Below are 72,089 nucleotides of genomic sequence, written 5' to 3'. Positions count from 1 at the left end.
AGCAGCGCTCCGCCCCCATCGCCACCAGCACCACCGACGTCGTCGACCTCCTCCACTGCTTCCGCCATGGCTCCAAAAGTCGACAAGGGGAAGGCCGTGAAGTCGACCTAGGCGCAGCGGCTCGCGGCGCTGCGGAAGGAGCGGGTCATCTTCCCCTCCAAGCTTGGCGCGAAGGAGGTGAGGGAGAACTACTACCTTTTCTGGTCAGCAGAGACGCGCACGCATCCGCGCATGCAGGTACTCCCCGCCGCCGCTTGGAAGAAGGCCCCAAATGGATACCCTTTTTTTGCTCTGTTCTTCTACTGCGGGCTCTGCCCCCCTTTCTCTGAGTTCTTCTGCGACATCATGAATACCTACGGATTCCACCTCCTTGACTTCACCCCCAATGTCGTTCTGACCATGGCAGTTTTCGCACATCTCTGCGAGAACTTTGTCGGAGTCCTTCCCAACGTAGCCCTCTTCCGCCACTTCTTCATACCCCGAGTAGAGAGAGGAGAGCCTCTATCCGGCGGAATCGCCTGGATCTCAAGGGCCGGCAAGAAGGAAACGTATCTGGAGGGAGAATTCCGCGGCAAGTGGGAGGAGTGGAGGGCAAATTGGTGCTGGATTGATGAGGAGAACCCGCAGCCATTCAACACCCGGCGCAAAACCCCAGTGGCACGCGGCAGCGATTGGTGTGACGTGGCCCCAGAGGACGACAGGCTGACGATTGCCGTCACCAGGATCCTGCGCCTCAGGCTTGCCGGGCTCACTGTGGGCGCTGTTGGCACGGATTTCCTTCGCCGCCGCATCGCCCCCCTGCAGGAATGGGGGAGGCCCACTTGGGAGTTCAAGAACGCGGCAGACATCATGAGGCTGCGGCCGGGCCTCAACTACAACTTCACTGTCCTGGAGCTCAACACGATGCTGCAGGAGCTCTTCAAGTATGACCCCCAACATCCCGAGGTTTTCAGGTTGCCGGGAGGCGTCGTTCTGTTGTGCAACAATTCCTCACTCGACCGCATCCGCACAATGATGCCGGAGTGCGACTCGCTTGGAATTGTGCCAACTTGGCAGGAGCCTGCAGACGAGGTCGTGCAGCAGTTCTTCGACGACTTGGTAGAAGTGCCAATCCGCTCCGACGAGAAGGATGGCCTCACCCGTGACACCACCGACGCAGAGATGGCGCTCATCGCCACTAGGCTGGAGGAGGCAGCGGCAGCGGCAGCCGCGGGCGAGTTTGGGTTCACGGTGGAGGAGGCAGACGCAGCAGAGGCGGCAAGCCGTGCCGAGCGAGGGGAGCCCGCCGGCAAGAAGGAGCTTGCCGGGCGTGGCGCCGAGCCGAGCGAGCCCGCCAAGGACACGAGCGGCTCGTTGGAAATCAACTCCTCTTCCACCTGTCTTCAGACAGCCCACCGCAAGCAGAGCCTCCATCCCCACCAAGAAGGCGTCTCCGCAAGGTCAGTGACGTGGCGGAGTGGCAAGCGGGTCAACAGTCGCCACGCCGCGTGACACGCTCCACCGCGGCAAACACCGTTGCCGCGGGAGCGCCTCATGCTGCAACGGCAACTGGAGCGGAGTCTAGCCGGACAACCGCTTCAGTTCCTGCCGCTGCTCACGCCGCGCCGACAGCCGGAGCGGCGTCGTCTCAGACCGCCGCCACTGCTCCTGCCAAGCGGCCAAGGGAAGCTTCTCCTCTGCCTCCTCCCGCCAGGTGCGCGCCGGGCTTCGACTTCTCCGTGTTAAGCTCCGACGAGGAAGAAGAAGAAGAGTAAGCTTCTCTTGCTGTACTTGTAGTTCTTCAGTTCTTGTTGTTTGTCTTGTTTCTCACTTGCTTTTCTCTGAACTTGTTCCTCTGTAGAACTCTGGCCCAGAGAGCGGCAAAGAGGGCCAAGGTCCCGGTGATCGTCATCGAGGACGAGCCCACTGCGACAGCAGGTGGCGCGCCCGAGACAACCTTGCCGGACCCGGCGACTTTTCTCCAGAGCAGCCCCCAGCGTAAGTGTATGATTTACTTTCCGCTGCGAGGCACGCATGGGTACTTGTCTTTGCTGATATCTGCTTGTTGACTTGTGTAGGAGCCAAGCAACCCCACCAGGAGCCAAGGGAGAATTCTCCGACAAGGGAGAACTCTCCGGCAAGGGAGGGCTTCCCGGTAAGGGAGAAGTCTCCGGCAAGGGAGGGTTCTCCGGCAAGGGACACCACCAGCGCCCCCCCGACGGCGGAGACCACGACTGCAGAACCTGGTGCAGGTACTCCTCTTGCTTCAAAACTTTCCTTGGGTTCTTCTTGGGTTTTTGCTGGATTTTGTTTGACTCTTCTCCCCTTGCCGGCTGTCAGACCCATCTGCTACGGAGCGGATGGAGACCGAGGTCGCCGCCGAGGACGTAGCCGGCGCGGGTGATCCCGCCGGCGCTGAGGCCGCCAAGGCTGGCGCCGCGGCGACTGGCGAGGGATCTGGCGATCGTACCGACGGCCCAGAGGCCGCCGGAGCGCCAGGCGCTACACCGACCGCCGACCCGTCCGCCGAAGCCACAGCGCCAAGCACCGAGGAGCCCCAGCCGGGCGTTTACTTGAAGGCCGACGAAGGCGTCTTCGTCAATCTTCCCTGGGCATCAAGCTCCAGGGCGCCGGTCGAGTGGGAGATCTTCGACGGGGAGGTGCTCGCCTCCGCTGGGCCGACGCTGGTCGACGCACCAAGCAGCAGAAGCAACGAGCCTGAGGAGGAGCGGCTGCTGCGGAAGCTGGTGTCGCTCTACCGCGCGCGGCAGGCCAAGCTGGAGTCCCGCGAGGCACTTGTCGCGAAGGCGGGAGAAGACATTGAAAAGCGCGCGGAAGAGCTCGGGGGTTTCCACCGGGAGCCCTCCGGTCCCTGGCGGAGGAGCGGGAGCAGCTCGCTAAAGCGCAGAAGGCCTTCCTCCTCGAGAAGGCTGAGGTCGAAGAGCAGCAGCGACTTGCCACTGTGAAGCTAGCCGCGGAGGAGCGCGAGCTGGCGCAGCGGAAGGTCAATCTCGACGCCCACGAGGAGGAGCTTGCCGCGCGCGAGGAGAAACTTGGCGGAGCCCTCGAGCGAGCAGAGGACGCTGCCGCCGCCGCCGAGGCCGCCAAGAAGGAGTTGGAGACGAGGGAGGCGCGGCTAGAAGCCGATCTTGCCGAGAAGGGCAAAGAGCTCAGCGCCATCAAGGTCTTCAACGTGGATCTTGAGTTGAAGCTAACCACTTTGACCAAGACTCTGGACAGCGCCAAGAAGCGGGAGGCGGCCTTGAAGGAGGAAATCAAGGCCGACAAGGCGCTGCTGGAGAGTGCTGCCGCCGCCCAGAATGCCTTCAGGGAGACTGTGACGCACTGGACGGAGAGTCTTGTGAATACCGCCACAGACATCGACAAGGAGCTGGCGTAGCTGGGGATGGAAGATCTCGGGTATCCCTCCAACGATAACCTCCAACCCAGCGCCAAGCTCGTCCTGTTCTTCAAGGGCGTGGCGACGGCCCTTCAGCGGCTCCGGGAAAGAATCCCCAAGCAGCTGGCCGACGAGTCGCGCAAGATCTGCGCGGGAGCTCTTCAGAAAGTGTTGATGAAGGTGGCCTTCCGCAATCCGGGCCTCCGCCTCACCAACATCCTCAGGACATTGCCGCCGGAAGCAGATCTGGAGGAGCTCAAGGCCCTTGTCGCACCCATTGTGGACAAGGTGAGCGGGATCAAGAGGGTTGAAGGCGATCGCGTAGATTAGGCCGCCCATTTCTTCTTTCCTTGTCGCTGTTTATTATGTTATGAAAACAAACTGTTAGAGCTGCGACAAGCTATCTTTGTAATATAGCTTTGTTCTGGGTAATGATTGCAATGTTATTCCCTTTACTTGATCCCTCCCTTTGTATGTCTTTTTACCCTACGCTTTTAGGGAACTTGCCGGTGCAGGCAACAGAGCCGCGAGCGCTGAGTGCGGGACATCAGCAGCCTGCTGGCGGTGCCACTACCGGCAAGAAACCTTGTCGCAACTAGTTGCAGCTCACTTAAGTTGCTGAGCGGACTCGAAACAAAGTAAGGGCGCTAGCGGCTCACTTAAGTTGCTGAGCGGACTCGAAACAAAGTAAGGGCGCTAGCAGCTCACTTAAGTTGTTGAGCGGACTCGAAACAAAGTAAGAGCGCAACTAGCTACGAGTTGGTTCCTCCGCGCATAGGTTTTCCATACAAAGTGCGGTCGTTCAAGGGAGATAACTTAAAATTTAAAAAATTTGATTGCTCAAACTTTGGCAACTTAGCTTTTCTGTTGTTTGCTTCCCGGCAAGGCGAAACTTTCTTGAACGATGCCTGGTCCATTCCATCGTCTTCTCCTTTCCCCCCCGGCAAACTTGTGGGCGAGGGGAACCTTGCTTTCAAAAGAAAGTAGAGACAATACAGATATGGGCCTTTACGGCTCGTTATTGCTTACCGTGGGGTAGGTGCTGCACAAAGTGTCAGATCATATATGCAAAAAATAGAATGCATGAAATCGACAAAATGTGCGGAGCACATGAGCTTTACTTATGCACGGAGTCTGCGCCCGGCTTTGTACAAAGGATTACATGCAACAGCGGCAAGACTTGTACAAAAGGTGGTTGCCGGAACAGGTTCCAACAACCGTGCCTTACGGGTAAAACTTACGAAGATGCTCAATGTTCCAGGAGTTGCTCACCGGAATGCCATCTTCGGTCTCAGGGCGGACAGCGCCAGGCCTAGTGACTCGTTTCACCCGGTAAGGGCCTTCCCATTTCGGCGTCAACTTGTTGGAATTCTTGGCGGACTGAACTCGCCGAAGAACAAGGTCGCCTTCCTCGAGACTTCTGGCGTTAACTTTGCGGCTATGGTAGCGGCGCAAAGCTTGCTGGTAGCGAGCAGCTCGCACAGCAGCCTGAAGACGGTCTTCCTCAAGGAGCAGCGCGTCATCTTGTCGCAGCTGCTCTTGCTCGAGCTCATCGTAAGCGAGCACTCGAGGTGACCCGTATACGAGTTCCGTGGGGATAACTGCCTTTGCTCCATAGACTAGAGCGAAAGGTGTCTGTCCAGTGGCTCGATTTGGCGTCGTCCTGATCGACCAAAGAGCCACCGGCAGCTCCTCGATCCAGTTTCTTCCGCACTTGTGCAGCTTGTCGAAAGTTCTGGTCTTGAGCCCGCGCAGCACTTCAGCATTTGCCCTCTCCGCTTGACCGTTGCTTCTCGGGTGAGCAACAGAAGCGAAGTAGACCTTGGCGCCAAGATCTTGGATGTACTGCATGAAGGTGCGGCTCGTAAATTGTGTACCGTTGTCGGTGATTATCCTGTTAGGGATCCCGAAGCGGCAAACAATCGACCTGAAGAACTTGACTGCTGACTGTGCTGTCACCTTCCTCACTGGTTCCACTTCCGGCCACTTTGTGAACTTGTCGATTGCAACGTACAAGTACTCAAAGCCCCCGACTGCTCAGGGAAAGGGGCCGAGGATGTCGAGCCCCCAGACCGAAAATGGCCAGGATAAAGGGATCGTGTGGAGAGCTTGAGCTGGCTGGTGTATCTGCTTGGAATGGAACTGGCACGCTTCACACTTGGTTACTTGTGCAGTTGCATCCTGGAGGGCTGTTGGCCAGAAGAAACCTTGCCGGAATGCTTTACCGACAAGTGCTCTTGCGCCAATGTGGGGACCACATATGCCTCCACGTATCTCTGCCAACAGCTTTTGTCCATCTTCCCGGTGAATACACTTCAATTTCACGCCGTTGAGTCTTCTTCTATACAGTGTCTTGTCGACAAACTGGTACATACTTGACTGCCGGGCTACTCTTTCCGCTTCTTCTTGCTCTTCGGGAAGTTCTCCTGTCTGAAGGAAACGGACAATCTGCTGTGCCCATGCTGGAGCTTGTGGCTCGACAACAAGGACTAAAGGCAAAACTGTGGCTGCGGGAACGTCCGCTTCTACGGCAAGAACCTGCGGGTCTGCCGGAGCCTGACGTTCCCCGGCAAGCTTGCCGGAGCAAAACTTGTCCGGAGCCTGACGTTCCCCAGCAAGCTTGCTGGAGCAAAACTTGTCGGGAGCTTCTGCTTCAACGGAACAAACCCTAGGGCTTGCCGGAGCAGACTGCTCCTCAGCCCTTTTGGCATTGATCTTGGGGACTGCTGCGGGAACATCCGCTTCTACGGCGAGAACCTGCGGTTCCGCCGGAGCGTGACGTTCCCCGGCAAGCTTGCCGGAGCAAAACTTGTCGGGAGCTTCTGCTTCAACGAAACAAACCCTAGGGCTTGCCGGAGCAGACTGCTCCTCAGCGCTCTTGGCGTTGATCTTGGGGACCTTCTTGGCGGTGGCTTCGGGAAGCTCTGCTGGCAAATAGTCACCAGAAACCAACTTCCTCTTTTTGCTCTGTCCAGTTGATGGCGTTACGGACGGCTGAGTCAGTTTGAGCACAAAGATCCCTGGTTCCATAGGTAACCTAAGTGCGGCACACTTTGACAAGCCGTCGGCAATGGCGTTCTGAGCTCTTGGAACATGCTCCATTTGTAGGCCGTCAAAGTGCTCTTCTAGCTTTCTCACTTCGTCAACGTAAGCTTCCATCAGAGGACTCTGATAGTTCTTGTTTACTTGGCGGACGACAAGTTGTGAGTCACCCTTGATAATGAGCTTCTTGATCCCAAGGTCTGCTGCGATCCTGAGACCGGCAAGCAAACCTTCATACTCTGCAGTATTGTTTGTTGCTTGCTCCTTGGGAAAGTGCATCTGGACTACGTACTTGAGGTGCTCTCCGGTTGGTGCGACAAGCAGCACGCCAGCGCCGGCGCCTTGCAGCGAAAAGGCACCATCAAAGTATATCAGCCACTCTTTGTTTGCTTCATCGACGGGGATGCTCGTCTCTGGAATTTCTTCATCTGGTGTCGGCGTCCATTCTGCTATGAATTCTGCCAATGCTCTGCTTTGGATAGTTGAAGTGCTCTCAAATTTGAGGCCAAAGCTTGACAGTTCCAGTGCCCACTCAACAATCCTGCCTGTCGCTTCTGGATTCTGTAATATCCTCTTCAGCGGAAAGCGAGTGACAACTGTGATCTCGTGTGCTTGGAAGTAATGGTGCAGCTTTCTCGAGGCCACGAGGAGGCCGAAAAGCAACTTCTGCACGCCAGAGTACCTTGATCTAGCCCCCTGCAGAAGGGAGCTGACAAAGTAAACTGGGCGCTGCACCATTTTCTTCTGCATCTCCTCTTGCATCTGCGCAGATTCATCCTTGTCGGGACCAGAGCTTGTCGGGGAAGCCCCCTTCTTGTCGCTGGATGTGCTTGCCGTGGTTGCTGGCTCGTCATCTGCCTCCCTCTCCGCTACTAACGCAGCACTAACCACTTGATTGGTTGCCGCTATATACGGCAGCAACTTCTCTTGTGGCCTAGGTCCGACAAGTATTGGAGGGGAGGACAGGTATCTCTTCAAGTCTTGTAGCGCAGCCTCCGCTTCCGGAGTCCATTTCATTGGACCTGCCTTTTTCAATAATTTGAAAAATGGCAGGGCGCGCTCAGCAGACCTAGATATAAACCTGCTGAGAGCAGCCACGCAACCGGCAAGTCTTTGTACATCCTTGACGCGCTTTGGTGCTTCAATCTGCTCAATGGCCTTGATCTTGTCGGGATTGGCTTCAATTCCCTGCTGAGACACAAAGAACCCGAGAAGCTTGCCGGAGGGGACTCCAAACACACACTTCTCGGGGTTGAGCTTGAGGCTGATCTTGCGCAGATTTGCAAAGGTCTCGTCTAAATCTTGAATCAAAGTTGCTCTGTCCTTGCTCTTGACCACTATATCATCCATGTAGGCTTCTACATTTCTGTGTATTTGCGGCTCAAGGGCGACATGGAATACTCTTGCAAATGTTGAACCAGCATTTTTTAATCCAAAAGGCATCCGTACGAAACAGTACGTGCCACATGGAGTAATAAATGCGGTCTTCTCCTCATCCTCTTCTGCCATGAAGATCTAATGATATCCTGAGTATGCGTCAAGAAATGAAAGCAAATCACATCCGGCTGTGGAGTCAACAATCTGGTCAATGCGCAACAAAGGAAATGGGTCTTTGGGACAAGCTTTGTTAACATCGGTAAAGTCGATACAAAGTCTCCATTTCCCGTTTGCCTTGCGCACGACTACAGGATTGGCCAACCACGTAGGATGGAGCACTCCTTTGACAAGGCCTGTTGCTTCCAACTTCTTGATCTCTTCTGCGATGAATTCTTGGCGCTCCACTGCTTGCTTCCTGACTTTCTGCTTGACGGGCCGCGCGTGAGGACAAACGGCAAGGTGGTGCTCAATTACTTTCCTGGGAACACCGGGGATGTCAGACGGTTGCCATGCAGACACATCGACATTCGCCCGTAGGAAAGCAACGAGCGCGCTTTCCTATTTAGGGTCGAGAGTGGCGCTGATGGTGAAGGTACCACCAGTGCCGTCCTCCTTGGCGGACACCTTTTTTGTCTCTGGCGGAGCTGCCATCGTCTTCTTACACTTGCCGGTGGAGCTCGATGGTGCGTCCTCGATGGCAGCGTAGCACTCCGAAGAGGTGCGCTTGCCGGAGTGGGCATCAGGACTCTTGCCGGACTTGGTCTTCTTCCCCCCGGGAGCTTCAGCGGCAAGTGACTTGTGATCTGCTGCGGCTGTTGCTTCCCGGTAGATCTTGTCGGCACAGATAAGAGCATCCTTCTTGTCGCCGGGGACAGAAATGACGCTTATCGGGCCTGGCATCTTCAGCATGTTATATGCGTAGTGAGAGGCTGCCATGAACTTGGCGAGTGCCGGACGGCCAAGTATCCCATTGTAAGGTAATGGAATATCGGCAACGTCAAAAGTGACCCTCTCAGTCCTGAAGTTCAGCTTGCTGCCAAATGTTACTGGCAGCGTGACTTTCCCCTTCGGCTTGCTCCTTCCCGGGTTGATTCCTTGGAATGTGCCGGTCTCTTCGAGCTCGCTGTCAGGGATCTGGAGCTTCTTGAGTACAGCGGAGGAGATCAGGTTCAAGCCGGCCCCGCCGTCGACTAGCATCTTAGTGACCTTGAGGTTGCGGATAGCTGGTGAAACCAACATCGGCAAGCACCCGACCGCAGTTGTGCGATCAGGGTGGTCCTCAATGTCAAAGATGATAGGCGTGCTGGACCATTTCAGAAGCTTGCGCGATTCGATAGGTGGTTCTGCTGCATTGACTTCCCGCACCCACTGTTTGAGTTGGCGGTGCGAAGTATGCAGAGAAGCACCACCGTCAACGCACAAGACCTCTGTGGCTTTCTGGAACTCCTGCTCACTGGTCTCGACATCATCCATTTCTTCGTCGTCATCGTCTTCATCGTTGTTGCGGCCGCGGGGAGGTCTATCTCCTTGCCGCTGCTTGGCCTTGCCGCAGCGTCCTCCTCGGCCGGCGCGTTTCTTGCCGGATTCTCCAGCACCTCCTTGGGCCCTCTCCTTGTCGCATCGCTCGTACTCAGCTTTTTGCTGCTGGACAAGCTGCTCGACCTTCTTGCAGCTCTGGAGGTCATGGCCCTTGGTGCGGTGAATCTTGCAATATTGCTTGTCGGAGCCGTCCTGCTTGTCGGCGACCGCCACAGCCTGGTAGTTGGCGCATGCGGCAATCTCCTTGCCGGAGCTACCAACCTTGGCTTTGTTGGCGCCACCTTCATTGCCGGACTGCTCGACGACTAGCACCTCTTTGCCTTTCTTCTTCCTGTTCCGCCGCCGGTTCTTCTTTGCCGGGGCAGCATCCTCGCTGTCAGATCCTCCTGCTCCTGCATTCTCCCCGGGGAGTCTCCTCCCTTCCTCAGCACATGCACACTTGTCGGCCAGGGCATATAGCTCGCTGACGTCTCTGATCCTGCACCTCGCCATCTCCTCCCGCATCCTGCGGTTACGCACGTTCTGATGAAACGCGCTGATGACCGCGGCGGGGTGGACGTCTGGGATGTTGTACTGTACACGGCTGAACATCTGGATGTACTTGCGCAGGGGCTCTCCTTCCTTCTGGACGAGCAGATGAAGATCACTCTCTTGGCCATGAGGTTTGTGGCCGCCTGTAAAGGCGCCGACAAACTGATGGCATAGGTCTGCCCAGGAGGATATGGAGTTGTCCGGCAAGTGCATGAGCCAGGACCGGACGTTGGGCTTGAGCACCAACGGGAAGTAGTTGGCAAGGATCTTATCGTCCCACCCCCCAGCAGCCTGCACCGCGATGGTGTAGATGCTGAGGAACTCTGACGGATGCGACTTGCCGTCGTACTTCTCTGGCACATCTGGTTTGAAATTCTTCGTGCTGGGCCACTAGACTTGCCGTAGCTCACGAGTGAACGCAGGGCAACCTACCGCGTACGGCAAGTCGCCTGGTTCCCCTGGCGCATGCATGTCGACAGAGGGCCCAGCGCGCTGGTCTGATTGACGTCGCGCTTCTCTTCGGCGCTCGATGCGAGTATGAGCGTCCTCTTGCTACCGTTCTTGAAGAACTTGGCGCTGATCACGACGAACTCGCGGATCTGACGACGCGGTGGAGTCGCTGTCGAGGTGGATCCGGCGAGTCGGCGATCTTGGCCTTCGGGGCGGAGAGTGCACAGAGGTTGCACCCCCACCGGTTTTGTCGCCATCGGCTCGTGCCTGGCTGACTTGCCGCGGCTGCGACGCGCTCGGCTACCGTGGAGTGTCGCCGTTGGCGAAGCCGATGAGACTCTGGATGGTGGCCCTCCAATCGTCGATCTTGTCCGCCGTTGGAGGGTAATCTAGGAGCAGCTGAGCTCGCGCCAAAGCTTCTGCTGCAGTGGCGGGTGGCGGTGGTGAACGGTGCGAGGAGCGGGATACGCTCGGACGTCTAACCACGTTAGAAGGAGCAGTATCCCGTCCAGGCGACCGTGCCTCGCTCGTGCCAGCATGCTGACGTGCATGGTGGTCCTGAGCGCTCCGAGATCCACCAGCTCGATCTTGGTCCAGCAAACGCATGGTACTGTGAGTACCATGACGCTGCCGGTCCCGTGCCTCATGAGATGGGTGCGGTGCATGTACGGACGCCGAGGTCTTGGAGTGCGCCCGGTCGTTGTGGGAGCCGGCTACGTCGCCGATAGGCAGCGCAGCCTTGTCCTTGGACCTGGCAGCACCGTGAGCTCCCTCGTCGACGCGCGTTCTTCCGCCGGCGCCCGTCCCATCGGCCGTTTGCTCCGGCGATGGTGGGTTCGGCGCGGACGGAGCAGCCGCCTCCGAAACCTTCTTCTTCGGTGGCATGTTGATGAAGATGATGAAGATCTAGCTCGCGAGAACGCCGGATCTGGTTCACACAACTTCGACGCCCCCTACCTGGTGCGCCAAAGATGCCGGGGTACTGATCCACGGGCACCTATGGGACCGGCGGACCGAGTCCCTTTCGGTTCGGCGGGGGCGGAGATCGCGCAAAGAGCAAATCGAGGCGATACACGCGAGCGATTTACCCAGGTTCGGGCCGCACGGATGCGTAAAACCCTACTCCTGCTTTGTGGTTTGTATTGATTTCTTGCTCGGGAGCGCGGAGTGCTACAGTACACTTCAGCAGCTAGCAAGACCGAGCGCGAGTGTGTTTCGAACCCCCCTTATACGTTGCACATGGGCCTCCTTTTATCTGCTCAAGGGGTCACCGACAGGTGGCAACGGAGGCAAAGGGTAAAAATGGAAAGGTGCTGTGGTAGGTACAGCTACCTGCTACAGTGTATCATACCTAACCCTGACGGCAGGGGACAAGGGCCTTAAATGCCCGTCTGTGTCGCCTAAACAGTGCAAAAAAGGACCGCCAGGGACGCCACCGTTCGCCACGATGGCGATCTTGTCAGCGCCGCTTGCCACCGCGCACCGCAAGCTGCACAGCCCTCCGCCACGTACACCTGGAGGGGTCCCAGAGCGACACGTTGGTGGATGTGCTGGAGCGCGGGCACAGTGGTGTCTTGCCGCGGCAAGCGCCTTGCCGCGGTTGTTGTCTTGTCACGTCCGGGAGCTTGTCACTCACCGGGCCTTGCCGGGATGCGTGGTGCGCCGCGGCAAGTTCCTTAAGATGCCTTGGTTGGCCTTCCCGGCAAGCTCCTCTTGCCGGGGTCTTGAGGTGCCTTGGTTGGCCTTCCCGGCAAGCTCCTCTTGCCGGGGTCTTGTCTCTTTAACTTGGATACTTTGTTCTTGAATGGCTCCAAAGGAACCACGGAGGACCCTGGCGGTCACCCGGCAAGCCTTGCCGCGGGATGCTGCGACTGCCCGTGCACAAGTTCGGGATACTAGGGTACCCCTACTCTAGTACACCGACACGTATAATCATGCCGACGGATACTTGAGGTGACATTGGAGCATCTAGGTGACATTAGGGTTTTGGTTGATTTGTGTCTTAAGGTGTTATTCTAGTACGAACTCTAGGGCTGTTTGTGACACTTATAGGAATAGCCCAACGGATTGATTGGAAAGAATAACTTTGAGGTGGTTTCGTACCCTACCATAATCTCTTCGTTTGTTCTCCGCTATTAGTGACTTTGGAGTGACTCTTTGTTGCATGTTGAGGGATAGTTATGTGATCGAATTATGTTAGTATTCTTGAGAGGACTTGCACTAGTGAAAGTATGAACCCTAGGCCTTGTTTCCTAGCATTGCAATACCGTTTACGCTCACTGTCGGTGTCAAAACCGGCGGATCTCGGGTAGGGGGTCCGGAACTGTGCGTCTAGGCCGGATGGTAACAGGAGGCAGGGAACACTTTGTTTTACCCAGGTTCGGGCCCTCTTGACGGAGGTAAAACCCTACTCTTGCTTGATTAATATTGATGATATGGGTAGTACAAGAGTAGATCTACCACGAGATCAAGGAGGCTAAACCCTAGAAGCTAGCCTATGGTATGATTGTTGGGTATGGAGTTGATTCTGGCCTACGGACTACAACCCTCCGGTTTATATAGACACCGGATAGGGTTAGGGTTACATAGAGTCGGTTACAATGGTAGGAGATCTTGAATATCCGCATCGCCAAGCTTGCCTTCCACGCCAAGGAAAGTCCCATCCGGACACGGGATGAAATCTTCAATCTTGTATCTTCATAGTCCTGGAGTCCGGCTGAAGGTATAGTCCGGCTACCCGAACACCCCCTAATCCAGGACTCCCTCAGTAGCCCCCGAACCAGGCTTCAATGACGATGAGTCTGGCGCGCAGATTGTTCGGCATTGCAAGGCGGGTTCTTCTCCAAATCTTGTGCACCTATAGGAATAATGTCCGATTTTTGTAATGTAGTGCATCTCGGCTTCCATGCCCAATAATGGCCGTCTTCCACGTGTCAAACGAATGAGAAAAGCCAGGACGTTTTTTACACCCACACCCCTAGCCGTATAAACGAGCCGCCTATTTAACGGGATGGGGATTTAGGTCCAAACCACATCTTCTCCTTTCCGCGAGTTATCATCAGAGCGCTTCCAGCAAAGGTCCATTCCAACATGGCCAGCCGTCCCAGCTCCTCCTCTCGCCCTTCCAGCCCTAAACCTGGAGACTGGGAGAGGTGCTCCATCCCGCACAGCGAGCTAGTGTCGCTTCAGGCCAAGGGATTTCTCCCTCAGGCCTATATGGTCCCGGTCCGAGCCGGACTCGCCACCTATAATGGTGGAAAGCAAGCAGAGAGCACCCCCAATCCCTCTAAAGGAGAGCGGGTGTGCCTCGTCCCCTATCTAATAAGGGGACTGGGATTCCCAATTCATCCATTTCTCCGCGGGCTTCTGGAGTTCTACGGCCTCCAGCTGCACAATCTCACGCCCGCCTCCGTATTGCATATTGCGGGTTTCGTTGCCCTTTGCGAGCTATTTTTAGGCGTTGAGGCTCATTTCGCGCTGTGGAAGAGGTTATTCTGCCTGGTGCCCCGTTCTCAAAAGGGGTCCATATACAAGGTGGGTGGAGCCGAAGTATGGCGCATCGCCGGGACCGGATACCTATCCGGAACCCCAAAGGAAGCATCCGAGGACTGGACTTCAGAATGGTTTTATATAGATGACGTCCTGCTACCGGACCCTATCCGGGTCGGTCTCCCCGAGTTCAACAGTGTTCCATTGAAGAAACGCTTGAGCTGGCGTGCGCGGAGCTCTCAGAGAGAAAGCGACAAAGACGTCCTTTACCTGATGGGCCGGATAAGATTGTTGGATCATTCCGGACTAACCATGATTGGAGTCATGGCCGCATGCATTATGCGGGGGGTGCAGCCGCTTCAATATAGAGGCCACCCAATGTGGGAATTCAACGGGGAGGATGACACCACCCGTTACGGTCGTAAAGGGCCGGACTCAGCCGCTGCTCTAGAAAAGATCTTATCCTCTCTGTACAAGGGAGAAAAGGAGGAATTCCTCCGCATCAACCCGCAGGCTGGATTTAGTATGTACGATCCTCCAAGTTGGGTAAGTGAAAAATTGCGCTTGCCCGTTTGTTTGATACTCCCGTGGTTAGATAGGTAGTCTAATGACTTCACTGCAGGATCTGTGACAGGAGGTAAAGAATATAAGCAGCCACCCTCCACAGCCCGAGGACCCAGAACGGTCCCTCGATCCGGACTTCGAAGAGGATCCGGACATATCGGTGGAGCTTATCGACGGGGTGTTTTATCAGCTAAGCAAGGATAATACCTTGGTAGCCATCACGGCTGATTACCCAGGGTTAATCCCGGCCTCCCAGGTGACGGAAACCGGAGTCTCATACCCTTGAGAGGGATTCCACTCTCACGTATTTCGGTGTTTCTGACGTCAACCATGCTTTGCAGGGGAGATTTCCGAGGCAGGAGGCCGAACCTATGGCGACCAGCCAACGAGGGGCCGCAGAGCCCCGTAGGGCAAAAAGGAATGAAGTCCGGACTAAAATGTCGGCGCAAAGGTATAGTGGACCCTCTGTTTCCCTGGAGTTATTCTATCAGGGCATATTAACGCTCGTGCTATCTTCAGGATGAAGAGACCTCGCCGGACTACATCCGGAGAGGTTGCCAATCGCGCCTCCACCAGCCAGGCTCCAACGTCTGGCCAGGAAGTGGAGGCGAGTACAAGGCGAGCACCGGACGTTCCTCCGACAGAGGATGCGGACAGGCTGTCCACCACAAATTCATAAGTGGAGAGTGCCATGAACCACAGGCGTCGCCGGACAATTCTACGCGACGCTTGTTTCTCCCAAGAGGCTTTAGATGCCTTTAATACGGGAGATGCGTACCTCCGTGCCGCTCAAAATGGTTTAGCTAGAGCCACGGAGCAGTATGTGAAAGACATACGGGTAAGAAAATTTTGGTTAATTATATATATATGCCAGTAGCCCTCGAGACTTGAAACAGTTAGCGCAACTGATTTAAGGATCATTTAATATGCAGGTTCTTACAGAGAAGAATACTGTACTGTTCCAGGAGCTGGAAAAGTGCAAGGCCCAACTAGAGGCCGCACTAGCCGCAGCAGGGGAGCCCAAAGGGACCCCCTCAGGTAAAATACACTTCGAAAGATTAGTATTGTGCGGTGTCGGTGTAAATCTGACAAATCAAATTGCAGATGGCGCCGGACTCGATCCGGACAAGCAACAACTCTTACGCCAGCTAAAGGCCGGTGAGAGTATGTTGACAAGGGTGATGCGAGAGAGGAATGATCTTCAGGATGCCAACACCAAGCTGGATGTCGAACTTAAAGATGTTCGTGGCCAGCTTTTGGACTCCACGAAGGAGAATCAGCGGCTTCGACGCAGCATTTTTAGTAATTGCTTGAACGAACTTTGAAAAAAGAGTTCAGCGAGGAAGTTGACTAACAGAGTAATGTCTGTAGGTATGCTCACAGGTCGTCCTGCAGAGGAGATGCCCGGTTCTATGGGTGACCTTCTTCCCGAACTCATGCAACTGCACGAGCGAGTTCGGCAGGCGATGCGAGGCGTTGCCCGAGCCTTATGGCCTGCCCACTCCGTGCTCGAGGGCCTTGGAGAGCTTGCGGAGAAGCTGAAGGGAGCTCGGCGGCGCTTCCGTTTGTGGAAGATATTGGCCTGCCGACAAGGCGCTCGGGAAGCCTGGGCCATGGTGAAGACCCGTTTTACGTAGTCTGACCCAAACCACATGGCCGAGGTCGGACCGGTGGGGCCTGATGGGAAGGAGATCCCTGTGAGCTTAGTATACGGCCAAGTAGAGTTGGCCGTGAAGTATTCCCAGCAGGACTGTAAATTAGACAGCCTGTTAGATGGTATAGAAGAGGAATACAATCAGTCAGAATGACTATGTAATTTTGAATTGACATGTGTAATGCCTTCTAGCCGGATTGTAGATCGTTTGTCGTTGCCGACCTTTCCGCTTCAACCTCGGGACCTAACGGTCCGGAGTGTGTCCGAATACCATAGCGGTTATATAAGAACCATGGTATGCGTGGAGACCAGGCGTAGGGGTCATTAGTGCTTTATCAGACAAGTGCCCAACTAGTTATGTTATATTACATGGTTAGTAAGAAACATCTTCCAGAGAGAATAGTTCCATTAGGGGTTCCTTTCGCTGGGAGGCATGCCCTAAAGTGCATGTCCGGACTGCATAAAGAGACGCAGAAAAAAGCATCTGGGGGCGCATAAAATGGGTAAAAAGATCATCTTTGTCTCACCGACCGAATATTCCCTTAAGAACGCTAGCTTTCGGCTTCACCCAGTCTGAGGTACACATCCGGCTGACCCGGCAGTAACAATCGCAGAGGTGCTCCCTTTACCTCCTAGCCAAACAATCGGGAACGTAGGGGTAAGCACAGGAGCTAGGCAACCCAGCTTGGCCAAAACTTAAGTCATATCGATGCATATAATGGTGAAAAAAAAGGTACATGCGGAAGTTTGACGCATGTGTTGGGCATGAAGCCCGTATAAATAAGCTTCTGTTAAAGAAGCCCCCAGGTTTAATGAGCGCGAGTGGCGCGTCACTAGATAAGCCTTTAAAGGCGATAAAAGAAAAGAGGGGAAGGAGAGAAATGTAAGACAGAAAAATGCAAAAAATGGACACAGGAAGGAGACGAACACAGAGTCTGGCGCTAGGCATAGAATCTTCGGAGACGGGTGGCGTTCCACGGGTTCGGCTCGAGTCGGTTATCCGACGCTTCTCGCAAGCGGTACGCCCCGCCAGTCAGGACTTGGTCGATTATGAATGGACCTTCCCACTTGGGCTTGAGTTTGTCCTTTTTCTTATCCGGCAGGCATAGAACTAGTTCGCCAACATTGTAATTTTTGGCCCGTACTTCTCTGCTTTGATATCTTCGGGCCTGCTGTTGATAAAATGCAGAACGGGCTTTTGCCACGTCATGCTCCTCCTCCAAGGCATCCAAGTTGTCCTGCCGATCGAGCTCGGCTTCTCTTTCTTCGTACATGCGCACTCTAGGTGAGTCATGAATTATATCGCAGGGCAGAACTTCCTCTGCGCCGTACACCATAAAAAATGGTGTGTATCCGGGGGTGCGATTTGGCGTGGTCCGCAGCCCCCAGAGTACGGAGTTGAGTTCCTCTACCCAGTGCGTATTAGATTCCTTAAGGGACCGCACTAATCTGGGTTTGATGCCGCTCATAATAAGACCGTTTGCACGTTCGACCTGGCCGTTGGTTTGTGGGTGATAGACGGAAGCATAATCGAGCTTGATGCCCATGTTTTTGCACCAGAGTTTTACCTCGTCTGCGGTAAAGTTTGTGCCGTTATCAGTTATGATGCTGTCGGGGACGCCATAACGGTGTACAACCCCGGATATGAAGTCTATCACAGGTCCGGATTCGACCGTTTTAACAGGCTTGGCTTCTATCCATTTGGTGAATTTATCCACCATGACCAGTAAGTATTTCTTTCTATCGGTCCCGCCTTTAAGGGGTCCAACCATGTCAATCCCCCAGACCGCAAAAGGCCAGGTGATTGGTATAGTTTGGAGTGCGGTGGGTGGCATATGGCTTTGGTTGGCAAAAATTTGGCAACCAGCGCATCGTTGGACTAAGTCCTGAGCGTCTGCCCGGGCCGTCGGCCAATAAAAGCCTGTACGGAAAGCCCTGCTAACAAGGGACCGAGGAGCGGCGTGGTGACCACCGAGTCCGGCATGAATTTCAGCCAGAAGGTTCCGCCCTTCCTCTTCGGAGATGCACCTTTGAAGGACTCTGGTAGTGCTTTTCTTATAAAGTTCTCCCTCATGGACTCTGTAGGCTTTAGATTGTCGCACTATGCAGCGGGCCTTGTTTTCATCCTCCTGGAGTTCCTGCCTAGTAAGGTAGGCTGGGAATGGTTGGGGCGATGACCGCCATTATTATGTGGGCTGAAGGTGTAATTTCATTGGCAGAGCCTCCAATTGTGTTAGATTGTTCGGCTCGAGTGGTGCGGCTGGGTCCGGGCTGTTATTTACGAGTTCCCCCTCCCATGCTACAGATGGCTTGAACAATCTTTCCAAAAAGATGTTGGGGGGGATTGCATCGCGTTTTGCTCCGATGCGTGCCAGGACGTCCGCTGCTTGATTGTTTTCTTGGGCTATATGGTGAAACTCCAGCCCTTCGAACCGAGCTGACATTTTTAGGACGGCGTTGCGGTAAGTTGCCATTTTTGGGTCCTTGGCGTCAAAGTCACCATTTATTTGGGATATCGCGAGGTTCGAATCCCCGCGTACCTCTAGTCGTTGAATGCCCATGGATACTGCCATCCGGAGGCCATGTAGAAGGGCCTCGTATTCGGCTGCATTGTTGGAGTCCGTGTACATACTTTGGAGTACATACTGGATTGTGTCTCTTGTTGGGGACGTCAGAACGACGCCAGCCCCCAGTCCAGCCAACATTTTGGAGCCGTCGAAATGCATGATCCAGTTTGAGTATGTGCCATACTCTTTAGGGAGTTCGGCCTCCGTCCATTCTGCGACGAAGTCGGCCAAAACTTGCGATTTGATAGCTCGCCGTGGCTTATAGGTTATATCGAACGAGAGGAGCTCGATGGCCCATTTTGCGATCCGGCCCGTTGCGTCGCGGTTGTTGATAATATCGTTAAGTGGTACTTCCGAGGCTACTGTTATGGAACACTCTTGAAAGTAGTGTTGTAGCTTTCGGGATGCCATGAATACTGCGTATGCAATTTTTTGATAATGCGGGTACCGTGATTTGCATGGAGTGAGGACAGTGGACACGTAGTAGACCGGCCTTTGAAGGGGGAATTTGTGTCCGTCCGTTTCCCGCTCGACAACGAGCACTGTGCTGAGAACTTGATGTGTTGCTGCAATGTACAATAGCATTGGTTCGCCGGTGTTAGGCGCGGCCAGGACTGGGTTTGTTGCTAATATGGCTTTTATTTCATCGAGTCCGGCTGTGGCGGCATCCGTCCACTCGAAGTGTTCGGTGCGCTGGAGTAGGCGATAAAGGGGCAGTGCCTTTTCTCCCAAGTGGGAGATGAAGCGGCTTAGAGCCGCCACGCATCCGGTTAATTTTTGTATTTGTTTGAGGTCCTTTGGGATATCCAATTGTGACAAAGCTCGGATCTTGGCTGGATTTGCTTCAATTCCTCTACCGGATACAATGAAGCCCAAGAGCTTTCCGGCTGGAACACCGAAGACGCATTTTTCCGGGTTGAGCTTGATGTCGTATTTTCGGAGGTTATCGAATGTGAGCCTCAAGTCATCTACTAGAGATTCGACATGTCGTGATTTGATGACCACATCATACACGTATGCCTCCACTGTTTTGCCAATCTGATTTGCCAGACATGTCTGGATCATGCGCTGATATGTTGCGCCGGCGTTTTTTAGCCCGAAGGGCATTGTGTTGAAGCAGAATGGGCCGTATGGTGTGATGAATGCTGTTGCAGCTTGGTCTGATTCTGCCATCTTGATTTTATGGTAACCGGAGTATGTGTCGAGGAAACACAACGAGTCGTGTCCTGCGGTGGCATCGATAATTTGATCGATACGGGGGAGGGGAAGGGATCCTTTGGGAAAGCCTTGTTAAGGTCTTTAAAGTCGACACACAAGCGCCAGGATTTGTCCTTCTTCGGTACCATCACCAGGTTTGCTAGCCAATCCGGTGTTTTATGTCTCTAATGAATCCGGCCTCCAATAGCTTGGCAAGCTCTTCTCCCATAGCCTGTCTCTTGGGTTCGGAAAAACGCCGAAGGGCTTGTTTGACAGGTTTGAATCCTTTTAGGATATTTAAGCTGTGTTCGGCCAGCCTGCGTGGGATCCCTGGCATGTCTGAAGGATGCCAGGCGAAAATTTCCCAATTCTCTCGTAGGAACTCTCGCAGTGCGGCGTCTACATCGGGGTTCAGTCGTGCCCCGATGGAAGCTGTTTTATTGGGGTCCGTTGGATGGACCTGGAATTTGACTATTTCGTCAACTGGCTTGAAGGATGTGGATTTGGATCTTTTGTCGAGTATCACATCATCCCTGTTAACCGTGGAGCGCAGCACAGTCAGTTCCTCGGCCGCTAAGGCTTCGGATAGTGCCTCAAGGGCTAATGCGGCCGTCTTGTTTTCGGCGCGGAGTGCTATGTCCGGATCACTAGCTAGAGTGATAATTCCGTTCGGCCCGGGCATCTTGAGCTTCATGTACCCGTAATGGCGTATCGCTTGGAAGATTGTGAATGCTTCCCGCCCTAGTAAGGCGTGATGTCCGCTCTTAAACAGGGCCACCTGAAACGTGACCTCTTCGGACCTGTAATTATCCGGCGTGCCGAACACCACATCTAGTGTGATTTTTCCTGTGCAGCGCGCTTCTCGACTGGGGATTATTCCTCTAAAGGTTGTGCTGCTTCGCTCGACGCGGTTCCAATCTATTTCCATTTTTTAAAGGGTCTCCTCATAAATGAGGTTCAGTCCGCTGCCTCCATCCATGAGCACCTTGGTGAGGCGAAAGCCGTCCACTATGGGACTGAGGACCAATGCGGCTGGTGCTCGGGCAGTTCGGAATCTAGGTTCATCACTTGCGTTGAAGGTAATGGCAGTGTCGCTCCATGGATTTATTGCTGCAACTTGATAGACTTCGGCGAGGTTGCGGAGTTTTCTTTTTTGCATATTGTTTGATGCGAAGGTCTCGAAGACTGTGAGAACGGTACTGGTGTCCTCGGGCTGGCTTTCTGCGGCCTCCCGATTTAAGAGGTCCTCGCCAATTTTGGCTTCCTGCCGGAGTATCCAACATGCTCTAAGGCTGTGAGTTGGTGTGGCGTCCTCTGTACTGTGAATTCTACAGGGTCCATCAAGCCACCTTTCCAGTACGGTTCCATGCCCTATAAAGGGTTTTGGCTTTTTGCTATTTATCCCGGGTGTTTTATGATGATGCACCCTCTTAGTTCGGACGGGATTACTATTCAAGGCCGGATTATCCCAAAATTTTGTTTCGGTTTTCCAGGCACTTTCCATCGCACAGTACTTTTGTACTATGGATGCCAAGTTAGTGAAGCGTGTAGTATCACGACGACTTATGGCGTTAAGGATTCCCTCGTCCGTGCAATTACTGTAGAAGATTGATATTGCGTCTCCCTCGCGGTAATCCTTTATCCCGTTCATAACCAGGAGGAATCTGGCCCAGTAATGATGTACTGTTTCGTCGGGCCTCTGCCTGACTTGGGAGAGATCGCTTATGTTTGGGTGGGCGGGTGTTGTTGAATCTGAAACCTCACCCAATCCAAGATTCAGAGGCCGAAGAGTTTGCGAACTCTGAAGTTCGGATTCCTGGACGTTATCCAACGAATCCGGCCCGTTGCTTGATCCTAAGCTCAGGTCTTGAGTTACATCCTCCCCTCCGCGGGTATCCGGCTTGGAGGGATCGGCAATTCGGACGTAACTAGTCCTTAAAATAGATGAAGGGTCGCCGCACTGCGCCTCTACCACGGCAACGTGGTGGGTGACTTGGGGAGAGTTAATTTCTCTTAGATCGGGTTCAAGCCCAACCTGGTCGTAATCCGTAGCGACCCCTAGGGCGGCGATGCGATCCAAGAGCTCGTTTACGGAAGAGAGCTCCATTGGATCTAACTGCTCGACGAGCTTCGAGCTGACGTGTAGGTTGCTTTTGATGACCCGAGAGGTCACCGTCGGCGCAACAGCCGAACAGGCGGTCATGAGGAAACCACCTAGCCGGAGGGTTTGGCCGACAGCCAAGGCTCCCTTGGCAACGGCGCCGTCTTTGAAGACGGGAGAAGGCATCCTTCTAGATTGTGACGGCACAGAGGAACTCTCAATGAAAGCACCAATGTCGGTGTCAAAACCGGCGGATCTCGGGTAGGGGGTCCCGAACTATGCGTCTAGGCCGGATGGTAACAGGAGGCAGGGAACACTTTGTTTTACCCAGGTTCGGGCCCTCTCGACGGAGGTAAAACCCTACTCCTGCTTGATTAATATTGATGATATGGGTAGTACAAGAGTAGATCTACCACGAGATCAAGGAGGCTAAACCCTAGAAGCTAGCCTATGGTATGATTGTTGGGTATGGAGTTGATTCTGGCCTACGGACTACAACCCTCCGGTTTATATAGACACCGGATAGGGTTAGGGTTACATAGAGTCGGTTACAATGGTAGGAGATCTTGAATATCCGCATCGCCAAGCTTGCCTTGCACGCCAAGGAAAGTCCCATCCGGACACGGGACGAAGTCTTCAATCTTGTATCTTCATAGTCCTGGAGTCCGGCTGAAGGTATAGTCCGGCTACCCGAACACCCCCTAATCCAGGACTCCCTCACTCACTTTTATCACTTGCTACCTTGCTGTTTTTATTATTTCAGATTACAAAAACTATTATCTACCATCCATATACCACTTGTATCACCATCTCTTCGCCGAACTAGTGCACCTATACAATTTACCATTGTGTTGGGTGTGTTGGGGACATAAGAGACTCTTTGTTATTTGGTTGCAGGGTCGCTTGAGAGAGACCATCTTCATCCTACGCCTCCTACGGATTGATAAACCTTAGGTCATCCACTTGAGGGAAATTTGCTACTGTCCTACAAACCTCTGCACTTGGAGGCCCAACAACGTCTACAAGAAGAAGGTTGTGTAGTAGACATGAAGCTCTTTTCTGGCGCCGTTGCCGGGGAGGTGAGTGCTTGAAGGTATATCTTTAGATCTTGCAATCGAGTCTTTTAGTTTCTTGTTTTATCACTAGTTTAGTTTATAAAAGAAAACTATAAAAAAATGGAATTGAGTTTGTCTCATACGCTTCACCTTTTTAATATCTTTCGTGAGTATGATGGATAGGATAATTGTGCTCAAGTGCTAGAAGAAGAAATCTATAAAATGTTTGGCACTAAATATTTGAATGATGAGCATGGCTGCAATGTTGTTAGTACGAGTTCTTTGAATATCCATGATGCTAATGATGATTGCACTAGTTATGATGAAAATGCCTCCTATAAACATGTCAATTTTTATGGAGTAGACTAGGTCTGCAAGTACACACCAAATAGGGAAGATAGATATTGCAAGAGGCATAAGTACTAGAAACTAAATTGTTGCAAGAAAGGCTAGATGATTGTGCTGAAAAATTAAATTTTCTTGGCCATACTTGTGGACTTTGCAATGAAAGTGGTCATTTAGCTATCCGATGCAAATTGTTTCATGATCTAATCGTGTCCAAAAATTGTGATGACTTGATTTCCCTTGCACATTATAATGAACTTAGTTTGCTTATGGGCTATGAAGAAATGAAACGTATAACTAACTATCTTCCAGAATTTGCCCTTTATAAACTTCTTGGATTTGATCTAGAGGAAATTTATATGTATTGTGCGGTGAATTGTATTGAAAATCCTTATATTTCCAATTATATAAAGAAAAGAAAACAAATAGAAGATGAAGAGAATACTAATGAAAGTGAAGAGACTTCCCAATACCCTTTTATTATTTCTTATGATGAATCAGGTAACGAGGGGGAGCCTCCTATTCAACCAATCTCATTAATAAGGAGCTCCAAAAAGAAGATTGAACCCACACATGATGTGGTGAAGAGGAAGAAAAGAAAATGGAAGAGAGGTAAAAAGGTATCTCTCCCAAATAAAGTTGCTCCTATTGTTGCTGTGCCTCATGAAAATGATACACTTGATGATGATCTCGTTATGCCTATTGATTGTTGTGATGATTATGATTGGGAAGATAATGCCACTTCTTATGATCTTGAAAATCTTATGGCACTTGCTTGGAAGAATATTATAATTGCTATACTATTGGTGCTATCTATACTATTAATGATGAGAGTGATTATGCTTATGATATGAAAAGGCCCAAGCTTGGGGAAGCTATGTTTGATGAGGATGACATATTTGAGAATATATTTTCTGCAATAAATGTTTGTCCCAAGCTTGGGGATGCTATGTTTAATGAAGATGATATCTTTAGTCTCCCAAGTTTTGATATGCAAGTTTATAATGATGATAGCATGCCTCCTACTTATGATAATTATTGTGATGGTACATATGCTATAAAAAGTAGTAATTATTATATTTATAAAACTTTTCATGATTATGGTTACCCATTTTCTGAACATTACTCTTTTAATGTGGAAACAATTTATTGTATTCAAGTCTCTTATGATACTCCCACTGTCCCGAATGAGAAGAATTTTGCTTATGTGGAGAGTAATAAAATTTCTATGCTTGTAGATCAAGAAAAGAATGCTTTAGGTGCTGGTCATATTGTTGAATTCATGCATGATGCTACTGAAAATTATTATGAGGGAGGAATATATGCTTGTATGAATTGCAATAATATCAAGTTTCCTCTCTATGTGCTTAAAGTTTTGAAGCTATGCTTGTTTACCTTCCTCTGCTAGTTGATTCTCGTTCCCATAAGTTATTTGCTCAAAAAATCCCTATGCATAGGAAGTGGGTTAGACTTAAATGTGCTAGTCATATTCTTCATGATGCTCTCTTTATGTTACAATTCTTATCCTTTATGTGAGCATCATTGAAATCATCATGCCTAGCTAGGGGCATTAAACGATAGCGCTTGTTGGGAGGCAACTCAATTTTATTTTTGTTCCTGTTTATTAATAAATAATTCATCCAGCCTCTGTTTAGATGTGGTTTTGTGCTTTTAATTAGTGTTTGTGCCAAGTAGAACCTTTGGGAAGACTTGGGGGAAGTCTTGATGATCATGCTGTAAAAAAACAGACACTTTAGCGCTCACGAGAACTGCTTCCATTTTTATTTGGAGAGTGATATTTAGTTAATTATTTTTTCAGATGATTAATAGATAAATTCCTCAGGTCCAGAAATTTATTTGTGAATTTTATGAGTTCCAGAAGTATACGCTTGATCCAGATTACTACAGATTGTTCTGTTTTTGACAGATTCTGTTTTTGATGTGTTGTTTGCTTATTTTGATGAATCTATGGCTAGTAAAATAGTTTATAAACCATATATAAGTTGGAATACAGTAGGTTTAACACCAATATAAATAAAGAATGAGTTCATTACAGTACCTCGAAGTGGTGATTTACTTTCTTATACTAACGGAGCTTACGAGTTTTCTGTTAAGTTTTGTGTTGTGAAGTTTTCAAGTGTTGGGTAAGGATTCGATGGACTATGGAATAAGGAGTGGCAAGAGCCTAAGCTTGGGGATGCCCAAGGTGTTGGAAATATGCCCTTGAGGCAATAATAAAAGGATTATTATTATATTTCCTTGTTCATGATAATTGTCTTTTATTCATGCTATAATTGTGTTATCCGGAAATCGTAATACATGTGTGAATACTTAGACACCAACATGTCCCTAGTAAGCCTCTAGTTAACTAGCTCGTTGATCAACAGATAGTCGTGGTTTCCTGACTATGGACATTGGATGTCATTGATAACGAGATCACATCATTAGGAGAATGATGTGATGGACAAGACCCAATCCTAAACATAGCACAAGATCGTATAGTTCGTTTGCTAGAGTTTTTCCAATGTCAAGTATCTTTTCCTTAGACCATGAGATCGTGTAACTCCCAGATGCCGTAGGAGTGCTTTGGGTGTACCAAACGTCACAACTTAACTGGGTGACTATAAAGGTATACTACGGGTATCTCCGAAAGTGTTTGTTGGGTTGACACGGATCAAGACTGGGATTTGTCACTCCGTATAACGGAGAGGTATCTCTAGGCCCACTCGGTAATGCATCATCATAATGAGCTCAAAGTGACCAAGTGTCTGGTCACGAGATCATGCATTACAGTACGAGTAAAGTGACTTGCCGGTAACGAGATTGAACGAGGTATTGGGATACCGACGATCGAATCTCGGGCAAGTAACGTACTGATTGACAAAGGGAATTGTATACGGGGTTGCTTGAATCCTCAACATCGTGGTTCATCCGATGAGATCATCAAGGAGCATGTGCGAGCCAACATGGGTATCCAGATCCCGCTGTTGGTTATTGACCGGAGAGCCATCTCGGTCATGTCTACATGTCTCCCGAACCCGTAGGGTCTACACACTTAAGGTTCGGTGACGCTAGGGTTGTAGAGATATAATATGCAGTAACCCGAAAGTTTTTCGGAGTGCCGGATGAGATCCCAGACGTCACGAGGAGTTCCGGAATGGTCCGGAGGTGAACAATTATATATAGGAAGTGCAGTTTCGGCCATCGGGAGAGTTTCTGGGGTCACCGGTATTGTACCGGGACCACCGGAAGGGCCCCGGGGGTCCACCGGGTGGGGCCACCCATCCCGGAGGGCCCCATGTGCTAAAGTGGGGAGGGGAACCAGCCCATAGTGGGCTGGTGCGCCCCCCTTGGCCCACCCCATGCGCCTAGGGTTGGGAACCCTAGGGTGGGGGGCGCCCCACCTGGCTTGGGGGGCACTCCACCCCTTGGCCGCCACCCCCCTAGGAGATCCCATCTCCTAGGGCCGGCGCCCCACCTTGGGGAGACTATATAAAGGGGGGGAGGGAGGGGCAGCCGCACCCTTGACTCTTGGCGCCTCCCTCTCCCCTGCTACACCTCTCCCTCTCGCAGAAGAACGGCGAAGCCCTGCTGCGGTGACTGCTGCATCCACCACCACACCGTCGTGCTGCTGGATCTTCATCAACCTCTCCTTCCCCCTTGCTGGATCAAGAAGGAGGAGACGTCACGCTGACCGTACGTGTGTTGAACGCGGAGGTGCCGTCCGTTCGGCGCTAGGATCTCCGGTGATTTGGATCACGTCGAGTACGACTTCCTCATCCCCGTTCTTTGAACACTTCCGCGCGTGATCTACAAAGGTATGTAGATGCAATCCGATCACTCGTTGCTAGATGAAATCATAGATGGATCTTGGTGAAACCGTAGGAAAATTTTTGTTTTCTGCAACGTTCCCCAACAGTGGCATCATGAGCTAGGTCTATGCGTAGTTCTCTTTGCACGAGTAGAACACAATTTGTTGTGGGTGTAGATGTTGTCAACTTTCTTGCCGCTACTAGTCTTAATTTGCTTCAGCGGCATTGTGGGATGAAGCGGCCCGGACCAACCTTACACGTACGCTTACGTGAGACCGGTTCCACCGACTGACATGCACTAGTTGCATAAGGTGGCTGGCGGGTGTCTGTCTCTCCCACTTTAGTTAGAGTGGATTCTATGAAAAGGGTCCTTATGAAGGGTAAATAGAAGTTGACAAATCATGTTGTGGCTTTCACGTAGGTAAGAAAACGTTCTTGCTAGAACCCTATTGCAGCCACGTAAAACTTGCAACAACAATTAGAGGACGTCTAACTTGTTTTTGCCGCAAGTGTTTTGTGATGTGATATGGCCAAAGTTGTGATGAATGATGAATGATATATATGTGATGTATGAGATGTTCATGCTATTGTAATAGGAATCACGACTTGCATGTCGATGAGTATGACAACCGGCAGGACCCATAGGAGTTGTCTTTATTTTTTGTATGACCTGCGTGTCATTGAGAAACGCCATGTAAATTACTTTGCTTTATTGCTAAACGTGTTAGCCATAGTAGTACAAGTAATAGTTGGCGAGAAACTTCATGGAGACATGATGATGGAGATCATGATGATGGAAATCATGGTGTCATGCCGGTGACGAGATGATAATGGAGCCCCAAGATGGAGATCAAAGGAGCTATGTGATATTGGCCATATCATGTCACTATTATTATTTGATTGCATGTGATGTTTATCATGTTTTTGCATCTTGTTTACTTAGAACGACGGTAGTAAATAAGATGATCCCTCATAATAATTTCAAGAAAGTGTTCCCCCTAACTGTGCACCGTTGCGACAGTTCGTTGTTTCGAAGCACCACGTGATGATCGGGTGTGATAGATTCCAATGTTCACATACAACGGGTGTAAGACAGATTTACACATGCAAACACTTAGGTTGACTTGACGATCCTAGCATGTACAGACATGGCCTCGGAACACAGAAGACCGAAAGGTCGAGCATGAGTCGCATAGAAGATACGATCAACATGAAGATGTTCACCGATGTTGACTAGTCCGTCTCACGTGATGATCGGACACGGCCTAGTTAACTCTGATCATGATATACTTAGATGACTGGAGGGATGTCTATCTGAGTGGGAGTTCATTGAATAATTTGAAATAGATGAACTTAATTATTATGAACTTAGTCTAAAATATTTACAAATATGTCTTGTAGATCAAATGGCCAACGTTGTCCTCAACTTCAACGCGTTCCTAGAGAAAACCAAGCTGAAAGACGATGGCAACAACTATACGGACTGGGTCCGGAACCTGAGGATCATCCTCATAGCTGCCAAGAAAGATTATGTCCTACAAGCACCGCTAGGTGAAGCACCTGCTCTCCCTGCAGAACAAGACGTTATGAACGTTTGGCAGACACGTACCGATGATTACTCCCTCGTTCAGTGCGGCATGCTTTACAGCTTAGAGCCGGGGCTCCAAAAGCGTTTTGAGAGACACGAAGCATATGAGATGTTCGAAGAGCTGAAAATGGTTTTTCAAGCTCATGCCCGGGTCGAGAGATATGAAGTCTCCGACAAGTTCTTCAGCTATAAGATGGAGGAAAACAGTTCTGTCAGTGAGCACATACTCACTATGTCTGGGTTACATAACCGCTTGACTCAGCTGGGAGTTAATCTCCTGGATGACGCGGTCATTGACAGAATCCTTCAGTCGCTTCCACCGAGCTACAAGAGCTTTGTGATGAACTTCAATATGCAGGGGATGGAAAAGACCATTCCTGAAGTATTTGCAATGCTGAAATCAGCAGAGGTAGAAGTCAAAAACGAACATCTAGTGTTGATGGTGAATAAAACCACGAAGTTCAAGAAAGGCAAGGGTAAAAAGAACTTCAAGAAGGACGGCAAGGGAGTTGCCGCGCCCGGTAAGCAAGCTGCCGGGAAGAAGCCAAAGAATGGACCCAAGCCCGAGACTGAGTGCTTTTATTGCAAGGAAAGTGGTCACTTGAAGCGGAACTACCCCAAATACTTAGCGGACAAGAAGGCCGGCAAAACGAAAGGTATATGTGATATACATGTAATTGATGTGTACCTTACCAGTACTCGTAGTAGCTCCTGGGTATTTGATACCAGTGCAGTTGCTCACATTTGTAACTCAAAGCAGGAGCTGCGGAATAAGCGGAGACTGGCGAAGGACGAGGTGACGATGCGCGTCGGGAATGGTTCCAAGGTCGATGTGATCGCCGTCGGCACGCTACCTCTACATTTACCTACGGGATTAGTTTTGAACCTCAATAATTGTTAGTTAGTGCCAAGTTTGAGCATGAACATTGTATCAGGATCTCGTTTAATACGAGATGGCTACTCATTTAAATCCGAGAATAATGGTTGTTCTATTTATATGAGAGATATGTTTTATGGTCATGCTCCGATGGTGAATGGTTTATTCTTCATGAATCTCGAGCGTAATGCTACACATATTCATAGTGTGAGTACCAAAAGATGTAAGGTTGATAATGATAGTCCCACATACTTGTGGCACTGCCGCCTTGGTCACATAGGTGTCAAACGCATGAAGAAGCTCCATGCAGATGGACTTTTAGAGTCTCTTGATTATGAATCATTCGACACATGCGAACCATGCCTCATGGGTAAAATGACCAAGACTCCGTTCTCAGGAACAATGGAGCGAGCAACCAACTTATTGGAAATCATACATACTGATGTGTGCGGTCCAATGAGTGTTGAGGCTCGCGGTGGTTATCGTTATGTTCTCACCCTCACCGATGACTTGAGTAGATATGGGTATGTCTACTTAATGAAACACAAGTCTGAGACCTTTGAAAGGTTCAAGGAATTTCAGAGTGAGGTTGAGAATCAACGTGACAGGAAAATCAAGTTCCTGCGATCAGATCGTGGAGGAGAATACTTGAGTCACGAATTTGGCACATACTTAAGAAAATGTGGAATAGTTTCACAACTCACGCCACCTGAAACACCTCAGCGTAATGGTGTGTCCGAACGTCGTAATCGCACTCTATTAGATATGGTGCGATCTATGGTGTCTCTTACCGATTTACCGCTATCTTTTTGGGGCTATGCTTTAGAGACTGCCGCATTCACTTTAAATAGGGCTCCGTCAAAATCCGTTGAGACGACACCGTATGAGTTATGGTTTGGGAAGAAACCTAAGCTGTCGTTTCGAAAAGTTTGGGGATGCGATGCTTATGTCAAGAAACTTCAACCTGAAAAGCTCGAACCCAAGTCGGAAAAATGCGTCTTCATAGGATACCCTAAAGAAACTATTGGGTATACCTTCTACCTCAGATCCGAAGGCAAGATCTTTGTTGCCAAGAATGGATCCTTTCTAGAGAAGGAGTTTCTCTCGAAAGAAGTAAGTGGGAGGAAAGTAGAACTTGATGAAGTATTACCTCTTGAACCGGGAAATGGCGCAACTCAAGAAAATGTTCCTGAGGTGCCTGCACCGACTAGAGAGGAAGTTAATGATGATGATCATGAAACTTCAGATCAAGTTGCTACTGAACTTCGTAGGTCCACAAGGACACGTTCCGCACCAGAGTGGTACGGCAACCCTGTCTTGGAAATCATGTTGTTAGACAACGGTGAACCTTCGAACTATGAAGAAGCGATGGCGGGCCCGGATTCCGACAAATGGCTGGAAGCCATGAAATCCGAGATAGGATCCATGTATGAAAACGAAGTATGGACTTTGACTGACTTGCCCGTTGAGCGGCGAGCCATAGAAAATAAGTGGATCTTTAAGAAGAAGACAGACGCGGATGGTAATGTGACCATCTATAAAGCTCGGCTTGTCGCTAAGGGTTATCGACAAGTTCAAGGGGTTGACTACGATGAGACTTTCTCACCGGTAGCGAAGCTGAAGTCCGTCCGAATCATGTTAGCAATTTCCGCATTCTATGATTATGAGATATGGCAAATGGACGTCAAAACGGCATTCCTTAATGGTTTCCTTAAGGAAGAATTGTATATGATGCAGCCGGAAGGTTTTGTCGATCCTAAGAATGCTGACAAGGTGTGCAAGCTCCAACGCTCGATTTATGGGCTGGTGCAAGCATCTCGGAGTTGGAACATTCGCTTTGATGAGATGATCAAAGCGTTTGGGTTTATGCAGACTTATGGAGAAGCCTGCGTTTACAAGAAAGTGAGTGCGAGCTCTGTAGCATTTCTCATATTATGGAGAAGCCTGCGTTTACAAGAAAGTGTGTGGGAACTTCCGACGATGGCACGAAACCCTCCGCTCCCAGGTTTGGGAAATACCTTCCTGCTCCCTGTCTATCGATCCATCTGGCTCGCCTCCTCGCCTTCTCTCCTCACACCCCCCGGGTCGACGGTCAGCACCACGGAGGCCAGGCAGCGAACAATTGGTAGCTTCCACCCCATAACCAGGTGCCCCTATCTTCCCTGGAGTGCCCTGAATCCTCACCCGCTTCAAGGAGGCTCAAGTGTCACCACCCCTATTGCTCCTCCCTGTACTTGCTGAAATTCGTTGCTGATGTTCCAGAGTCGATCAAGGCACTTCTCGAAACATACTTAAAGGAAATATTAGTCCTTCTATCATCTAGGAAACACAGGTCGCTGATTTTGGTATTAACTTTATTACTCAAACTGTAACTGGCAAAATGGTTACTAAGTTTATATCTTTTAGTCAGGCTTTTATTAACACTTGTAACAACTTGCCCAATTTCTGCTGAATGTATTGTTGGATATAATAATTCAAGAAAATAATTATTCGTTGCCAAAAGTAAGGGTGGTCCTGCATTAAATTTGTCTTGTTCATCATCCTCAGTTTTTTGGATTTTCTTTATTAACTACATCTCTTGATCTTATAAGTACTTACATCATAGGGTGATACTGATACAAAGATTGAGACACTGAAAAAATGTATTGTTATAAGGGACTTATTGAGCAAGGAGAGACACAAGCAAGCTTTTTTTAAGAGCCGAATAAGTTATCTTCTCGACCATGGCCCCACGACGTTGCCTTTTACTGATGGAACAACTCTGGTTATTTTTGCAAGGCGTGGTGAAGTGATGAGGAAATATAATAATGTATGATTTGTTGTGATGACCATAAAAATAAAGATACCTGAGACAGGTATGTTCCGTTTGCTGTAGCAATTATTGAATATTTGCATTTGTAAATTGTATGTCTGCTAGAATTGTGCATAACTTGTTAGTTGTTACATGATATTAAAGGTTAGGGATGGTGAAACTATGATTGTTCGCTTAATTGATAACTATGCATCATAAAAGGGCACCAGGATGCATCCTTGCCAACATTTTGAGTGAGATTATAATACCTGTAGGTTCCCTATGTTGCTTTTGTTGCGCTACTGCACATCATTCAGTGTGCTAACAGAAGCAAATATATATGAATCTTGGGATTAAGAATTCATCGATATCTGTATGATAAGGTTATTTAGAACAATTCCTTGAGTAATGTTACTCACCGGGAGTTCCTGCAGATTTTGCTTCACCATGCATAGTTAAAATTTGCCTATTCACAAACCTTCAGCTGCCGTAGATGATGCATGGGCACTGGAGTAAATATGTTAACTATAAACTAAACTGTTGATTCACTAACTACTTTTTTCCAACTATCTTCAGCAAGGATAAACTAAATATGATTCTTTCTTGAGTTTTTTAGGCAATGCTTAATCCAGAATCCATAATAGATCAATTGTTAAGGTTATACTGAACCACAAATTTATTACTGGGTAGTACTATTGTCTATTAATTAATTTTTTAAGTAAATTAATGCCCGCCTCTTACTAGACATTTACAAAACATTAGGCTCTTCAGAAGCTTCTTACTAAAAATGAAGGCCCTTCTGAATCTATTGCATGTATATGCTCACGTCATGTGCATGTTTTTCTTCCTCTATTTTTCAAATGCTTCAGAATCATTTGCGGAAGTACTGTAGCCTGTAGACATGTAGGCGTTGAACTCATCAACTAAACGCTAATGCAAGCAGAGTTGTAAGGAAGATATATAGGTTTTGATCTGCTGAGAGGTCATGCAATGCTTCCCTATAATCCCATTTAAGTTCAGATTTACCTCCGAAACATTGCATGGATATTTGCACATGAAAGCTACATCCTCTGTACCAAAATGCAAGACTTTTTTTTTGTTTTGCATAGGGCATAAAAACGTCTTACATTTTGTTACAGAGTGTACTTTATTTCTTTAACTTTTTACAGTTCAATTATAGGTAAGATATGTGCCATGCTTAATGAAGAAGCATGACAGTTTCATGGGTGAGTTTTTGTTTTCCAACCATAGACACTTTTCTTCTTGAGATAACTAGACACTCCTAGCTTGTGTAAGGAATGACTTTACCTGATACGTTGTGCACATCTTTGCAGGGTCTGTTGCAAGACATAGGAAAAGAATTTAAGTCAATGTCAATCTAAGATGACGTCAGAAACCAAAGATGAAGCATTTACATATATAACTTTGACTTTCTGAAATATAAGAATAATCATCCATGTTTTTCTTTTAGTTTGGAAATTAGTACGATGATCATTGATTAGGGATGCATACATGCATGTAATTTCAGCTTTGGAAGTTAGATTCAACAATTATGTGACATGTCTTGCAGTGTGTACTACGCCACTTAAGAAGAGCATAGATTTCATCCGGTGCCTTTAGCAGGGTTAATCTGTATATCAATGTTTCGCCAATTCATGAATTTATAACTCTTGTGGCCTACATATTTTTATTCAGGTTACCGCTATTAACTGTTAGATGTGTTCTATTATTATGTCAAGTTATTTTTTGACCTTTTCATTTGGAAGTAGCCATAAGCTACAAACTGAAATGGAAATAACATGCCCTACCTTAGTATTTTTCTCTGTGTGTTGTTAGTTGCTACTTACCAGACTACCAACGCTTCAAAACAAAATAAAAAAATTACGTGAAAAAACTTTTTCAGACTATTTTATCCTTTTAATATATTATTTTCATCTATGTTGCTTTTGTCTCTTTATATTTACACAAGTTCCTACCATTCTACAGTCAAAATAGACGGGCGCAGCAACGCGCGCCATCATGGTCTAGTTAAAGGTAGGAGAAGGAAACAAAATATAAGCTTGTCTTTGATCTGTCATATAAATGACATCAGATCAACAAGCACTATAGTCCATGATTTTTTCACGTGACAATATATTGCCTACCGGTTTTTCCATGCCACAGGAGTTGTCCCTGACCGTCTTCGTAGTCTCTTCCTCTCAGGTAATAGCACATGTTGTCGTGTTGTGAGTAGATCATCGATGGGATGCGGATCAAGCTATCTGATTTAGTTGGATCGGCAACCAAGCCGAAAAGCAAGATGAAGGGATATTCGCCTACTATATGCTCAGAGGAGGTTGAGCCCTCACCCCTCAGAGTAGGTTGAGGAGTCGTGCCTCACCGGCGGCGCCTCCAACCAGATCCTCCTCGAGTCCGTGTAATCCAAGAAGAGCGTCCACGTCATCTATGGGTGGACATGGAGGGAAACATTGGTGCATCTCAGGAGCGAGGGAAGGGAGTGTCAGCGGCGGCGAAGAGAGGAAATCGGGTGAGAAAACCTAGCCAGCCGAGAGAGAGAGAGAGAGGGAGAGAGAGAGAGAGAGAGAGAGAGAGTACATTCGGAAACAAAAGATGCAGTGTTGGTTAGTAGAGATGCGTACGGATACGGGGGTGATTTATTTGGATGGCCCACCCGTGCGTTGATTGACCTGCCCATGCATGTTTCCTAGGTTTTTGGTATGTGATCTTTTGTAATGGAACAAACATGTGTTTTGGTAGGTGTCTCACATGACATACCATATAGTAGATTTGGTGCGTGATTTTTTTTTCTAGGCAAAGGGGGATGTACAAGTGCAGGGAAGCAACAACATATGGTAAGTGCGATCCTAAAAGTACGTGATTTTTTACTCCTTTTGCAATGATTTTTAAAGAGATAAAAGCCAGTGGTACGGGGGTGGTGGAACGTGGGAGGAAATAAAACCGAACGAAAATAAAACCAGAGTACCAGGCTACTAACTGCTCCATTAGGAGTAGACATTAAGAGTAGAGATGTGGTACGACAAATAGAAAATTAGGTTTTATTTGGTAAGCACTTGCCTCAACAAAGATAATATTATTTTATTTGCCAAATCAATAAGATATGCAGTACTTGAGGTCGTTTTTAAGGAAACCATTAATTACCTATGTTAGTACTCCATCCTTTACTGAATATAAGTCTTTTTAGATATTCCAAGACGAAGTACATACGAAGCAAAATGAGTGAATCTACACTCTAAAATATGGCTATATACATATGTACTCCTTATTATTGAAATCTCTAGAAAGACTTATATTTAGTAACAGAGGGTACTAACTTATCATCATGTATTAATTGATTCCTTATTTGCACTATCAGATAGAAATACATATCTTATAGTAATTTGTATCATTTATTGCAATTATGATTTACTAGTAACTTATCATGATGCTCTGATTGCAAATCATTTCCTTCCTAATTTGTACGAATATTATTCATATCATTAATTACTTCTTTTATATACTTCCTCTGTTCCTAAATATTAGTCTTTTTAAAGATTTCAATATGAATTATATACGGACCAAAATAAGTGAATCTTCACCCTAAGATATGTCTATATACATTTGTATGTAGTTCTTATTGAAATTTCTAAGAGACATATTTAGGAACGGATGTATATAGACATATTTCAAAGTGTAGATTCACTCATTTTGTTTTGTATGTAGTCATTTGTTGAAATATCTAGATTGACATATATTTAGGAACGGAGGGAGTACATGGTAGCAAATAAAAGCGAGTGAGATAAAGGAAGGACAAATCACTGCCGATCAAACCCAATGTGTTTTTATTCCCGAAAAGAATGTTTGTATGGAATCCTCCGTATATTTCTAGTACAGTACATGCAATAATGAACAAGAAACTAATTAAGGATAATAAATTCGGAATAGAAGATATGGCCATTTTCCATCAATGAACAAATAGAGGTGAAAATGGGGAAGCAGTAATGCAGCAAGCACTAATTTGCATCCAAAAGCGACACGAGTACAAGTAATCTCCTTCGTGTTTGAGCGAGAGGTTTCTGCGCTCTATTCCCCCTTCCTCCTCCTACTCTTCTGCTCCTCGCCTTCAATCGTCCGTTTCTGTGTAGCTCTACCCCTCACTCTTGCTAGCCTAGCCAAAATGAAGATGCTCTGCTGCTTCGGGATCCGCGCAGGACCTGCTCAGCCTGTTCCTTGGAAGGATCAATCCGTCGTGATGGCCAGCGTCGGCGTGAACAACGTCCGCGCGGCCGGCGAGGGCGGAGTCGACCCACCTAAGGGCTACGAGGAATGCCACCTGCCGGCGTGCCGCCTGCGCGGGAGCCCTCGCCTCGCACCCATCGCTAAGGAAGCGGAGGGCTCCGGTACGGCAGAGCGACCGGCGTGGCGCGGGGCGTACGGGGCGGCGGGGAAGCCGCGGGAGCACGGGGTGACCATGCAGGACACCGTGTCGATGCGCCCGTCCTTCTGCACTTGGGTCGACGGCTCGCGCATGCACTTCTTCGCCGTCTTCGACGGCCACGGCGGCCCCGTGGTAACCTAGCTGCACCCCTCTACGAACGTGGCCACACTCCAGCTCAACACCGACTTGTCTGTACACTAATTTCCGTGGTGGTGCAGGTGTCGGTGGTACTGAGGGACCACATGCACGCGATCCTGGTGGACGAGATGAGCCGCGCGGCCGCAGCCTACCGGAAGAAGCAGCAGCAAGACGAAGAGGCGGAGCTGTGCGCGTGGAAGGGCGCGCTGAGAAGGAGCTTCACGCGGGCGGACGAGCTGGCGGCGTCGGGGGTGCCGGCGGGCAGCATCATGGGGTCCACGGCGGTGGTGGCGCTCGTGGTCCGCGGCCGCATCCTCGTGGCCAACTGCGGCGACTCCCGCGCCGTGCTCTGCCGCGCTGGCCGCGCCGTCCCGCTCTCCCATGACCACAAGGTGAGCACGCTGCTGGCGTCATGTATGAGCTTGATATATTGTGTTTCTTTCCTCGTCCAATATTTGCTGGGGATTAATGTTAGCTTGATGTGCGGATGCAGCTGGCACGGCCGGACGAGCTGGCGGCGCCCGGCGTGCAGGGGATCCTTACCAGGTCGCGAGCTTTAGGTATGCATAGCGATAACCTTCTTTTAAAATAGTCAAGGTCTTTTTTTTGCGAGGTTAAAATAGTTAATGTCAAGAAACTGGAGTAAAAAATAACAACAACTATCGTTCATGCATGTATGGAAAATGTGTTCCCAGCTCTACATGCGTCGTGTTATGTCACAAGCAAACAAGGCTCCTTCCTGGCTTTGTCAGCTACTGCCTACTGCTCAATGCCTCTGTTGGCATTGGCCGTTAATTCGTTCTTACAAAATATTTTTTTGCAACTATCTTCTTATGAGAAAGAAAGAAAAGCCAACTATATATATAAAATAAAGTGGTAATTTGTCAAGTAATTTAGTTTAATAAATATAAATGTGTCGTTTTGCTCCCATGCATTATTAGTGCTGGATTTGTTAAGTTCTTTTTTCGTGAATACGTTCTATGCGTGTATCTTTGCATTGATAGAATGGGGGAAAAAATTAGATAGTGCAATCGTTAGGTCATGTACACACAAAGGCATGGTTGAGGATGCAAAGTGAGCATTAGGAGCGTGTGCTTAGACCTAGGTGTTGCTAAAGTGCAGGTTACATGCAATATCCTGTCTCGCACTTTGGCACCAGTGGCAGCCCAACGACGCGCTTCGTCAACGATGACAGTGATAAGTCTGGTGCTACAACGTTTCCTTGTCTTGTGAGCATAGAACATGGAGAGGCTCGTGCTGCAAATGACGGGAGGCAAGGTGATCAATAGTCTAGCATCTGTTATGGTAAGCAAACCAGACGAAGAATGTAACGTTGAGAGGTGCCCAGTTGCGCCAGATCAAACGCCACAAGGGGGCTAAGGTTGATCCAAGGAAAATCGCCTTGTAGCAGGATTTTGCCAAGTATTGCCCATTCTCGGACAAGCACCAGAAAATTGAGTCTCGTGCCACAGTGAGGGTGACCTGCTGGATGCGCCTCCACAAGTTGACATACCCATCCATGGTGATGGGGACGCCATGGATATACCCAATCAAGGTGAATTGATCAAGGGCTTCGCAAACCAGCTGCGAGCGGTGACGCCTATGGGAAACAAGAGTTGTAATTGACGACACGATCTCCGGGAATCCAAAAGTGGCAGGAGCGGACATCTTCCAAGGTCTAGATTGTTTATGCGCATAAGAAGTCTCGCACCTCGAGCTCACACAGCAGAGGCAGATGGTGCCAGGGTCAGGAAGTGTCCTTTGCTTGAAGCCACAACCAGCGCGCATGCACATGGAGATGCCCGTGCGCTGCAAGTCTCGGACGCTGAGGCTACCAAACTCAAGCTGCCGGTAGATCTTTGCCGGGCTGACAAGGCAACAACCCACCTTGCATTCTTAAACATTGATAGAGGAAGTCACGAATCACTCTAGTGATCTTCTTGAGGATCGGTGGGGAGATAGCCATCGCCATTAGGATGTATGTGGACATCACGGTGAGGACATGGCAGATGAGGGTCTGCCTCTAGCCGCGCAGATGGGTCTATCCACCAAGGGCATAAGGGTTGCAGAAGAAACTTTTCGCATGGACAAGGGAAGCCCAAACAATTGACTGGGGAAGGCCATCATCGAGCAGGACAGGGAGGAACCGATCTCATCAGACGCCTGCTGGGAGCAGCAAATGGGCGTTGCTGAGCATTTCGAGAAATTGGTGCACAAGGTAGAAGCTTTTCCGAACATCTACAGAACTGCAGGGACGACAGAAAATGACAACGTCATCGGGGAAGAACAAGACACTCGATGCTGCATGGCATGCTGTGAGGCACTTAAGCATGCCAGAGCTAATCTCATGCTATAATAGGGAATTGAGGGTGTCGATGAAAATTACGAACAACATGGGTGAGAGGACCCCCTTGGCGTCATCCGCGAGCACGGGAGAAAGGTGGACCTAGTTGTCCGTTCACCAGGGCCCAGGTGGAAGCGGTGGAGACAATAATTGAGATCCATTAACACCAATGGTTTCCAAATCTAAGGTGCCGCGGGGTCTCTAGGAGGAAGGTTCCACTCCACTTGGTCCATCTATTTCCTATGGGCTGTTGTTGTCGATCTGAATTCGAACCCTACAAATTCCACCCTACCTTCCACGGAGTTGGGTAACGCTACTTTGCAGTGCAGCGCCACCAATTTGGACCCCAAAGAAACACTTGCTCTTTTTGTGGTGTGCCCTCCCCCTGCCCACATGGATCCCCTAGCTGATCAGATTGCTACGGATATGGCTCTCGAGGAACCCCCATTGGCTGGCATGGTGGGCCATGCCATAGAACCCATATCTGCTCTGATCGCTGCCACCCAGCCGCCCTGGTGCAATGATACGTGTGCCGAGCTGCATCAATCTATAAAAGATATGGTGGTAGTTTAGTGGTTGGATATGAATTGTGTGTATGTAACTACACGAGACGTCTGCAGAGCTGCATTAATCTACAATGAGGTCAACTATTTGTGAGAGGTTGGAAGCCGCAAAATTTTGAAGTATGAATATGTAGTAACATCTCATCAAATAGCCAATGCAATACACCAATTACTTTTTTTCGGGGTGTAGTGGAAAGGTAATGATAAACATATGGGGACAGTTTCCCATAAAAAATTATCTACATGTCTAGTTAGACAAGATGAAAACAGAGGGGTTCATAGACGAACATGGAAGTATTGTACATAGTTTTTTTCCTTACTCACAATTAGTGACCAAAGACTGGTGAAAGGTTAGTCATCATGTGTGTTTAGTATCTAATACAAGATAAAAATTGAAGGGGCGTCATATGCAAAAGTAAACAGAGTACAAGTCTACATAACATACTATATCCAACATATATTATCGTTGCAGTTTCCATCATTGACCTCATAGGACCCCGGTCGACTAACGCTGCTATCAGTAGACACATATCATTAGAGATATAATGGCCCTCTCTATGATTGAAAGATAGTTATATCTAGGTAGCATGATTAAAGGGTTACAAGATGCATAAGAGATAAGGACAGATGTCAATTTTGGAAGTATCCTATGGCGGTGAAGAAGGGACACCAAAAAGAGATCGAGCTTCTCGTGAACATGTGCAAATTATCTTTCATGTGATTCTAATCCACACCCTATAAGGCATCTGTCATCGTCAAGATTACTACTTCATGGTCACCTAAGTAGACTATGTTACGAAGGCAAAGGACAAGGAGCGAATTTTTTTACATCTCCACATGGGTCTTCTATCAATCATGTTGTGTTGAGCTTAGTTCTTTATGCTACCATGTAATCTCCTTTCCACACTTTATGTCCACTCTATCTGGTTACACGAGTTGTTACCTCTATAAATTTGTACCATCATGTGCATTTGTTTGATCAAGAGAATCGAAGGGAATGAAGTTCTACATATATCTTAATAAACCTATATGCATGTGAGGTGGCAATTTACATTGAAGCATACCGACCTTTATCAAACCCGAGGCCAAGTTACATTTGTGCTACACATTATCCTATGTCATAGGTGGTGTATTTTGTACTATGCCTGGTTAATATTTAAGCTCGCGGGATTTTTTTTGTGTTTATGTGGAAAGTGTATCTACTTTCAAATGAAAGTCGAGACCTAACCAACACATGTACGGTTCCCATTCAATGAGTATGACACCTATTTAATGCATGCTACTAACTAGTTCACCCAGAACCTTAATCTAACTACGAGTGGAAACATATTTTCGAACGCTCAACCCGCATATAGGCTCTTCTATACTCGATGGGGGATTGACATAGGCCACAACTATTTTTATTAGCACTCTGTTGTCTAGGTGTTGAATTCAATTTTTTTTATAGATACGACATTGAACCGCATGCACCTCATAACTTTGCCGAAAAGCTTAAGCTTACAAAGAAGGGTTGCCACTATATTTCAACATCCTCTTACTTGCATCTTTAAGAGGCACACAATGAATTGGGTCAACAATAAACTTTACCTTAGCATTAAATTTAAAAGGAAGCATATGATTGAGTAGTAATCTCATATTTTAATTATTTTGGTAAATTTAAAATGAGGGTGAAATGCTACTAGTTCCCGCAAAGAAAAAAATGATGAGAGTTTGTTTTGATCATGGACTAGAGGGAGGGATGAAAACTGTCGAAGAACGCCGTGACCCTTGGGAATGTCCATATGGTGAAATGGGTGTAGAAAGAAAGGTCACCTCGTGTCATATATGTAACTAACAAAATATACATGTTATAGTTCCTACAAGTTCAAAAGGTTATCATAGGACAAAACTACATGACAATTTTTTATCTTGTATAAAAAAGCATTCGTTCGTGAGTCTATTATGGAAATTTTATTTTAAATAATCTACGGAAAGGCACTAGCTTTTCTAGTTGCCAAATGGATTTTATGATTGCTTATCCTATCATTCTATTTTATCACATTATTCGAAAGCTCATAAGTACATAATTGTCGATTTTGATGGTTGCAAATTTATATGTTTTGAATTTGGAAATCACAGAAAGTAAGGTTATCACATATCATTGACGTACTTTGTGCTTGGTTGTCCTTCTGAATTTGGTTTATTCCTTCATTTTTGTTGATTTCCATTGTCATACAAGGTTGATATATTTGTCTTCGACCTTAGGTTTCTTACTGATAGTTGAACCTTATCACATGTTGACCTGCTTACCATGACGAGTCACCCTCCTAGTGGTGGCTCTGCTATCAAAACCTTAGATAGCTGCCACCTGCTCCCTCTATCCACGTCTTTTGAGGGTGCTGCATGCAGACCAAATTAGTCTGGTTGATCGTGAGGGGGTCGTGGGGCTTTCTCCATGATGGACCTATAGTAGAGTTGCGCTTGGAGGGAGATTGTTTCCTATGTCGCAATGGCGACAGGCTGTGTCACCCCTGCACCTAGTCGGTGCACTATGTGCATGGATCTGATGTGATCAACCATGCATGCGCTGTCCTAGCCGGGTAGATTTGGCCGTAGGCTACGGTAATATGGCTGCGGCTGTCGGAATGTGTGGTGGAATAGATGAGATGGCATTTGTCTGTTCCAGTGATTGCTCTTTTAGTCGGCTAGTTCGGTGTGAGCAGGCCGGTAATGAGGTGGATGACGTAAGTTACGGTCAACATCTAGGTTCTATTCCCACCAGGTGAAATCCCATTATTTAGCTTTCTTGCTTGTTCTGGAAGCATTACCATCCGCACATCATTTCTTCGTAGAGTGTGTTATTGGTTTTATTGTATGGCTGTTTACTAGAAGCACCCTGTAGAAGTTGCAGATGCGGCAACTCACCACAGTTTGTATCACTTGATGAATGGCTGTATTTTTGGTATTTGCAGCCTACTATCTAGTTATGTAATTCAGTGTGCTTTTGCACCTCGTTAGTTAATAGTTACTAATTCTTCCTTTTCTACAGTAAGTAGCTAATAGACATCAACAAATTTGATGGATGTTAAAAAAAATAGTAACTGTTCAACAGTATGTTAGCTACCATTGTAGCTCCATTTTTGGCATGTTTTTTTTAGACAACTAGCTTGTAGCAATAGTTTATTTGCATGAACCTAGAAAAGTGATTGATGTTGACCACTTATTATTTGAATAGATGCATATTTAATATACATTTTTTACTTTTTGTGTGTCATTAAACTAATTAGAATTAGTGAATATATTATTTATAAAGCCCGAGTGTTTTGCGACAATACTTATGAAAATATTGTTTCCATTGGTAAACTGTGAATTTGTATTTTTTAATAACCTTACCTTTATGAACGATGTTCTTATGTACTGTATCACTATCATTCATGTCATATTGAGAGTTCATACTCCCTACAAAACACAAATGACTGTTCATTTGGAAATTGTTATTTGGCTTATATATATATTCCAGTTCATCTTTTTTGAAAAGTTCGTTCATTTCTATAACAAGTTTTATTTTCTTAGTATATAGGTGTTCTGATTCTTCAGTTACTGAATCTAATTTGAATTCGAACTATGTTCGCAGGGCACACATTCCTCAATCCTCAAATGACATGTGAGCCTGATATTACCATAACTGCAAGGTCGGACGACGATGACTGCCTGATCCTCGCGAGCAACGGGCTGTGGGATGTGATCTCAAACCAGAAGGCATGCAACGTCACTAAGAAGTGCCTGGAAGACAAGAGCAAGGGCGCGAATGCATCAGTAGGAAAGGAGGAAGAGGTTCGGTGTGTCTGTGCTGCTATCCGCCTAACAAATCTTGCCATCAACGAGCATAGCCTCGATGACATCAGTGTGGTCGTGCTTGATCTGAAGGTGAGGTGTTAGCTAGGTTGATCACGTTAAATCAGATCGTCATCATCTCCTTTGCAGCTTAGACTTGATAGGTAGGTTAGCTCTCTTCATTCTTAGCAAAGTAAAAGCTCGGAGATATTGTCTTCGTTCATTGGATTCTTAGTTCCCTAGATAGTTCTTCTAAAGTTGGTTGGTTTTATGTTCGGTGAAAAAAGTCTGCAGCACAACTAGTAATATGGGTGGATGAAACATTGCCATGGATACAAAAAAAGTGAGAATGTGTGAAACGAAAAGAGATTTATAGATGAACGCATGTATGATCGATAATGTACAAAATATGATGCTCACATTTATGTTTGTTGCTTACCGTTCCCATTAAATTTCTTGTGGTGGCTTGGTGATTTGCACTGCGAACTATTGTTAGGGCAAGCCACGTGATGGGTGCCATTGCTCTTGCAAATTTGGCGTTTGCCTCTGGTTGAAACTTGAGGGATGCAAGGCAGGAAATTGCGAAGCTGCAATTAAGGGCAGCCAAAAACCAACGCTTTCCAAGAGCAACTGATATGTTTGGAGGAGACTCGGGTAGGTGGTGTGCAGATGCAAAGATAAACAAGACGGCAGCGCGAGGACCGTCAGTGGATAAGAGTGGGAAGAAGGGGGTTAAGGTCTTTAATGATCACTTACATGGATGCAAGAATTCGAAACTAGGATTTGGAAGGAATCAACACTAGTGATGAGAAGCCATGGCAGGGGAGGATGGAGCAGTGGAGAAGGAGGGTTTGACTAACCACTTTTTTAAATGTAAGGGTACATTTTACTAATCACGATGGTGACACAACCGGGGCTAACTGGTTCGTGAACATGTACGTGTTTTGGTCTCATGACGGCTCACCTCGCTGGGCAAGGCTTAGCCTTGCCAACGGAGGCTAGCCAAATCGGCTCGCTCAAGCAAATCACGAAAAAGCTGTCCGAGGAACCAAACCCTTTGCTTTTTGCTTGTCATGGCAAGGTGAGCGCTTGCCCAGGCTGCAATGTTACTCGCATGGATCTGTTGGAGTGGAGGCGACAGAGCTGTGGCGTCCCCTGGCCTGCTGCTGGCATGCGTTGGCGCCATCGGAGAGGTCCAGATGTGTGGCTTGGTTCAGGGTGGACGACACGGTCCGGTCCGGCGGTCCGGCTCGTGGCCCGCTCGGCTCGGGCCGGCTCGGTCCTGGCCCGCTGAAAAAATCGGCCGGTCCGAGCTTAGCAAACCACCCCGACAAAGCTTCGGTCCGGTCTGGGTTTTAACCGAGCCGACCGAGCGGACCGACGAACACGAGCTGTGGCATGGCAAGAGCATGGCGGGGGCATGTCAGGAAGAGGCAGGGGCATGGCGGGGGCATGCCAAGGGCGTTGCAGGGGCATGGCGGGGGCGTGTCAAGGTCGTGGCGGGCGCGTGGCGAGCGTGTGGCCAGAGCTGCATGGCGGGCGCGTGGTGGGCGCGTCGGCCGTGCGCTGGTCTGCGCCGCCGTCGTTCATCCGCGCGGCTACCGGCCTCCCTGACGCTGGAAAGCATGTCTAGTGGATGCGCCATGCTCGGATATATCATCTGGAAGGTAGAACTTGAAGCGGGAGGCCCTACACCGCCGTTGTACACCGGCCGTCGTGCACCGGCCGTCGTGCCAGATTTGTCGTCGCTGTTGCTGCCCGAGCTCTGCCTGGCCGCCGTGCCGTCCACCGTGAGTCACAGAAGTCGCTGGACATCTCCATGACAAGCCCCGCTGCCTCCAGCGCCCTCCCCGCGTCGCCATGCTCCGGCGCGTGCTCTATGATGAACTCCGGCCGGTCCAAACGAGCCACTCGGTCCGGCTCAGGCTTCGTCCCTGCTCGGTCCAGTCTGGTCCGGACCGCCGACGGCCGGTCCAAAGGACGGCTCGGTCAGGGACCGGACCGGCCCGGACCGTGTCCACCCTGAGGCTTGGTGGTGACTGATGGGTGTGCTAGAGGCGGCAGTGATCTGGCGAGTCCAGAACCGTGGTTTCTTCGTGTGGCCTGCCGAGGGCGCGTGAGCGCGAGCATGACGGTGGTTGTGTGGTGGGTAGCTGGCACGTGGCAGCGGTACGGATCTAGCGGGCCATCACCGACCAGCCGCGGCGGAGCTTCTCGGGGTGCTCTGGGCAGTGATTGGGCGGCACGATTGTTCTGGTTTGGCGACATTGCGACCTGTGTTGCTGGCGTGCGGGAGTGCCTCGTTGAGTTGGCTTCGGCGGGCGGCAAGTATTAGTTTTGTGGTGGTGCACGACGTTTTGCGATATTCATGAATAGAGGGGGCCTACTTTGTCCGCGATGGTGCAAGCCGCTGCGTTGTGATCTGTTGGTGTCGGTCTGAGTCGAGCTCTGTTGTCACTTCTGGGTCGCTGAACAGATTGGCACATAGGCCATGGAAAACTGGGTTAGAACGTTTACAAGTTACAAATGCAACACATATGATTAAGTTGACGTCTTATACAACAGCACCTTCATGAACAATAACTGATAATCCAGGAGTGTAGTGAATCACAACAGTCTTCAAGGGAAATATCACACAAGGGAGCCAAATAATATTTGTAACCTTAGCAATTGAGTTATCAATTTAAGTACACTTGAAAAAAAATACTTGGTCGAGAGAACTTATATAAAAGAGATATAGTGGTTCTGATTGGATTGCAGTGATGTAACGGAATTCAACAGCTGCCATGTACTGCCTCCGTTCCATACTTCACGTCGTGGTTTTTGTTCACGTTTATTTGAAAAAAAACACGACATCAATTATGGCATGAAGGGAGTGAAAAGTAAGTAAAGAGAGCGACCCCTACCTCCCACCTCCTCTCTCCCCCACTTTGCTTCTTCCTCACAACTTTCCCCCCCATTACTCTCCTTCTTCTACCTACCGTTTCTCTCTTTATTACTCCTAGCTAACTACACCACCTCCATTAATGCATCTTCTTTCTATTTTTCCTTCCCCCTCCACTAGTTGAAGTTTTCTTCCCCCAAACTAGCTAGCTAGGTAGATGTAGCATTTAGTGAAGTGACCTATGTACTCTCTAACAAGATCCAGCCTTTTCAAGAAGAGCTTTGTCCACTTTTGATCTCCCTACTACATCATCATCTCCACCACATGGTGTGTGCTCGATCTCGAGATAGGTAATTAAAAATTTATGCTTTTGCAAGAATGGAAATATGCGTATGTGTGTGCGATATGACATAATCGGGCGATATGATGGAAATTGTGTGTGTGTCATGAGTTGACGCCAAATTATGCTTGTGAGTTGCCTATGTTTTGCCGAAATGTCGATTTATTTCCGTTTCGGCAAATTCCGGGCAAACTCTAGATCTATATGTCCTATTTTTAGGGAAGGTCATGCCGAATTTTTATATGACTTTGATGCATGCACGCATTTTTATAATCAATTTGTTTATTATTGCCATGCAGACGTTCATGATGGTCACTGGAACAATGGTGGACATGTGGTTGTGGTCGGTGATGCAGGACATGAAAGAAAATAATCTAACAGAGGTTTTATGTCCGTGTCGAAGATGCAAAGGAATAGTTTGGCTCGACCCCTATGAAGATGGTCGTGTCAAAGCGCACCTGCTCATGACTGGTTTCATGATATGATGTTGAGGACGGTGACGGGGCATGCAATGACGACACGGGGCAAGACGAAGAGATGATCGATAATGGCGGCGGGGAAGAGGCCAGACATGGCTGCTGAGAAGGGTCCAGACATGGCGGAGGAGAAGGGGCCGGACATGGCGGCGGAGAAGGGGCCGGACATGGCAGCGCATAGAACGTGGACTCCACGCCGTAGAGTTCGTCAGTACTAAGTTCAATCATGGGGGACCCTCATGTTCAAGCACTGCTTCGCAAGGAGACGAGTACTGAGAGAGCTGCTTCTAGGGAGGAGGCTAAGCTGCAGCAACTGGTGGTAGACTCGAACACTCCATTGTATGATGGTTGCAATCCTAAGGTGACCCGCTTGAGTTTCATACTCCAACTCCTGAAGACGAAGGCTAAAAACAAATGGACCGACACTAGCCTCGATGAGTATGTCAAGTACCCAAAGGATGTTCTTCCCGTGGGGAATCTATGTCCTACTAGTGTTGATGAGGCCAAGAAGATCGTGTGCCCTCTTGATCTACCGCACGTTAGACACCATGCATGCATCAATGGTTGCATAATTTATCGGAAGGAGCAGGCGGAAAAAACAAGTTGTTGGGTGTGCAATGCTTCTCGATACAAGAAGGCCGGAAAGAAATCTCCCCAGAAAGTTGTATGGTACTTACCGATCACTCCCCATCTCCAGCGGTATATCATAGATCCCAAGGAAGCAAAGCTCATGCGTTGGAACGCGGAGAGGAAGAAGCCCAACGATGGAGATGATCCGAAGCTGAGACACGTCAAGGATGGAAGCTAGTGGAGAGCTTTGAACGGCTTCTATCGGTATTTCGAATGTGATGCAAGGAACATCGCGCTCGGCGCGTGTACCGATGGCATGAATCCATTTGGCAACCAGGACACAAACCATAGCACATGGCCTGTGTTTGTATGGATGTACAAGCTCCCCCTGGTTGTGCATGAAGTCGAAGTACATTCACATGAGCATGCTGATTCAAGGGTCGAAACAACCGGGATAGAATATTAATCTTTATCTGGGGCTACTTCAAGAGGAGTTAGAGACGTTATGGAAAACACCGGCCAAGACATGGGACGCTAGCAAAGGCGAGTATTTCTATATGAGATCCGCGTTGCTCACGATGATGCACGACTATCTCGGTTACGGATATGTCACAGGCTAGGTGTGCCATGGATATTGCGGATGCACACGGTGCATGGATGATACGACGTCTCAGCAGCTAACGTCAAGGAAAGATGGCGGGTCTAGGAAAGTCATGTTCAGGGGGCATCGAAGATGGCTCGAGAAGGACGACCCGTGGAGAAATCGTGGAGATCTATTCAATGGTGAGGCTGAGAATTGAGGACCTCCAACATAAGCGGAGCGGCGCCGAAATCGATGAGCTGTTGAAAAACTGGGAACAGTGCCCCGCGCCGGGAAAGACGATGAAAAAGGCGCCGGAGCCGATGCTGAAGGTACGAAAGGTGAGGTCTGTTTTCTGGGACTTGGAGTCACTACTAGGGAAAACCCTAGTAGTAGCGCGGGTTTTGAGGCTATCAGCAGCGCAGGTAGCCGCGCTACTACTATGGTGCTACAACTAACTGTTAGTAGTAGTGCCGTCTGTACCCACGCTACTTCAATTGACTATATCAGAAGCTCTTTTCGGGAACGCGCTACTATTAATTAGCTGTAGCGCTTTCCTAACCCCGCGCTACTGTTGTATCTTTCATCATCCCCCCGTTTCAGTTTCAATAAGCTGCAATTTCTAGATACTAGGTACTACTAGATATCAATTTCATAAAGCATTATAGGTACTAGGTAGTACTAGATAACAATTTCATATATAGTCAACATGCATCCTCAAGCAGTACTAGGTAGTCTTACAACCACACATATATAGCAGTTCTAATAGGTATATATAGTCATACAACCACACACACATATGTAGTTCTAGATGATATCGACGACGATCATCATCCTCAAGCCTGGACGGTGGGTGTTCCTGATAGTATTTAGGATGGCCTGTCCAACACGAAGATTCTTGCCAACGAGGAATCTCTTCCACCCAATTGAGTTTAAGTGTGTGCGACCGTCCATGTCCATGCAGTAAGTACATGTGATGACGGAGCCCCTTGCGGTAAGGCGTAGTACAGCTAAGCCTTCTTCATCAGGCTCGATACCACAACTCACAGATAGGCTCTTTGGCAATTTCTGAAAAAGAAAAAAATATCAATTAATAAATAGCCTCGCACATACTCTTGCAAATATATTTCTATTAAGTATAGATTTCTACACTATCATAAGACATAGGACTACGAATTTGTACTAAGCATGAATTCTACTAATAAGTATATATGGATTATCTATACTATTAATAGTTCCTTGGATTCTACACTAATAAGCATGTGATCGGACTCTACACTAAAGCATATCATCGACCAGATTCCACACACCATATCATTGGACTCTACACTAAGCATATCATCGGATAATTTGCATTTGCAAGTATGACAATAAAGCATGTATATATCATCAAATTACTACAGTTAATATAACATGCCATATCATGCCGATCGACCATGGTACTTGTTAGGCAGGTCACAAAAGGCACCCCGACAAAGTCATCACATGGCGGAATTATGTCCCATACGTTGCACACCTCCTCCTCGCCCAGCCTCATTCTTTGAACTACGATGGCTTCATGAAGTGGGTCCTCATCATCTTCATCGAGTGAGTCCTCATCATCTTCATCATCTTCCACCAGGTTTATATAAATGACAACCAGCTTGGGTCTTTCTGCTCTGAAGAAGAAGCTGATCAACTCACCACCACTGAGACGCATGCGGGCGAGGAAACGGGCCCATCCATCTCCTCCAATCTATGACATATTGCATCCTTTCTCGACTTCCATAGGGTAGGGCCCCCAGGATCCTTAAAGATCATAGTGTCTCCTGTCAGCTTGTTGAATTTCAACCTCACATTGCATGGGACAATCTGTGTGAAAAAAGAAAAATGACACAATGGAGGAATGCCAGCACTAAAAACAAAATAGTTGTTGCATTTCATATAATTGCTTACCACCGCATGACGAAAACTCGGCTAGAAGTAGATGCCGAACAACTTGCCAGTTGCAAGGCTGTTGGTGCACCTTGACTTGCACAGTCGTCATGGTGGTGGTGGTGGCACCATTTTCCTAAAGCAATATGAGCAAAGGATTAACGACCGACTTCACAGGAAAGAAAAACAGTAGCATGTGAATTTTTTGGTTCTTCTTCAGTTATATTTTCATAGTGGAACCCGATCCCAAAAAGTAAACAACAAGCTCTCAATTAACTTACTAACACCTCCTATAATAGAACCAACAGCTAGCAGGCAAATGCCAAATCAGCCAACAAGACTCACATCCAACAAGTTCTCAATTAGCTTACCAGAACCTTCTAGAATAGAACCAACAGCTGGCAAGCAAATGCCAAATCTTGTGTATATATCACCGATATCTCTAGATGAAGATATTCTTCCGCGAGAAGCAATTTGATGGACAATTATAATCCTAAGATCTAGTAACATATAAGATGACTAGGTACCACCTACCAAAGCATTTCAGTGGCACCAATTGCCGAAAAAACTTTTCACAAATATCTACCAAATCAGGGTACCACCTATCAAGACATTTCATCTAATTTGTCCCTTGTTGCCTAAGATAACTCATTAAAAAAACAAGTGGCAAATTTAATTGGGATTAACTTAACACTTGCAAACCAAATACTTGTATCAAAACCAATATCTACCAGATCACGGTACCACCTACCAAAGCATTTCAACAAAATTGGCACCTACATTTTGCCAAAAAATAACTTATTACAGAAAAACAAAAGCATCTAGCTATCCATGTACATCAAAAATAACAATAAAAGGGTGCATTTCTTTCCAAGCATCTAGCTAGGTCGTGCCAAATCTTCAGAGCTATCAACTAGCGTACTAAATCAACTAAATCAAAATGTTCGATATCAACTAAATCAACTAGCCTACTAAATCACCTAAATCAACTAGCCTACCAAATCAACTAGCCTACAAAATCAAAATGTTCTAAATCAACTAGCCTACTAAATCAACTAAATCATATCAACTAAATTAAAATGTCGCATATGAACTAGCCTACTAAATCAAAATGTAGCAGGGAGGAGGGGTTGTGGATGGTGGAGTGAGGAGGGAGAAGGAGGGGCGACTGGAGGAGGGAGGAGAGAGTAGGACAGAGGAGTAAGGCGGAGCGAGGAGGGGCCCGCCGGCGGCAAACGGAGGAGTGGAGGGAGGACGGAGTGGGAGGGCAGCCGGCGAAGGATTACTTAGTCCAGCAAGGAGGAGGAGGTGGCGGCGGCATAGAGGGGGGAGGGGTAGGCGAGGGCGGCCGGCGGGGGAGGACAGGCGCAGGGGAGTTGAGGGGGAAGATCGAGTGAGTGTGAGTGTGAGTGTGAGTGGATCGGAGAGAAGAGAGTGAGGGGTGGAAGATAGAATGGCTTAGCATTAGCGCGCTATAGGGAAAGGTGCTACTACTAAGCGACCGAGCAGTAGCGCCTTTCAGTCACAACACGCTACTGCTATGTGTCAATATGTAAAAATAAACATCAAAAATACATTGATCATCAATGATCATTTGTGTACAATCTGATTTGTGAACAAGAGTCCTCACCGGTTTACGAACAGGCGAAGACTCATATTGCGGCCATAGATTCTACACATAGAGTTCAATGAAGACCAAGTGCTTGTGATAGTTTGAGAAGTAACATATTTAGGGTGGTAGAAACCCTCTTCGCGGAGCGAGGTGGGACTAAATTTTTGTACTAAACTTAGCAGTAGCGGGTATTGCGGAAATGCGCTACTGCTATGGTCTGTAGCAGTAGCGCTCTTCGTATTAACGCGTTGCTGCTAGAACTAGCTTCGCGGTGGGGTCGTGGAAATTATAGGAGTAGCATGGCTTTCAGTAGGCGCGCTACTACTACATTTATTTTGGCAGCGAATTTTGTGGGCGCGCGCTTTTGGGGAACATAGTAATTTAAAAAAAAATCCTACGCACACGCAAGCTCATGGTGATGCATAGCAACGAGAGGGGAGAGTGTCGTCTACGTACCCTCGTAGACCGTAAGTGGAAGAGTTATGAGAACGCGATTGATGTAGTCGTACGTCTTCACGATCTGACCGATCCAACTACCGAACGTACGGCACCTCCGAGTTCAGCACACATTCAGCTCGATGACGTCCCACGAACTCCGAACCAGCAGAGGTTTGAGGGAGAGTTCCGTCAGCACGACGGTGTGACGATGGTGATGATGATGCTACCGACGCAGGGCTTCGCCTAAGCACCGCTACGTTATGACCGAGGTGGATTATGGTGGAGGGGGGCACCGCACACGGCTAAAAGATTGAAAGTGCGTTATATCGACTAGAGGGGGGTGAATAGGCGATTTTTATGAAAGTCTTCAAAACTTGGGATTTATGAAGACAACCAGTGAAGATTATGCCTATTACTATGCAGCGGAAGTTAGATTACACAAGGCCAGCCATGGTCATGTATTCAATAGAGTGAAAGCACAGTGACAAACAGCTTCAGTGTAATAAGGATCAAGTAGGAAGAAGTTATGAAGCCAAACAGATCATGCATTCACATTGTGAAGACAAATGATAAAGCAAGCACGCAATGACTTCACTATGAGTAACAGCAAGAGAAGGAAGTGAAGATGAAACCAGTGACTCGTTGAAGACAATGATATGTTGGACCAGTTCCAGTTGCTGTGGCAACTGTACGTCTGGTTGGAGCGGCTAGGTATTTAAACCTTAGGACACACAGTCCCGGACACCCAGTCCTGAACACACAGTTCAGGACACCAAGTCCTCACCGTAATCTCCTTGAGCTAAGGTCACTTAGTCCTCGCCCAATCACTCTGGTAAGTCTTCAAGGTAGACTCCCAAACCTTCACAGACTTCGTTCACTGGCAATCCACAATGTCTCTTGGATGCTCTGAACGCGACGCCTAACCGTCTGGAGGACTCACAGTCCTCAAGTGTAATAAGTCTTCAGATCACACAGACAAGAAGACTTAAGTGATGCCCAATTTACTCTAGCTGTGGGTGGTTAGGGCTTTTCTCCTCACTAGGAATTTTCTCTCAAAGGCTTCGAGGTGGGTTGCTCTCAAACGACAAAAGCCGTGCACTAAAATCTGAGCAGCCAACTGTTTATGGTTGTGGGGGTGGGCTATTTATAGCCACTTGGCAACCCGACCTGATTTGTCCGAAATGACCCTGGGTCACTAAGGAACTGACACGTGTCTCAACGGTCAGATTTCGAACTCTCATGGCAACTTTACTTGGGCTACAAGCAAAGCTGACTTGTCCGTCTCTGGACAAGATTTGCTCTCATTGTCTTCACTTGAAGACATAGGTTTTTGATTTAGGCATCACTTAAGTCATTCTGACTTGTTCTCCTGGACCCCACTTAACAGTACGGTGGTTCCTATGACTCAAAAAAAATAAAAAGAACTACGAAAGATCTAAGTCTTCGAGTTCCATAGGCTTCATAACGTGTCTTCTGTTGTCATAGTCTTCAATGTGAATATCTTCATATACCACCTTTGACTTCAATGTCTTCATTCATTTTTGGGGGTCATCTCTGGTAGTAAACCGAATCAATGAGGGACTTCTACCTATGTTTTCCTGCAATTCTCACAAACACATTAGTCCCTCAACTAGGTTTGTCGTCAATATTCCAAAACCAACTAGGGGTGGCACTAGATGCACTTACAATCTCCCCCTTTTTGGTGATTGATGACAAACTAGTTGAAGTTTTCAACGGGGAATATAAAGTGTGAAGTCTGTAATGGAATTGTCATCATAAGTTGCAAGTGCTCCACCTGAAGATGTGCATATAAGTTAATTTGCTTTTGGAATGCAAATACACATGGCAGGTTGTACTTGTGGAGATCAGCTTCAGCTTATGATGACAATCTACTATGCATGTGAAAGTATATGAAGATAATAACATGCATAATGGAAAATGGACGTCTGCAGAATGAGATGAGTGCGGAATTTATCGTCGCACATGCGGAATTTATCTTCGCAAAAGGAGTGGTAAAACAAGTAGCAGACGACCATCGAGTTTTAGTGTTTACAACTCAAAAGAACCAAATGAAGCAAAACAAGAGTTGCAAACACGAAGCAAGTATAACAAAACAAGGCACCCGCCCATATTGACCCGCTTGAAGACTATAAACATCATATGCTTCTCCCCCTTTTGTCAGGAATGACCAAAAAGGTTTGAAGACATAGAGTTTTCTACGCGTTCCCAGGCGCAGCAGGGTGGTGGAGTTGTTTGGCGGTGCTGAGCTTTGAGGTGCTGAAGCGGGTGGTGGTGAAGTAGCATCATCATCTTCATCGATGATCCTCGCAGTGACGGTGGCAGCAGATGAGGAATACTCAGAGTCTTCAAGTGACGGTGTGTTGCGCATCACAACCCTCCTAGGAGGTGTGGTGTCAAATTTGAAGCGCTCTGTGAAGCCATCCTCTTCAAGTTCAGCTTCAGTGCAGATCATTGAGAGCCCTTTCCACGTACGACGGCAAGTCTCATGCGTAACGAAGGCATTCTTGGTGGCCAGGTTTCGAAGACGATTGACATCCACCAAGAGGCTCTTCATCTGACGTTTCAGCCAGTCGTGATGCCTATCTTGCTTTTGGTGAAGGGCCATGAGAAGCTCTCGGTCAGTGAGGACACGAGCACGCTTCTTGGGTCTTGGAGCGTTTGTGCTATCTGTGGCTTCAGCTGATGCTGGTGCACGTGTAGTGCCAGCCATAGGATAGACCCTGGACATGGCTTCAACACCTTCAACATTCTGCGTGAAGCTCTGGTGTTCGGCATTCTGAAGACTTATTGGTTGCTTGGCAGGCTCAGGGTATATTGCTTCAGCAGAGATATCCACATCTGGCAGGAAGATGCGATGGTTTCGGACTGAGGGCTGATACGAAATTGTAGAGTGCAGTTTGATCAGCCTCATCACCCAAGGGGCATAGATTTTTAGACCAAATAAGTCCGAGCCTGACGCAGCAAGTTGTCGTATGAAAAGATCCTGTGCATTGAAGCATTTGCCACGCATGATATAGAATATGAGAGTCTTCATTGCACCCTCAATCTTGGCATGTGGAGAGTGTCCCTTAATGGGCCAGAGAGTCCACCGGATAATATGATATATGGTCCTGGGCAGGTACTCTAGGTCTTCAATGAAGAACTCAGTTGGATAGGGTGCATCTTGAGGCAATGGCTTCATCATTGAGAGCATCTGACTCATATTGGGTTCAGGTCTCTGAAATATGCTCTCAATAGCTTCAGAATGAAGTTGACACCCTTCCTCGAAGAATTCGCCTGGAGTGAGCAGGCCAGTGAGCTCAATGATATTGAGTGCATTGGCTTCATGATGGACATTTCCGGTCATCCACTCCAGGATCCAAGTCTTAGGATCTCTGTTGTAGCCTTTGATGTGGAGAGTGGCATAAAACTGAAGCAGAAGCTCTTCGTTCCAGTGCTCTTCATCAGTCATGAACGGCAGCAGACCCACTTGCCTGAAGCAGTCCAAAGCTTCCTCAAGACATGGCAGAGCAGCAATAGCTTCAACCTCAAGGCGCTTGTGTGGGAAGATGCGACCTTGGTTGTATAAGATGCAAGAATAATAGCTGCGCTGTGAATAGCTCCAGAACCTGTCTGATACAATCCTTTCCCTTGAATAGGGGTTCTTGGAGCTATCGAAAAATGTGTTGTCTACCTTGAAGCTGTTTACACCAAAGGAGCCAGGTGCTGATGCAGGACCTGGGAACCTTGGAAGCCTTGGGACTGGCTTCTGGACATGAGGCCTGTGCTCTATGTGATAGTCAAATTGTGGACCTGCAGCAGACTCAGGAACTGAAGTGTCTGGCTCAGTGGCTTCACTGTCCGCTGAAGCATTTGGTGGGGCGGGCTTCACATTGGCTTCAGTATTAGTAGTTTGAGGGACATCTTCAGGCACGTTCTCTTGGGGAACTGCATCTTGATGGAGCGAGGGAGTGAGTTCTGGAGGTGCTTCTTCATTTTCTTCGGCTGATGCAGCCGGAATTTCTGCAGACTGGACTTGAGGCCGTGGACCTTTGCGAAGCCTACGGAACGCAGACGACGCTTGTGGTGTCGGAGTGGGCTGGGCCTGAATGTCTTCTTCCTCCTGAGGACGATCCGCCCATGACTCATCTTGTGCCATTGGCGTCAGAGGATGACCAATGCTAATGGGTTCGCTTGTTTCAAGCTGAGGAAGGGCTGCATCACCTTGCACATTGTCCTGATGACCAATGTCTTCAGCAGCTAGTGGGTCGGCTGCTGGAATATCTTCAGCGTCAGGTGCCTCTGTGGGAGCAGGCTCATGAACTGTTAGTCTTCTTTCTGCATTGGGGTGAATGACAGAAATAGGTTCAACCATCAAGGGCTCTGTGGGAGCAGCCCTAGATTTCTTAGTCTTGCGCTTCTTTTTACTGGGGGCAGAAGGAGAGGCTTCAGAGCTCTTCCTTTTTCTGGCTTTAGCTTCTGCAGCTCTTGTCTTCTTTAGCTCTGAAGCTGTTGACCGGCTCTTTGGCTTCGAGCCAGTCGTGGCGGTTGGGAAGACAATGGAAGTGGCTGCTTGTCTTGATGCCTCTGGTTCACTCACAGCAGGCTGCTTCTTCTTCTTTGCGGCCATCTTGGGGTCGATGCCTGGACGCCCAAGTGCCTTGCGCTTTTCAGCCTCGTTGTAGGCTTGAACACATTTGTCAGCCAATGACTTCATCCTTTCACGCGAGCCTTGAGCTTCAGCACGCTTCTTCAGAAAGTTTTCTTTGAGATCATGCAGCATGATTTTGAAGCTTCTCACTTCCTGCACGCTGAGACTGGCCATGTGCTTCTTGAACTGAGCTTTTTCGTGATCAATTTTCTGCTTCAGCTCAACAATGCGCTGAGCAATGGCCAGTTCTGAAGCAATTGCGCCTTGGAAGGCGACGCTGAGTCCAACAGGCAGCTACAGATCATTGAAGCTTATATCTGGTGTGTCAAACCATTCATCGATGAAGCTGTGGATGATGGCGACATCAAAGAGAGGCAGATTGTTGAAGATTTCCGCTTCCTCCTTGCTTTTGATGAGCTGTTCTAGTGCGTCATCGCCCAGATCTTCATCGCTTGATAGATCAATGGCTTCACTGCGCAGAATGGCAGCAACAGTGAGCTCTTTGCCTGTGTGTTGCTGGGGCTCCTTATCCTTCAGGGTCTTGGAGATGCGGGATACATCTTCAGACTGCACACTGACTTCAGGAGGTGCAGTTTTCAATGGCTTCGCCCTTGAGATTTTTGAGGCAGGGGCCGGCTTCGAAGCTTTTGGTTTCTTTGTCTGCTTTGGCTTCGGCACAGCAGGAGCTTCATCAGACTCAGAATCAGCTGGAGGGTCATTCACAGCAGTCCCTTGGACTAAGATGTGGGTGATCAGGCCCTCAAGATTGGCAAACGGACCGATGATATTGGGTTCCGCGTCGCGTGTGCCATCTGCCCTTGGTGAGGAGGGACCAGGATTGAAGTCAAGCCCAAATTTCTTCTTGTTTAGCTTCGCAGACAGTTGAGCAAACTGAAAGTTGCATTTGAAGAGATTGTCGTCATGACACCAGAGAAGTGACGACGGATGCGCATCATCAGGCTGTGGTCCTCGGACCATGCATGGGTAGAAGCCTTGAGCAATGGCTTCATCTCTGGTTCTGGGTACGAGGTTCTTGTATAAGATATCCCCCCATGGACTCTTGATTGCATTCTTTTCAGCATACTCCTGGGTGACGAAGCGGTATTTGAACCACTGTTCTGCCCAATAGCGTCGAATCCATTGGATTCGGGTTTTGCGCTGCCCATAGCTCTCTTCTGGATCTGTTTTGTACATTTCTGCCAAGTCTTCAGGCAGATCCTTGGAAGTTCCCTCACGTCTCTGTCTGCCCCCCTTTCTTGCTGCTGCAACTGAAGCCATAAACTTTAACTTGAAAGGCTTCAAAGGCTTTCTTTTTCTGGACAAACAGGAACTGGCTTCAGGAGAGTTTATGTGATGCTGTAGGAAATCTGCAAATGAATGCAGACTATGAGAACCGAAGGATTCTCCCACGGACATGTACCTGTGACAGCATTAAGGTGCGAGGGAAGGGGAAGAGGTCATATGCATTCTCAGAAGGTTTTGTAGATTAATCAGTTTTGAAGACATTGACCTCATTGTGCGAAGACATTCACTTATAGATAAGAAGTTGGTTCCAGATTTGTATGAACCCATAGATCAGTACAAGTGAGGAATCTAACTACTTTATGAAGCACAAGTGAATATACTAGGCATGTTATGAGATGCAGCGAGAGATCTAACTGGTGTGAAGAGAAACTTCTTATGGTTGAAAGTGACAGAACCAAGAGATCAAAAGAGGCTGTAAAAAGAAGTTTTGTTTACCACACTGGAACTACTAGACGGAAGGAAGTTGATGCCGAGCAGTTCAGTCCTCCGTGCCCTAACTTGGCGACGGAAAACACCTACGGCGACGGAGGAGTGGACGATGTCCGCGGTCAGCGTGAGGACGGCGTTGGAGAGGTTGCGGCAGCGAAGCGCTTCGTCTCCGGCGTCGTCGAGTGCTAGCGGTGGCGCTAGGGTTCGTGCGAGGATGGAAGAAGGAGATAATGACTGCGGTAAGTGTGAATTTATAGACTCAGAGGCGGCACTGTGCTATTACGCAGGTGCCCCTGGCGGTTCGCATTTGAGGCACGCGTGGCCAGTTAGCGGAAGTTTGGGGTTTGTTCCACGTCCCACGCACGCCTAAATTGTCGGGCGGTCGTTCCTGCTTCTCCGGATCTTATGTGGAGGAATGAGCATTAAAAACGGACTTTTATGGTTGTCTCTATGTCTTCAGCTGACAAGGACACAGTGAAGACATTCGACAGTTTCAACAGAATGCATATGACTTGGAGAGATAGAGTTTGAGATAGAAAGCATAGAGAGGTTAGGGTCCGATCACATTCACTTAGTTCAAAAGATTCAACCAAGAAGACATAGCTATAAGTGAATGCTGTAGAGGACAGAACACTTAGAGCATATATATATATATAATCATCGTAGTGAATCATGAAGACATGTTAAGTTCGAAGCCAAACCAATGTGAAGATATTGCAAGGTAACGCCATGAGTTAAACACTTCAAAATGGAACGTTTGGTGGTGGCGTTACCCACCGTATAGGAAGTATTAGACCCAGACACGGCGCACAATTATTGTGGGGCTCCGAAGTCAAATTCCACATTAATGTATTCACACTTAGAATGTATGTCTTCATTGATTGAAGATATACTTTACTTTGTGCGTTGCACATCTAAGTCATCAATATGCATAAGTGTTAGGATGTGTGCCTGATCACAGGACATTTGAGGATTCCAAGATATTTAGCTCACACCGTAACTTGCAAAACCTCTTCTCATCCAAGGGCTTGGTGAAGATATCTGCCAATTGCTCTTCAGTGTTGACGTGTATGATATCAATGTCTTCCTTCACAACAAGATCTCTGAGAAAGTGATGGCGAATTTCAATGTGCTTTGTCTTCGAGTGCTGAACTGGGTTGTTGGAAATCTTGATGGCGCTTTCGTTGTCGCAGTAAAGTGGCACTTGCTTCAGATGAATGCCATAATCCTTGAGTGTTTGCTTCATCCACAGAAGCTGAGCGCAGCAAGATCCAGCAGCAATGTATTCAGATTCAGCAGTGGAGAGAGATACACAGTTCTGCTTCTTTGAAGACCAACATACAAGTGATCGTCCCAGAAAGTGACATGTGCCTGATGTAGACTTGCGATCAACTTTGTCACCAGCATAATCAGCATCCGAAAATCCAACCAAATCAAACTCTGAGCCCTTTGGATACCATAATCCTAGAGTTGGGATGTGAGCCAAATATCGAAGAATTCACTTCACAGCTAAGTGATGCGACTCCTTTGGTGCCGCTTGAAATCGAGCACACATGCAAACACTAAGCATGATATCTGGCCTAGATGCACATAAATAAAGCAAAGACCCAATCATGGAGTGGTATACCTTTTGATCGAACTCTTTACCATTGTCGTCAGGACCTAGATGATGTTTGGCTAGCATTGGTGTTGTGAAGCCTTTGCAGTCTTGCATACCGAACTTCTTCAGGCAATCTTTGAGATACTTCTCTTGAGATATGAAGATGCCATTGCGCTGTTGTCGGATTTGAAGACCAAGAAAGAACTTTAGCTCCCCCATCATGGACATCTGATATTGCTCTTGCATCATATATCCAAACTCTTCACTGTACTTCCGATTGGTGCAGCCGAAGATAATGTCATCCACATATATTTGGCACACAAACAGTTCACCATCGTATGTCTTCGTGAAAAGAGTGGGATCCAGGGAACCAGGTATGAAGCCTTTGCTCTTCATAAAGTACTTGAGTGTATCATACCAGGCCCTAGGGGCTTGTTTGAGGCCATACAGGGCCTTGTTGAGCTTGTATACCATATCGGGATGTTTTGGATTTTCAAAACCAGGTGGTTGTGCAACATACAGTTCTTCTTCAATCTTGCCATTGAGAAAGGCACTTTTCACATCCATTTGATATAGAAGTATGTTATGATGATTTGCATAGGCCAGCAGTATGCGTATGGCTTCAAGCCTAGCCACAGGAGCAAAAGTTTCATCGAAGTCAATGCCCTCTACTTGAGTATATCCTTGAGCAACTAGACAAGCTTTGTTTCTGACAACTTGACCATGCTCATCTTGCTTGTTGCGGTATATCCATTTGGTGCCTATTATGTTGTGCTTCCGTGGATCGGGACGCTTAACCAGTTCCCATACATTATTCAGCTCAAACTGTTGAAGCTCTTCTTGCATAGCTTGAATCCATTCAGGTTCCATGAAGGCTTCTTCAACTTTCTTGGGTTCTGATATTGAGACGAATGCGAAATGCCCACAGAAGTTTGCTAGCTGAGTTGCCCTTGAACGAGTGAGTGGACCAGGTGCATTGATGCTGTCAAGTATTCTGTCAATCTGCACTTCATTTGCAACACGAGGATGTATAGGGCGAAGACTTTGCTCTTGCTGATCTGCATTGTTGTTTGGAGGAATGTCTTCATGCTGAGCATTGTCTTCATGTTGATCAGGTGCTGAGATGATGAATTCTTCTTCAGGATGAGCTTCAGAAGGCATAATCTCTCCAGTTCCCATAAGCTTGATTGATTCACTAGCTGGGACTTCATCTAGCACATTTGGCAGTTGCTCTCTTTGTGAACCATTTGTTTCATCAAACCGCACATCCACTGTTTCGACCACTTTGTAATGGAAGAGATTGAAGACTCTGTAGGAGTGTGAATCCTTTCCATATCCAAGCATAAAGCCCTCATGTGCTTTTGGTGCAAACTTTGAGGTGTGATGTGGGTCCTTGATCCAGCACTTTGCGCCAAATACTCTGAAGTAACTGACATTTGGCTTCTTGCCAGTTAGGAGTTCATAAGATGTCTTGTTCAGAAGCTTGTGAAGATAAACACGATTGATTGTATGGCATGCAGTATCAATGGCTTCAGTCCAGAATTTTCTTGGAGTCTTGTATTCATCTAGCATTGTTCTGGCCATTTCAATGAGTGTTCTGTTCTTGCGTTCGACGATGCCATTCTGCTGTGGCGTGTACGGAGCTGAGAATTCATGTGTGATGCCCAAGGTATCAAGATATGTATCAAGGCCAGTGTTCTTGAATTCAGTGCCATTGTCACTTCTAATGTGCTTTATCTTGGCGCCAAAATTGTTCATAGCTCGATTGGCGAAGCGTCTGAAGACATCCTGCACTTCAGTCTTGTAGAGGATTATGTGTACCCAAGTATATCTAGAGTAATCATCAACAATGACGAAGCCATAGAGGCAAGCAGTAGTAGTAAAAGTTGAGTAGTGAGTGGGACCGAAAAGATCCATGTGGAGCAGTTCGAAGGGTTGTGTAGTAGGCATGATTGTCTTCGAAGGATGTTTTGCCCTTGTCATCTTCCCTGCTTCACAGGCACCGCATAAATGATCTTTCTTGAACTTGACGCCCTCGATGCCTATGACATGCTTCTTCTTCGCAAGGGTGTGGAGGTTCCTCATGCCAGCATGCCCAAGCCTCCGATGCCAAAGCCAGCATTCTGAAGCTTTTGCAAGAAGGCATACCGCAAGTTGTGGTCCTGCTGAGAAATCTACCACGTACAAATCACCTTTCCGATACCCTTCAAACACTAGAGATTTGTCAGATTCCATTAGCACCAGGCAGCGATATGTTCCAAACATTACAATCATATTCAGATCGCAAAGCATTGAGACAGACATTAAGTTGAAGCCAAGGGATTCAACAAGCATGAATTTATCCATGTGTTGATCCTTTGAGATTGCAACTCTACCTAGACCCAATACCTTACTTTTACCAGTGTCAGCAAATGTGATGTGGCTCTTGTCGGATGGACGTAATGTTGAGTCCATAAGAAGGCTTCTTCTGCCAGTCATGTGATTTGTACACCCACTGTCAATAATCCATTCTGAAAATTTTGAAGTCGCTGGTGTCGTACCCTACAGTACAGTTAGGGGGATAGGCTTCACGAAGAGAATTGTGAAGCATAAACATTTGACGAACCAGTGGGTTATGAAAACTTAAATCCAGATTAGGACTAATAGGGAGAGTAGCATGCGATTCAGGAACGAAGTACATATTGATCCCATTCGGGCATTTTATCTTGCGCCCTACAAGATTTTTAAGGTCCCCAGCAATAGCATCAGAAGATTTTGTTTTTCTGCTGGAGACCTTTCCCTGCAAAAGAGAGTTAATCTTTCTTAACCACCCACATCTTCAAGGGTGGCTTAGAAGCAATAAGTCTAAGTGCAGCATCTGAGAATTTTGGCTTTGAAGCCTTAGCAAACAGTCTAGCAGGTGGACAATAATACTCATAGGAATAAGCAGAATAATTTTTGGTCACATGAACACGGTTCGATGAACCGCTCTCATACTCATGTGCCTGAGTATGGTTTCCCTGCAAAACATTTGTGTTAGTGTGACTCAGGTGAGTCCTCTGTTTGTATGAAGCCATTGGACCGTATGAAGCCTTTGGTCTGAGATTTGTCTTCTTCAAGTGAGGTGTCATGAAGACATTCACAGGAAGATTTTCCAGACACTTTTTGGAAACCCAGATCTTCTTCATAGGCGGTCCATTCCTGCAGTTAGTACCAATGTACCTGGCAAACACTTCACCATTCTGATTCTTAAACAGTTTATAGTTTGCATCAAAGGATTCATCAATGATAATGGGGTTAGCACAAGTGAAGCCAGATAAGTTGGATGGATCTGCTGAGAGTTCCTTTGCAGCAACCCATGTGGTTTTGGGGTACTGCTCAGGTTTCCAGTAAGAGCCATCTGCATTGATTTTCCTCACAAATCCAACACCCTCTTTCCTAGGGTTTCGATTCAGGATCTGCTTCTTGAGGACATCACATAGTGTCTAATGTCCTTTAAGACTTTTGTACATCCCTGTTTCAAGCAATGTCTTCAACATAGCATTCTCATCAGTAATAGCAGTGGTATCCTCAGCAGAGGGGTTAGTTACCACGTCAACAGTTGAAGATATTGCAACAGCAGTAGAAGTGGAACATTCAGCAACAGAATTAGCATTATAACGCTCAATGCATTTAAGACATGGTGGTTCAAATCCTTCCTGAGCGGGACTGATCTGTTCGGAGCAAAGTGACTCGTTTTCCTTTTGAAGATCTTCATGAGCCACCCTCAATTTCTCAAGTTCTTGCTTCCTTTGAAGATAATCATAGGAAAGCTTTTCATGAGTTGTTGAGAGAGTATCATGACGATCTTCAAGTTCCTGATACTTAACGTGAAGGTTTTTTATGTCTTCAATTAAGGATTCAGATCGAGTCATTTCAGCACCCAACAGATCATCGCTTCTGTCTAACAGTTTTTGAATATGTTCCATAGCTTTCTGTTGTTCAGTTGCAATTTTAGCAAGTGTTTTGTAGCTAGGTTTTGAATCACATTCAGAGTCATCGTCACTAGATGTTTCATAGCGAGTAGTGCGTGTGTTTACCTTGGCACCGCGTTCCATGAGGCAGTAGGTAGGAGAGGAGTCGTTCTTGTCATTTGCGTTGGTGTCGGTGATGCAGTCATTGTCTTCAGTATTGAAGATGGACTTGGCGACGTATGCTGTAGCCAGACTCGCAATGCCAGAATCAGACTCCTCCTCAGACTCCACCTCTGCCTCCTCAGTTGCGGACTCCTCCTCTGAATCCATCTCCTTTCCAACAAACGCACGTGCCTTGCCAGATGAGCTCTTCTTGTGTGATGAAGACTTTGATGAAGACTTGGAAGAAGACTTTGAGTATTTCTTCTTCTTCTTGTCGTCAGAATCATATTCCTTGCTCTTCTTCTTCCTTCTGTTCTCATTGTCCCACTGTGGACACTCAGAGATGAAGTGTCCAGTTTTCTTGCACTTGTGACATGTTTTCTTCTTGTAGTCATGAGCAGAAGCTTCATCATTCCTTGAGCTTGATCGTGAAGATTTTCTGAAGCCTTTCTTCTTGGTGAATTTTTGGAACTTCTTCACTAGCATTGCAAGTTCTCTTCCAATGTCTTCAGGATCATCAGAACTGCAGTCAGATTCTTCTTCAGATGAGGAGACAACTTTTGCCTTCAAGGCGCGAGTTCGCCCATAGTTTGGACCGTAGATATCTCTTTTCTCAGAAAGCTGAAACTTGTGTGTGTTGAGCCTCTCAAGTATGTCAGACGGATCGAGTGTCTTGAAATCAGGACGTTCTTGAATCATCAGGGCCAGGATGTCAAACGAACTATCAAGTGATCTCAGCAGCGTTTTGACGATTTCATGTTTGGTGATTTCAGTGGCGCCGAGGGCTTGAAGCTCATTTGTGATGTCAGTGAGTCTATCAAATGTGTGCTAGACATTCTCATTGTCATTTCGCTTGAAGCGGTTGAAGAGATTGCGAAGGACACTGATTCGTTGATCTCTCTGGGTTGAGATGCCTTCATTGACCTTGGAGAGCCAGTCCCAGACCAGTTTGGATGTCTTCAAGGCACTCACACGGCCATACTGTCCTTTGGTCAGATGACCACAGATGATGTTCTTGGCAGTAGAGTCCAGTTGAACGAATTTCTTGACATCAGCAGCAGTGACACCTTCTCCAGCCTTGGGAACGCCGTTCTCGACGACATACCATAGGTCGACGTCAATGGCTTCAAGATGCATGCGCATCTTATTCTTCCAGTAGGGATATTCAGTTCCATCGAAGACGGGGCACGCAGCGGAGACTTTGATTATCCCTGTAGTCGACATAGCTAAAACTCCAGGTGGTTAAACCGAATCACACAGAACAAGGGAGCACCTTGCTCTGATACCAATTGAAAGTGCGTTATATCGACTAGAGGGGGGTGAATAGGCGATTTTTATGAAAGTCTTCAAAACTTGGGAGTTATGAAGACAACCAGTGAAGATTATGCCTATTACTATGCAGCGGAAGTTAGATTACACTAGGCCAGCCATGGTCATGTATTCAATAGAGTGAAAGCACAGTGACAAACAGCTTCAGTGTAATAAGGATCAAGTAGGAAGAAGTTATGAAGCCAAACAGATCATGCATTCACATTGTGAAGACAAATGATAAAGCAAGCACGCAATGACTTCACTATGAGTAACAGCAAGAGAAGGAAGTGAAGATGAAACCAGTGACTCGTTGAAGACAATGATATGTTGGACCAGTTCCAGTTGCTGTGGCAACTGTACGTCTGGTTGGAGCGGCTAGGTATTTAAACCTTAGGACACACAGTCCCGGACACCCAGTCCTGAACACACAGTTCAGGACCACCAAGTCCTCACCGTAATCTCCTTGAGCTAAGGTCACTTAGTCCTCGCCCAATCACTCTGGTAAGTCTTCAAGGTAGACTCCCAAACCTTCACAGACTTCGTTCACTGGCAATCCACAATGTCTCTTGGATGCTCTGAACGCGACGCCTAACCGTCTGGAGGATTCACAGTCCTCAAGTGTAATAAGTCTTCAGATCACACAGACAAGAAGACTTAAGTGATGCCCAATTTACTCTGGCTCTGGGTGGTTAGGGCTTTCTCCTCACTAGGAATTTTCTCTCAAAGGCTTCGAGGTGGGTTGCTCTCAAACGACAAAAGCCGTGCACTGAAATCTGAGCAGCCAACCGTTTATGGTTGTGGGGGTGGGCTATTTATAGCCACTTGGCAACCCGACCTGATTTGTCCGAAATGACCCTGGGTCACTAAGGAACTGACACGTGTCTCAACGGTCAGATTTCGAACTCTCATGGCAACTTTACTTGGGCTACAAGCAAAGCTGACTTGTCCGTCTCTGGACAAGATTTGCTCTCGTTGTCTTCACTCGAAGACATAGGTTTTTGATTTAGGCATCACTTAAGTCATTCTGACTTGTTCTCCTGGACCCCACTTAACAGTACGGTGGTTCCTATGACTCAACAAAAATAAAAAGAACTACGAAAGATCTAAGTGTTCGAGTTCCATAGGCTTCATAACGTGTCTTCTGTTGTCATAGTCTTCAATGTGAATATCTTCATATACCACCTTTGACTTCAATGTCTTCATTCATTTTTAGGGGTCATCTCTGGTAGTAAACCGAATCAATGAGGGACTTCTACCTGTGTTTTCCTGCAATTCTCACAAACACATTAGTCCCTCAACTAGGTTTGTTGTCAATACTCCAAAACCAACTAGGGGTGGCACTAGATGCACTTACAAAGATCAACTGATCAACTTGTGTGTCTTGGGGTGCCCCCTGCCCCCGTATATAAAGGAGCAAGGGGGAGGCCGGCCGACCTCTCTAGGCACGCCAAAAGGGGGAGGAATCCTCCTCCTAGTAGGCGTAGGATTCCTCCTTTCCTAGTCCTACTAGGAGGGGGAAGGAAGGAGAAAGGGAGGAGAAGGAAAGAGGGGGCGCAACCCCTCCCCTAGTCGAATTCGGACTAGGCCCATGGGGGGCGTGCGGCCAGCCCTCGTGGCTTCTCCTCTTTTTCCCTTAAAGCCCACTAAGGCCCATATGTACTCCTGTATTCCCATAACTCCCCCGGTACTTCGAAAAATACCTGGATCACTCGGAACCTTTCCGATGTCCGAATATAGCCTTTCAATATATCAGTATTTACGGCTTGATCATTTCGAGACTCCTCGTCATGTCCATGATCTCATCCGCGACTCCGAACAACCTTCAGTACATGAAATCACATAAACTCATAAATACCAATCGTCACCGAACGTTAAGCGTGCAGACCCTACGGGTTCGAGAACTATGTAGATTTGATCGAGACATGTCTCCGATCAATAACTAATAGCGGAACCTGGATGCTCATATTGGCTCCTACATATTCTACGAAGATCTTTATCGGTCAAACCGCATAATGGTATACGTTGTTCCCTTTGTCATTGGTATGTTACTTGCCCGAGATTCGATCATTGGTATCTCAATACCTAGTTCAATCTCATTACCGGCAAGTTTCTTTACTCGTTCCGTAATGCTACATCCTGTAACTAACTCATTAGCTACATTGCTTGCAAGGCTTATAGTGATGTACATTACCGAGAGGGCCCAGAGATACCTCTCCGACAATCGGATGACAAATCCTAATCTTGATCCATGCCAACTCAGCAGACACCATTGGAGACACGTGTAGAGCACCTTTACAATCACCCAGTTACGTCGTGACGTTTGATAGCACACAAAGTGTTCTTCCGGTATTCGGGAGTTGCATGATCTCATAGCCATAGGAACATGTATAGCTATGGAGAAAGCAATAGCAACAAACTAAACGATCATTGTGCTACGCTAACGGATGGGTCACGTCAATCACATCATTCTCTAATGTTGTGATCCCGTTAATCAAATGACAACTCATGTCTATGGTTAGGAAACATAACCGTCATTGATTCAATGAGCTAGTCAAGTAGAGGCAAACTAGTGACACTCTGTTTGTCTATGTATTCACACATGTACTAAGTTTCCGGTTAATACAATTCTAGCATGAATAATAAACATTTATCATGATATAAGGAAATATAAATAACAACTTTATTATTGCCTCTAGGGCATATTTCCTTCACGCGCTACAACTACGTAGCAGCAGCGCCTTATTTTAAAGCGTGCTGCTGGTAAGATTCTGTGCATAGGCTTTTCCCTAGTAGTGAGTACTGGCACAAACTCAACACATCTCATTCCCTTGATTAAATGCATATCTGTAAGAATGTCTTTGAGAGCTTGCTCGCGACACTGATGAACGTGCCGGATAAGACTAAGGATGGGCCGAAGGCAAGAAAAGACTTCCAAGATTTGAAAATCAGGGAAGATCTGCACATGCCGCCCCGTGAAAAGTCAGAAGAGACAGAGGCGCGGGAGAAGAAGGGCAAAAAAGTAAAGGAAGAGGATTATTGCTCCCCTTCTTGCTTCACTTTAAGCCCGGCCGAGATCGATCAATTCTTTAAGTGCCTTACTGGAGTCAAAGTTAGTTCCGGTTACTGTGGCAAGATAAGCAGATATCTAGACATGAACAAGAAAAGGTTCAGCGGGGTGAAGTCCCATGACTGTCATGTGATGATGATGCAGATACTACCTGTTTCCCTTAGAGGGATAATTGACAAGCACGTCTGTGGCAAGCTTATTGGTCTCTACAACTTTTTTGACGTCATCTCTCGAAAGCCAATCAGTGTGAAGCAGCTCCGAAGGCTACAGGAAGTGATCGTTGTGATATTGAATGAGCTTGAGATGTACTTCCCGCTTGCGTTCTTTGATGTAATGGTGCATATGTGTGTCCATATTGTGGACGACATAATAGACCTGGGGCCGTCATTCCTGCACACCATGATGCCGTTTGAGAGGATGAATGGGATCATCAAAGGATTCCTTTGTAACATGTCCCGTACGGATCGAAGCATCGTCTAGGGCTATCTAACACAAGAGTGCATCTCTTTCCGCGAGAATTTTATATAATGCGCAGACCAGCCGCCTGGTGTTGGTGTTGGTGTGCCCATTAACAGGCACGATGTGAGGCTCGAAGGAGAAGGTCACTCCAATGGTCGCTGGGAACTGCACATGGCATACTCAGATCGACGCAACAACTTTGACAGAGCAAACTTGGTAGTGCTACAAGACCTAGACAAGGTAGATCCTTTTGGAACTGCACAAAGAAATTATCACAAAGAAGTATCGTGACCGGGGGGGGGTATGTAGGACGGACGCCGAAGTTACTAGAGAGCACAACTCCACTTTCCTACATTGGTTCAAAAAGCATATTAATGCTAATCCCTCGGAAGACAGCTCTAAGGATGGATTGCTCATATACACCTTAGCACATGGCCCCTCGCCCAACTTCGTCACCTATCAGGCATACGATATCAACGGATACACGTTCTACACGGAGGCCAAAGATATGGACAGTGATGATCAGAACTAAGGGGCACTAGTAGAAAACATGCCTTTGGTCCAGGCCTGGCCAGCCCATTAGTCCCGGTTCAGTCATGAACCGAGACCCATGGGGGCATAGGTCCTGGTTCGTGAGGCCAGGGGGCCGGCCGGGCCTCGTGGGGCATTGGTCCCAGTTCGTCTAGCCCCTTTGGTCCTAGTTCCAGACACGAACCGTCGTGTCTGGAATCAGGACCAAAGGGGGGGGGGGCTTTAGTCCCGGTTCCAGCCACGAACCGGGACCAATGAGATGCCTATATATACCCCCTCGCCAGCAAGCAGAGCACTCCACTTCTCTGTTTTTCTGGCCGGTGAGGGGAGAGCTTTGTGGTGCTCTAGCTCACCTCCTATGCACATGAGGTATCCGATGAAATGTCGATCCGCACTTAAGCTTTCTCCACTTGAAGCTCCTTGTGCAAGCTCCATTTTCCTCGAGATTTGTCTTGGTTTAGCGGTCCCTCCTGTCATGTCCCCATCCTCACCGCCGTCGATCGCCCGCGCCGATCTCGTCGTCGGCACCACCGTGGTTAGCCTCTTGATCTTATCTTCATTCTAAAAGAAAAAGTTCTTACGTGTATGATTTAGATAGATATTTGTGTAATTTGCTTACTTTTATTATTGTTTGTTATTATATAGTGCGATAGTTTTGGTATCTGCCTCCGTTGGCCCTCGTCCTCTCTATGATTCGGATGTGGTAGATATTATCTTTTATAACTATTTGGTTAATTTATTGTTTATGACAATTATGCCGAGGAACATGACATAGATTTTTTATCTAGGAGGTATGTGAACCAGAAATTCCAACCGACCCTATTGTCGAGAGGTTAAATTTAGTTGAAGAAGAAAACAATTACTTGAAGGAAAAATTAAAAAAATGAGGAGGAGAAGATGATATTGGAGTTGCATGTTGTGGATGTCGTCGATGATCACAAGATCAAGATGGATGCTATGCGCTTGAAGATTAGAAAGATTAGAAAATATGCCATTCATACCGAGGATTGGTATCATTATGCCATTGGATTAATTTTTACCTTGGTTGCGATTATGATCACATTTGTTGTTGCATTGAAATGTTTTACATAGTTTCAATGTATGGTTTAATCAGATGCTCTGGAGAACTATACGTTGTTCAATGAGAACTATGTATGTACTTTGGTTTTAATGTGATGATGAACTTCTATTAATTTGGTCGCTTATCTATTCATGAGGTTCTGTAATGGTTTTTGACACACTTAATTATATATAATGCACACAAATGAACCAACAATGGATGTATGGTAACAGATGCACCTCTGAGTACATTGAGGGCCTACATAATTTTCTCGAAGTGGCAGGCAAACAAGAAGAATGGTTTTATGTGTTGTCCATGCCCTAGCTGTGGGAATATGAGGTCTTACTCTGACTCGAAAACCCTTCACACCCACCTGTTTTATAAGGGTTTCATGCGACACTATAATGTTTGGACAAAGCACAGGGAAAGAGGGGTTATGATGGAAGACAGCGAAGAAGAAGAGGATGATGACAAAAATGTGCCCCCTGAATATGGTGATGCTACAACGTTGGAAGCTGAAGATCAAGAGGAACCAGACGATGTGCTCGATGATGATCTCCGCCGGGTCATTGTTGATGCAAAGAGACAGTGCGAAAGTGAAAAGGAGAAGCTGAAGTTCGATCGCATGTTAGAGGATTACAAAAAAGTGTTGTACCCCAATTGCGAAGATGGGAACACAAAGCTCGGTACCGTACTGGAATTGTTGCAGTGGAAGGCGGTGAATGGCGTGCCTGACAAAGGATTTGAGAAGCTACTCAAAATATTGAAAAAGAAGTTTCCATAGGATAACGAATTGCCCGATAGTACGTATGCAACAAAGAAGGTTGTATGCCCTCCAGGATTGGAGGTGCAGAAGATACATGCATGCCCTAATGACTGCATCCTCTACCGCGGTGCATACGAGGATTTGAACACATGCCCGGTATGCGGTGCATTCCGGCATAAGATCAGACAAGATGACCCTAGATGTTGACGGCGAGTGCCCCAGGAAGAGGGTTCCTACCAAGGTGATGTGGTATGCTCCTATAATACCATGGTTGAAACGTCTGTTCAGAAACAAAGAGCATGCCAAGTTGATGCGATGGCACATAGAGCACCGTAAGAAATACGAGAAGTT

At 47.6% G+C, this 72,089-nt stretch overlaps 1 protein-coding gene and 1 long non-coding RNA gene across 2 annotated transcripts; both read left to right on the top strand.

Annotated features, from left to right (window-relative positions):
- The first annotated feature begins 32,215 nt into the window (after positions 1-32,215).
- On the top strand, positions 32,216-33,986 carry LOC125523510. Its single transcript, XR_007290272.1, has 3 exons — positions 32,216-32,422; positions 33,528-33,584; positions 33,693-33,986. It is a non-coding gene; the product is annotated as an uncharacterized LOC125523510 (long non-coding RNA).
- A 2,840-nt stretch (positions 33,987-36,826) lies between these two features.
- Positions 36,827-43,756, top strand: LOC125518190 (probable protein phosphatase 2C 37). Its single transcript, XM_048683110.1, has 6 exons — positions 36,827-36,925; positions 37,012-37,323; positions 37,425-37,491; positions 37,627-37,807; positions 38,091-38,209; positions 43,452-43,756. Exons 1-6 carry the CDS (start codon positions 36,827-36,829, stop codon positions 43,754-43,756), a joined length of 1,083 nt encoding a protein of 360 aa, XP_048539067.1.
- The last annotated feature ends 28,333 nt before the right edge of the window (positions 43,757-72,089 follow it).

This window comes from Triticum urartu, chromosome 7 (assembly GCF_003073215.2).
Source record: "Triticum urartu cultivar G1812 chromosome 7, Tu2.1, whole genome shotgun sequence".
NCBI classification, from domain to species: domain Eukaryota; kingdom Viridiplantae; phylum Streptophyta; class Magnoliopsida; order Poales; family Poaceae; genus Triticum; species Triticum urartu.
Note: the sequence above shows the minus strand (reverse complement) of the source record. Positions and strands in the feature narration are given on the sequence as shown.

Coding starts and splice junctions, on each gene's coding strand:
- LOC125518190 (XM_048683110.1), top strand. CDS start 36,827: ATGCAGGACACCGTGTCGATGCGCCCGTCCTTCTGCACTTGGGTCGAC. Junction 36,926..37,011: donor ACGGCCACGGCGGCCCCGTG/GTAACCTAGCTG, acceptor GTGGTGGTGCAG/GTGTCGGTGGTACTGAGGGA. Junction 37,324..37,424: donor CGCTCTCCCATGACCACAAG/GTGAGCACGCTG, acceptor GTGCGGATGCAG/CTGGCACGGCCGGACGAGCT.